The sequence below is a fragment of the Cyphomyrmex costatus genome, unplaced genomic scaffold, assembly GCF_001594065.2.
Source record: "Cyphomyrmex costatus isolate MS0001 unplaced genomic scaffold, Ccosl1.0 scaffold474, whole genome shotgun sequence".
NCBI lineage: Eukaryota > Metazoa > Arthropoda > Insecta > Hymenoptera > Formicidae > Cyphomyrmex > Cyphomyrmex costatus.
Window position 1 is genome coordinate 2,283,352 of NW_017279009.1, and position 65,927 is coordinate 2,349,278.

At 35.8% G+C, this 65,927-nt stretch overlaps 15 protein-coding genes and 1 non-coding gene across 21 annotated transcripts; 10 read left to right on the forward strand and 6 right to left on the reverse strand.

The window, feature by feature from the left end:
- The first annotated feature begins 1,488 nt into the window (after positions 1–1,488).
- Positions 1,489–11,542, forward strand: RhoGAP15B (RhoGAP_ARAP and RA_ARAPs domain-containing protein RhoGAP15B). Its single transcript, XM_018544919.1, has 13 exons — positions 1,489–1,739; positions 3,515–4,308; positions 4,518–5,599; positions 5,975–6,133; positions 6,908–7,097; positions 7,664–7,802; positions 8,433–8,672; positions 9,018–9,230; positions 9,371–9,792; positions 9,987–10,226; positions 10,519–10,721; positions 10,796–10,837; positions 10,986–11,542. Exons 2-13 carry the CDS (start codon positions 3,586–3,588, stop codon positions 11,122–11,124), a joined length of 3,792 nt encoding a protein of 1,263 aa, XP_018400421.1. The 5' UTR covers positions 1,489–1,739; positions 3,515–3,585; the 3' UTR covers positions 11,125–11,542.
- A 2,931-nt stretch (positions 11,543–14,473) lies between these two features.
- LOC108778007 (RAD51 recombinase homolog spn-A) lies at positions 14,474–15,945 on the reverse strand. Its single transcript, XM_018545053.1, has 2 exons — positions 15,624–15,945; positions 14,474–15,503 (listed from the first exon to the last, which is right to left on the reverse strand). The coding sequence occupies exons 1-2, from the start codon at positions 15,708–15,710 to the stop codon at positions 14,568–14,570; spliced, it is 1,023 nt and encodes a 340-aa protein (XP_018400555.1). The 5' UTR covers positions 15,711–15,945; the 3' UTR covers positions 14,474–14,567.
- A 1,468-nt stretch (positions 15,946–17,413) lies between these two features.
- On the forward strand, positions 17,414–23,038 carry LOC108778085 (N-acylneuraminate-9-phosphatase). Its single transcript, XM_018545182.1, has 3 exons — positions 17,414–17,644; positions 22,263–22,746; positions 22,851–23,038. Exons 1-3 carry the CDS (start codon positions 17,507–17,509, stop codon positions 23,036–23,038), a joined length of 810 nt encoding a protein of 269 aa, XP_018400684.1. The 5' UTR covers positions 17,414–17,506.
- Positions 18,470–21,499, forward strand: Neurochondrin (neurochondrin). Its single transcript, XM_018545181.1, has one exon. It carries the CDS (start codon positions 18,757–18,759, stop codon positions 20,989–20,991), a length of 2,235 nt encoding a protein of 744 aa, XP_018400683.1. The 5' UTR covers positions 18,470–18,756; the 3' UTR covers positions 20,992–21,499.
- Positions 23,039–24,336: 1,298 nt separating the features above from the next.
- Positions 24,337–26,808, reverse strand: LOC108778017 (uncharacterized). The gene is made up of 6 exons (XM_018545067.1): positions 26,607–26,808; positions 26,303–26,541; positions 25,860–26,122; positions 25,299–25,638; positions 24,785–25,168; positions 24,337–24,721 (listed from the first exon to the last, which is right to left on the reverse strand). The coding sequence occupies exons 1-6, from the start codon at positions 26,647–26,649 to the stop codon at positions 24,458–24,460; spliced, it is 1,533 nt and encodes a 510-aa protein (XP_018400569.1). The 5' UTR covers positions 26,650–26,808; the 3' UTR covers positions 24,337–24,457.
- Positions 26,809–27,308: 500 nt separating this feature from the next.
- On the reverse strand, positions 27,309–29,051 carry LOC108778023 (PQ-loop repeat-containing protein 1). Its single transcript, XM_018545075.1, has 5 exons — positions 28,855–29,051; positions 28,542–28,778; positions 27,945–28,081; positions 27,627–27,843; positions 27,309–27,544 (listed from the first exon to the last, which is right to left on the reverse strand). Exons 2-5 carry the CDS (start codon positions 28,730–28,732, stop codon positions 27,352–27,354), a joined length of 738 nt encoding a protein of 245 aa, XP_018400577.1. The 5' UTR covers positions 28,733–28,778; positions 28,855–29,051; the 3' UTR covers positions 27,309–27,351.
- Positions 29,052–29,833: 782 nt separating this feature from the next.
- hfw (leucine-rich repeat domain-containing protein hfw) lies at positions 29,834–32,473 on the forward strand. 2 transcript variants are annotated; one of them, XM_018544898.1, is made up of 9 exons: positions 29,834–30,104; positions 30,191–30,276; positions 30,352–30,613; positions 30,692–31,009; positions 31,083–31,252; positions 31,331–31,513; positions 31,603–31,761; positions 31,835–31,954; positions 32,039–32,473. In XM_018544898.1, the coding sequence occupies exons 3-9, from the start codon at positions 30,352–30,354 to the stop codon at positions 32,309–32,311; spliced, it is 1,485 nt and encodes a 494-aa protein (XP_018400400.1). In that variant the 5' UTR covers positions 29,834–30,104; positions 30,191–30,276; the 3' UTR covers positions 32,312–32,473. The 2 variants fall into 2 exon arrangements, with proteins under 2 accessions (XP_018400400.1, XP_018400399.1); XM_018544897.1 differs by lacking the exons at positions 29,834–30,104; positions 30,191–30,276 and having other exon boundaries at positions 30,346–30,613.
- Positions 30,439–36,381, reverse strand: ais (DExD-box helicase 52). Its single transcript, XM_018544896.1, has 13 exons — positions 36,261–36,381; positions 35,966–36,196; positions 35,548–35,733; positions 35,217–35,472; positions 35,079–35,151; positions 34,797–35,000; positions 34,623–34,713; positions 34,421–34,543; positions 34,207–34,357; positions 33,033–33,108; positions 32,750–32,953; positions 30,958–31,038; positions 30,439–30,515 (listed from the first exon to the last, which is right to left on the reverse strand). Exons 1-12 carry the CDS (start codon positions 36,345–36,347, stop codon positions 31,035–31,037), a joined length of 1,686 nt encoding a protein of 561 aa, XP_018400398.1. The 5' UTR covers positions 36,348–36,381; the 3' UTR covers positions 30,439–30,515; positions 30,958–31,034.
- A 431-nt stretch (positions 36,382–36,812) lies between these two features.
- On the forward strand, positions 36,813–36,884 carry TRNAQ-UUG (transfer RNA glutamine (anticodon UUG)). Its single transcript has one exon. It is a non-coding gene; the product is annotated as a tRNA-Gln (tRNA).
- A 96-nt stretch (positions 36,885–36,980) lies between these two features.
- Positions 36,981–38,941, forward strand: Dph1 (diphthamide biosynthesis 1). Of its 2 annotated transcripts, XM_018545026.1 has the most exons (5): positions 36,981–37,107; positions 37,194–37,625; positions 37,685–37,992; positions 38,056–38,439; positions 38,714–38,941. In XM_018545026.1, the coding sequence occupies exons 2-5, from the start codon at positions 37,313–37,315 to the stop codon at positions 38,939–38,941; spliced, it is 1,233 nt and encodes a 410-aa protein (XP_018400528.1). In that variant the 5' UTR covers positions 36,981–37,107; positions 37,194–37,312. The 2 variants fall into 2 exon arrangements, with proteins under 2 accessions (XP_018400528.1, XP_018400527.1); XM_018545025.1 differs by having other exon boundaries at positions 36,981–37,625.
- A 746-nt stretch (positions 38,942–39,687) lies between these two features.
- Positions 39,688–41,442, forward strand: LOC108778034 (protein dimmed). Its single transcript, XM_018545093.1, has 4 exons — positions 39,688–39,869; positions 39,967–39,970; positions 40,616–40,838; positions 41,035–41,442. Exons 3-4 carry the CDS (start codon positions 40,632–40,634, stop codon positions 41,350–41,352), a joined length of 525 nt encoding a protein of 174 aa, XP_018400595.1. The 5' UTR covers positions 39,688–39,869; positions 39,967–39,970; positions 40,616–40,631; the 3' UTR covers positions 41,353–41,442.
- A 676-nt stretch (positions 41,443–42,118) lies between these two features.
- LOC108778020 (DNA polymerase delta subunit 2) lies at positions 42,119–44,091 on the reverse strand. Its single transcript, XM_018545070.1, has 7 exons — positions 44,037–44,091; positions 43,754–43,940; positions 43,384–43,688; positions 43,082–43,301; positions 42,777–43,014; positions 42,417–42,709; positions 42,119–42,342 (listed from the first exon to the last, which is right to left on the reverse strand). The coding sequence occupies exons 2-7, from the start codon at positions 43,920–43,922 to the stop codon at positions 42,221–42,223; spliced, it is 1,347 nt and encodes a 448-aa protein (XP_018400572.1). The 5' UTR covers positions 43,923–43,940; positions 44,037–44,091; the 3' UTR covers positions 42,119–42,220.
- Positions 44,092–44,841: 750 nt separating this feature from the next.
- Positions 44,842–47,261, forward strand: LOC108777898 (probable pyruvate dehydrogenase E1 component subunit alpha, mitochondrial). 2 transcript variants are annotated; one of them, XM_018544890.1, is made up of 7 exons: positions 44,842–45,003; positions 45,147–45,164; positions 45,403–45,639; positions 45,717–45,935; positions 46,027–46,275; positions 46,348–46,596; positions 46,703–47,261. In XM_018544890.1, exons 1-7 carry the CDS (start codon positions 44,953–44,955, stop codon positions 46,886–46,888), a joined length of 1,209 nt encoding a protein of 402 aa, XP_018400392.1. In that variant the 5' UTR covers positions 44,842–44,952; the 3' UTR covers positions 46,889–47,261. The 2 variants fall into 2 exon arrangements, with proteins under 2 accessions (XP_018400392.1, XP_018400393.1); XM_018544891.1 differs by lacking the exon at positions 45,147–45,164.
- Positions 47,262–47,896: 635 nt separating this feature from the next.
- LOC108777959 (Receptor expression enhancing protein A) lies at positions 47,897–50,025 on the forward strand. Of its 2 annotated transcripts, none has more exons than XM_018544980.1 (4): positions 47,897–48,099; positions 48,512–48,744; positions 48,824–48,962; positions 49,089–50,025. In XM_018544980.1, exons 1-4 carry the CDS (start codon positions 47,973–47,975, stop codon positions 49,130–49,132), a joined length of 543 nt encoding a protein of 180 aa, XP_018400482.1. In that variant the 5' UTR covers positions 47,897–47,972; the 3' UTR covers positions 49,133–50,025. The 2 variants fall into 2 exon arrangements, with proteins under 2 accessions (XP_018400482.1, XP_018400481.1); XM_018544979.1 differs by having other exon boundaries at positions 49,086–50,024.
- Positions 50,026–50,136: 111 nt separating this feature from the next.
- Positions 50,137–56,138, reverse strand: gudu (Armadillo repeat-containing protein gudu). Its single transcript, XM_018545066.1, has 10 exons — positions 56,071–56,138; positions 55,494–55,791; positions 55,080–55,283; positions 54,773–54,859; positions 54,100–54,348; positions 53,354–53,785; positions 52,205–52,609; positions 51,582–51,803; positions 51,091–51,206; positions 50,137–50,795 (listed from the first exon to the last, which is right to left on the reverse strand). The coding sequence occupies exons 1-10, from the start codon at positions 56,136–56,138 to the stop codon at positions 50,762–50,764; spliced, it is 2,115 nt and encodes a 704-aa protein (XP_018400568.1). The 3' UTR covers positions 50,137–50,761.
- A 281-nt stretch (positions 56,139–56,419) lies between these two features.
- On the forward strand, positions 56,420–58,471 carry mRpS21 (mitochondrial ribosomal protein S21). Of its 2 annotated transcripts, none has more exons than XM_018545061.1 (4): positions 56,420–56,456; positions 56,716–57,022; positions 57,266–57,630; positions 58,143–58,471. In XM_018545061.1, exon 4 carries the CDS (start codon positions 58,143–58,145, stop codon positions 58,413–58,415), a length of 273 nt encoding a protein of 90 aa, XP_018400563.1. In that variant the 5' UTR covers positions 56,420–56,456; positions 56,716–57,022; positions 57,266–57,630; the 3' UTR covers positions 58,416–58,471. The 2 variants fall into 2 exon arrangements, with proteins under 2 accessions (XP_018400563.1, XP_018400564.1); XM_018545062.1 differs by having other exon boundaries at positions 56,433–56,456; positions 56,704–57,022.
- Positions 58,472–65,927: the final 7,456 nt, after the last annotated feature.

Consider the following 65,927-nt stretch of genomic DNA (forward strand, 5'->3'; position numbering starts at 1 on the left):
ATTTAAAAAGAAGAAATTATATTTTTATAAGTAGAAATATGATTTAACTTAAGCATATACATAAATATTTTCTTAGTTACTAGTACTGTGTTTTTTAATGTTAATCTGTAAAATTTTATAGCAATATACTTGCGTATAATTTGCACCTGCATGGAGGACTCTCGCCGGGAAAACGTTTACCTGTTTGTATAGCCAAAGTCGTCATTTGTCTTTGGCATGATAAAAATCTTAATAAAGGTTTCATTAAAATATTCTTCGTAGGACAATATCTCTCCTTGTCTATCATTTTATTAAATTTTCTTCACGTGACACGTGCAGTTGTTTTCTTTTTCCTTTAAGCTAAAATATCAATGGAAATGATTCGTAGTATTGTAATGCTGGATCTGTAAATTGTATTTACTTTGTAAATAAGATATATAATTAATCTTATAGAATTAAAATATTCAATAGCACGAATTGTAAATTTTTCTAAGACCGACGTAAAAAAGAAATTTATAATTATTTCGTATAATTTTTAATGTAAAATTATATATTTAATTTTGAATGAGACCCTCTATTATCTATTCCACTAATTAGCAGATTTTCACATTCTGTTTTATATGACTTTATAAACAGTTTAGCTACAAAATGAATAACACATTCCATGTGCAGTTGCATTAGCGGCCGTTGCAATTGGTGTCGATGGCGTTGGCCTGCTCCCCTTCTCCGGCCTCTTTCCACCACCGAGAGGAGCAACACAACGATAGATGTATGAGCAACGGAGACTACGACGAAGAGTGGAACCGCGTCAGTGCAAAGGCACGAGCTGTGCCGTCGAGTGGGCGAGGACGTGATGCTCGGCCCCTTTATCTTATCGTTTCTCATGTCGACTTTATCTTTACGTATATGAATGTCGACAATTCTACATAAAAACCAGATTCGGACTTGGTAAAACGCAATCGAGAGTATTGGAGTTTGAACAATCTAAAAATATACTCCAAAAGCATCGAGCTCCCACGAGGAGAAAGGAGAAGGCCAGGAAGGCCTGCGCTCACAAACTGTGAAATCTACAGTTCGCTCATTGTGTCTGTGTATCTGTGCCCATCAATGTACGTGTGCGTTGGAGCACACGCGCGCGTCTTTCTCCGCTCGTTGCCGCGCGCGCAAAGTGTCTCTTTAACTCATTAATCCTCTCGGTCAGCGCGTACTAGGCTCTTATTTCTCACAGAATTGGTTTTTTACCTGAAATTTCGATGTTAAAATTTTGTATTAAAATAACAGCGAATGTATGTCGTCGAGAAAAATATCACTGACATTGATTATCAAATATTTCTATCTTCTAGAAAAATTCAGCGATTATTCTTATAATTTTAAAAAAAGTATTACTAATTTACGATATTTATTATCATTTATGATTCATTCGTGTAAATGCGCTGCATTTGCATACATAAGTGTACGAATATGAAAACACTTGCAGATAATGTACATAATTTATATGTACGTGAGTGAGTGCACGAGTAATGAGTCACGTGTTAATGAAAAGAAATAGTGAACCCACATCATGGACGGAATTTAGATGAATGATCGGGAAATAAATGTGGAACCCGCATTGCTTTAGCTCGAAAGAAACTCGAATGACGAAAAAACGGAATGTTGTAATTTTAGATAGTGTACTCACTGCTAGTAAACGGGAGCGGTGATTCGTGAAAAGGAAGAACCGCAGGAAGGGACAACCGGTACCGTGACAGTATAACGACGAGGTAGGTTTTTGACCTGAGTATCACTAACGGACAAACGGCGGAATTATTTCCACTATGATTCTTGAAAACAATTGTGCACTGTTCTGAAAGAGAAAAGAAATATATGTATGTATAATTTTTAAACGCGCGCTGTTACAAGGCATATACGTACCCGAGGAATCTTATTTTTATTTCGTTGAATTAGCTTCGTCAATTCGCACAGAAAACATCGACACACAAATTTCTTGCCGGCAAAGCGCGAAAACAGGTGTTTTTGAAGTAAGAATAATAGCGCAGACTGTCGCGTTCGCCAGTTTCATTGTGGAGCTCACATGATATGCATCGTTATTTACACATACAACAATACTTTCTAGATGTTTCATAATGAGCTGTGTATCTGAAATAGACCAACTGATATCTTACAAACATTGCCTTGCGTATAATTATATATAATTTATTATCCATCTAAAATGGCTATAATCGTAACATTTCATGATATGTGACATCAGTTAGTTAGAAAAAATTTGTTTAATGTTTAAAAAATTGTCGATCTATTTTGAATGTCATTATGTCGTCATTAAAGCTCGTTACCTTAATCAGTTGTCCATTGTTTTAACACTTTGTTTTTTTCTAAATTCTGAAATTCGTATACTTACTTATCTCGAAGAAATTTAGTCCTGTTGAAAGATAAGGAGCTATTGTTTATATCAGAGATTTTACGAAGAAATCAAGAAACTGATATATGATGATCATGTAACCATGAATCATGATTTTCATTGAAACGAGCGTATTAGAGATACGTCACTTCTTTATTCCACAATGGATTCTTCATGACTGTACATTTCCGCATCTTTCACTGTATTCTTTTTCTCTCCTCTTTTTTTTCCCTAGAAAGTCTTCGTAATATTTAATTCACAATATTTAAACGAGAGAAAATAGGAAGTAAATAATATAGTAAGATCTGCATAAATCTCTGTACTTTAAACGTATTCCAAGCAAAACACAAATTATTATGACATCAATATTATGTCAAAATAGCTCTAAAATGATTGCTAAGAATTACTTTTTAATCAGTTACTCATTTTAGTGTTTCTTCGACGTTATCGTTACTTATTTGCCCCGATACTTATACATTTGAGTTGCTTGGAGAATCCATTTTTATGTAATGTTCCCCACACAAATGCATACTTACGTTCGTTTGAAGTGCTACCGAAGGTGATAGGGGCAAGATGCGATAATGCTCGCATGTCTGGCGCAAGAGTTAAAGTACAAATATGGAATGATAGATGTGATACTCATTCGTCAGTGAGTTGAAACGGTAGCCGGAAACTATGGGCGACGGTATCGGCTTTCGGAACGATGACTCACACTGGGACAATTTATAATTTCCTTTCTGTTTGCGTCGCTCGTTTGTTTTGTCACGCACTCAGTATGGAGAAATAACAATTTGATTAAACCTGAAAACAAATAATAGGCGAGACCCAGTTGTTAGCGACACTATTTTTCATTAAGAAAGTTCGAGAAAGCGCTTATTCTCTTTTACGAGAATTGGAGTTCGTGATAACAAGGAAAAAAGTGTAAAAAAATTATAAAAATCTGTATCATCCGCTTTTAACATTATTGTATTAGCTAATCTACATATATTAATCATTGAATTGCAATTATATATATTTCTTTAAATACATATACCATATATATATTTATAGACATTACGATAAATTAAAGAAAAAAATGTGCAACTTACGCTTACATTAATTCGAACTGCGAAGAATCAGAGGAACTTTTATATGTCTTAGAATCAATGGGTTAACATCAGAGAAGACTAGAATTAGAGATACTATACTGCGGAAGAGAATCGATCTCCATTATGGAGGTGAAGCCGATACCAAAGCCGCGATCGGTCTTAACTGAGAGCAAACCGATACCAGCACCCCGAAGACTCTTGCCGATGACCACCTTGCCATCGACTCATTCCAGCAGTCCGACCAGCGAATCGAGTCAATCTGAAAAGAGCGACGATTTAAGATCAATCAGCAGTACCGGCGAAAATACTCGTAGCAACCACGAGTTTTTCCGCAGCCTCAGTACGAGCTCGCGTCAATTGAAGGATGAGATCTCCGAGAAGGTGACAGTAAAGGGACGTGCCGTTATCTCCAGCACGCGAAACGCCAGCATTCGGCTGGAGAAGTCGGTAAAGAATTTGTTAACTCGGCGGCTGTCATCCGCGAATCAGGACGATCACGTAGTCAGCCAAGGCGGTGTCCAGAAGAAACTCAAAGATCCAGTCGAGGAGGATAGATGCGTGTCTATGCCGGCCGACAACATCTTCAGCAGCATCTCATTTTATAGTCCTTTGAGCGGTAATCTGAGGAGCGTGAAGAACGAGGAGGATCTATCCACCGGGGATAGGCACAGCCCGCCGCCTCCGGTTTATCCGCCACCCCCGCTTCCGGACGAATCTATCTACGACGAATTGCAATCCGTCACGTCGGGAAGTAGCGGCCGATATGACACACTCAGTTCTACGGTGTCCGACAAGATCGAGCGAGATTTTCCCGACTTCAACGTCCTCAGTTTCTCGCGAAATCAGGTAAAATCAGGCCTCAATCGCTCTTCGTACTCTCTTTATACACATATAACTCTGCAATAAAAAATATTACCACACATTATTATTTTCAATATTATTATTAGAACCGATTTCATTTTTAAGTGCTAGAATTAATATTGTCGTGTTACCATATATATATTGATATAAATAAATAAATCTTATCTCTCTTAAATTCATTGTCTTGAAAACAGGCTAGTGATTCCGATCAAAGTCTAAACTTGTCTGATGTCAACGCAAGTCTGTCGCTCGACAAATCTGAAATCTCTACTAAAAGGCTATCGAGATCAGATTCCTGGACTTTTTATGACGCCACACCAGGCACGAAAGCTGAGAGTGTCGATGAAGTGGACAGGATATCCAATGTAGAAGAGGAAAGCTTGGAGAAATCCTTCGAGAGGAAAATTTCACCAGTAGATCGAACTTCTTGTGCGTCCTTCGAGAGCCAAGCTTCCATCCAAAATTCTCTCTATGAGAATCTATCGCCGCCGAAAGTCGATTGTCGACAAGACCCAACGACGAGTCCCTCGGACGTCAGAGTACACAGCAGCAAGTCTGTACTCTTTGAGTTCGATCCATTAGTGAGGGGTGCCGAAGACGAAAACGTTTATAGCAATTACGAAAACAATGATTTGATGTTGCTGGAGACTTTGTTGGCTACCAACGACTTGCCTAGTAGTGCCGAAAGCACATTGGAATTTCGCGAGAGCGCCGAGGAGGAGCAAGAGGAGGAGGATTTGCATCCTGGTATCACACCTCCGGAACCACCCAAAAGATTTGACTCTCTTCCTAAAAACGAGTACGACGTGGCAGAAGGTGTGGAACAACCCGACAAGGTCCAAGTTTCGAACAAAAATCCGCCTCTCTTGCCAAAGCTAGCGCATTTGGTGACCAAAAAGCAGCCGGCTGTTCCTCCCAGGAAACCTTCTGTGAAGGGTCCTCCGCTTCCTCAACCAAATGCGAATATGTCTATAACAACGACAACAATACTTGCCAATAATGATGAAGAGACTGTTATCAATCCTTCTTCGGTAACACCGAAGCACACCGAGGACAACCGCAAAGTGAGCGTGATACAAAAGTTAAAGAAACTGCGACAGGAGTCCACGGTGCACGCCATCAAGCCTAATGTGATCAGTTTTGTTAAGAGTGGTAGTAAACTGTTAGCCAGGACTCGCGAACATATCGGTGAGTCCGGCTCGAGGTCGCTGCGAATGGAGAGGCCGAAGGTGAACGTTCCGCACAATCCGGTCACACATAGGGGAATAGTATACAGGTAAGAAGTAACATGAACTTGGCGAGAAATGTATTTCATGAGCCTCCGAGATTTTTTTCACGAAACTAACAAATCAAACGATAAAACCACATTGACTAATTTATTTATGATATAATTCAATAAAAATTTTGTAATTTACAAATTGAAAAAAATTATGTATAAAAAATTATCATTATAAACTTTTTTAGAAATTTATCCTAAAGAAACGTTAAGGGAAGCAAAAGTTTACGAAATAAAGGATTATAGAAGAAAAAGATTTCAAATTCTTTTTAATCAACTGCGATTAACTTTGACGTTTAAATAATCGTTCGTTTAAACTGAGTGACCGCATTAATTGGAGTATTAATTAGAAATATCGTTGTTTTTCCCGTGGAGGCCTGGAATGGGCATCGAGAGGGCCAAGGACCTCGTACCGAGAGCAGCAGTGTTGCTCGATCGGAAATTATCGTTCTACGCTGACAAGAGCATGTCTACGCTGAAAGAGGTCGTGGAATTAGAGACAGTATACAGTATTCATCTACTTCAGGATGTTAAGTGAGTCTGGTATTTTACTACGTAAACACAATAATGTCGTGACTTTAAATATTTCTTTACGTTCTAGATTCTACAAAATTCGCTTTTATTCATTTTATTATTAAAAGTTGACTCTATTGAATTTATTAGAATTAAATTATTCATCAATAGTGAATTTATTTATTGTACAGAATAATTCAGATATTCTTTGTTTTTTTTTACTACAAATTAGAAAATATAATTTCAAGTCGAATTCACTAGTTCATCATTGTTTCAATAATAAAGTGACTCACTCGTTTGGCATATATTTACATCAAACCAACTCCAAATGTTAATGCCATGCAGACGTTCCCCCAAGCTTACAATGCTTTCTCTCTCTCTCTCACTCTACAAAAGAGGTCTCAAGGTCTTCTTTGTTAAACGAGAAGAGAACGAAGGATTTCACGAAAGAGAATCGTTTCTCTAAAACGTTCAAACATAATCCGATAATAAAATTATTTATTACAATTTAAATATTATAAATATGCAATATCGCGATGCTGTATTATACATATAAATTCAACGATTAATTCTTCTACCAACCTTTTCCTGAGAAATCGTTAACTCCCGATGCGATAGCACGATCCTCATAAATGCGCAGTTTTCTTCGCTTCATATGTCAATGCGTCTAATCTGTATTTAACGCTATGTATCTTTACTTCCCTTTGACTCATCATACGATTGGCACATCAGATGTATCTAGCTCGTCAGCTGGTCATCGTGATTACTTGATGAAGATAATTACAAAATGTGCAGAACCATGGACAGCGAGACGGTGCATTGCATTGCGATTAGCGGCGCGGGCAGACCGAGTGTGCACATTTTCTACGCAAAAGGTGTTGCCGAAAGACGAATCTGGACTCAGAGAATCCTAGAAGCGAGCACACCAATTTTCCCCACTAAGTACACTGCCGAATTCACCAGAGCAGGTTGGGCTTATTTGAAGGTACATATATACAAAAGCAAAATGTAATAAAATCAATGCCTTTGAACACAAAAGCAACAAATTAATAAAATAGTAAAAATAGTGTGTACAAAAATTTCTACGCACAATTTAATCACAAAAGTTAATCACTTTCGTATTTATTATGTGCTATAATTTTATATATATATATATTAATCTATTATAATAAATTTGCAAGCCTACGTCAGTCGTATCTTAAGGTACGTCGAATTTATATATTTAATATATATATATATTTTTTTTTCGTTAAAATGTAGGTATGAACATTCTTTTTAATTGTAATTAAGAAATTCTTTAAAAGAAAATTACTTCGATATTAGTTTGTAATATTTCCTCAAAAATATCACAAAATTCTCAATGTCTGCTGTTCGCGTTTGCGAAAGCGGAAACCTATATGCTTTGATATGCAAATTCCTCTTCTACAGTTTTGCAGACGTTCTGAATATTTCGAATTCCATTGTCACAGTATTGCTAAATTTAATTCTTTCGACTGAAAGCATCTTCTATGTTTCTTCGATTATAATAATGTATCCTTTGTGTCCCTTTAGGAAGGTGTAACAGGTACATGGTTTCCAGCCTGGCTTCTCTTGCAACAAAGAATACTGACTTACACGAAAACCTTAGAATCTGCTGTGAATTATGCTGTGAACTTTGAACATGTGGACCTACGAAAAGCGCGTTGCATTGGTAAGTTTTAGCTAAAAATTTGAAATTTTGTAATTCGTTCTATTATAAATACAAGATTGAACTTTGTGTAACATAAAAATATGAGATTAATGTAAAATAGATAAAATATATAAGAAAAAAAATTATTTTATTTTAATAAATGTGTGGATATTACGTTGTTAAATCAATTTATTCTCGTCGTATTATTCTCGGTATTCATTCATGTGTGATCAATATCAATTGACTTGCCTTAGCCTGAATTTCTTTCGACTCATCGTTGAAATTATCGTGACCCACTTAATGTTACAGTTGAAATGCGAAAGACGTGACCTAATTGCGGTAATAAATGAATTCGATTATCTTATCAGTGGCTCAATGCGATACGAAATGTTCGATTAAAAATGCATCGCATCTTACAATTAGTTATTCTAACGGATATACATGTGTCCTAATTTACATGAATCTAAGTAATGCTATTAATCATTACATTAATATTATATTACATTGATATTAATCAATAATAATGTTATATAAAAACATTTCTTTTACGATATTGATAAAAAATTCTTGTTAAAATTTAATTGCTGCGTAATAAGATTCTATTATATCGTACTTATTATTTATTGAAATTATAATATTGTAATATTGCAGTATTGCGAGATCAAGAAGGGCCAATTGCCGGGCGCGGGACCGTTCCAGTAGTAGTTGTAGATGCCGGGGGTAGTGGCGCGTTGCATATTGCCACGTCGGGAACCCACGAGTCGACTGCGTGGCGACATGCGCTTTATCAAGCAGCTACGAACTGCGGCCCTGCTTTAGACCAACAGCAGATTACGCAGGACAACGTGCCTGTCATCTTGGACAAATGCGTCAACTTTATCTATGCCCACGGTGATTAATGACTCATCATCTTATATCGTTGAACGAAAATAATTTTGTGGAAATATACGTATCCGATAATATCCCGTAACTGATAACAACCAATTTTCTCATTTTTTAAAATTAATCTTTCCAAAAACAATAAAAAAAGAAATTATAGTCTTTAAAACTCTCTGGCATTTAAATTCGCGTTACCGCTATCATTAGAATTAATGACAGTAACGAATCATTTTCTGTACATGATAAGTAATTAAATTCCGCTAGAGATTGTTGGTTGCAATAAATATGTTAATTGTGAACGATATTGCATTGTTATAATTTCACTGACTGTCTCACAAAATCTTATCTTTATACCAGGTATGATGACGGAGGGTATTTATCGTCGAAGTGGATCAAGCAGTGCCGTCGTAAAATTATTAGAGGCTTTCAGACGAGATGCATGGGCCACACAAATAACACGGAACGTGTACACGGAACACGATGTCGCCACGGTTCTTAGAAGATTTCTTCGGGATTTACCAGACTCATTGTTCCCTCCTAATATACATGACCGACTCTGCCTCGCCTCAGGTAATAAACGTGAAGATTGATTGAAACGATACAAAACAGACGCGGGAAAAATTTCTAAAATATTAAATGACTGATTATAATTTTGAAAAAATTAACACGTTAATGAAAAAAAATTTGAAAATTCACTCCCCTTTTTATAGAGTCGACTAGCGAGGAAAACAGAGTGGCGACTTATCGAAAATTATTATCTACTCTAAATCCCATAACATCGGCGACGCTTCGTCGGATCTTAGCGCATCTTCACGGTCTTAGTCAGCAGAGCGCCAGGAATCTGATGACTGTCGAAAATCTTTCGGCAGTCTGGGGTCCAACTCTGATGCATGCCGGGGAGAACAACGCTGAGGAATGGAACCGGACAGAGATCAAGGTCGTTGGTGATCTCATCAAACTATATCCGAAACTTTACCAATTATCATCGGCTGATTTGGCAAAGGAAGCAAAGATGCTGGAGATTTTAGAAAAACATCATGTGTCCAATAATGGACTGCGAGGTGCACCCTCGGGAGATCTCAAGATCTGGATATATATCCTTTCGCCGAATGGAGAGTGCGTGAACGTTACAGTAAGGATTTCTTTTCTAATTTTTGATATCGATGATAATCTGCATCGCACAATGTCATTTGTAGATTAAAGATTAGATCCAAATCGAAAATTATTACACACACCGTACTGTCAACAATTTGTTTGAATTCTTACTAACGATTAAAATGTAGCTATAAATATTTTTCATTTATTTATTTTCAATTAATTAATTAGATCGGACCTCAGAAGACTGCATTCGATGTGTGTCGAGAACTCGCTGAAAAAACCAACTTACCGTCTCACGAGCTGTGTTTAGAGGAATATACTTTGTCCGGCGCGCTGGAGCGTCCGCTGCATCATAACGAACGTGTCTTGGAAACAGTGGCGAGATGGGGATACTGGGACTCGGATGATAGAAAGGATAATATTCTCATCCTCAGAAAAGACCGATTATACAAGGACATCGTGCCTCTGGTATATATAGCTAAAAACAAAGCAGATAAAACTCGCGCAAAGATCTTGATGAATCGCAGTGAAATTGTTGTTGGCACATATGCAAAGATTGTCCTATGAATTCCCACGATCTAAATTTATAATAGCGTAGCGAGGTTGTACAGCGCGCGTAAGCTTCTATACAGATCAAATTGCGTGATTACAGAGGCGAAAAGAAAGACGCGTCCCGCATGTGCTGCGAAAACAAGATATGATCTAATTGAAATTAATTTCTTCTCCCTCTCTCTTTGTCTCACTGTTGCTTTCTGTGTAGGTAAAGCCGCCTATGACGATCTCCGGCGAACTTAAATTTGCGGACATCAAGACAAAGAATCTGAAGACATACCTCTTCGAGTTCAGTCAGGCGAAGCTCTTTTGTTATAAGGATAAGATGTGCTCTGTGAAACTCCATGAGTGGAAGATAGAAGACATCATTTGGTATTTGGGACATGAGCCTAAACGCAATCCACAGATGGGGTAAATATGGCATGAAGTTACACATTTTAATAAAGTTCTTGAAAAGTACTTACTGGATATACTTTTTTTCACAGCTGGTCCATCACGTTTATCACAAAAAACAAGAAACCAACGAGGTAAAAATACTATTAATTCTATCAATGGATGTAATAATGAATTTGTCATTATTACATCAACAAATATTTATCATTAGAATTATAATTTAATGACATTTATAAATGTTCAGTTATATCTTTAGTAGAATAAGTGTCAATTATTTTGCAGATGTAAGGATAGTCCATATTTCGGGAATATTTTAGCGGGCACATCCAAAGATGAGCAATATAAATGGTTAGCGGCTATGCTTTTCGGGGAATACCAATTAAATCTCCGAGCTTCCGCAGTGAATCTTATGGATCCATGACCGATTAAAACCGATTGAATTATAAGTCACTTAGTGTCTCCAAAGTGATCGATAAGTGATACTTTCTTCTATTAATCACGACTCTGAACAAATATAAATATGTGTACATTATAGTGACGATTAAAAGAACTGATTAGCTTAATATTTTATAGTTTACAATTTTATAGATTTTTTAAGCATATAGTATACACACACACTAAAAGTCTGATCTCTTCTAACAAACGCTTATGTAAATTGTATTATCCTATTATGAACTTATCGATTAGTGTGGGCAATAGAAACGTCGTCGTAGTTACGATTACGAATAAATAATGCTGTGAAAATCTACAATTAATCAACAGGGATGTTAATTATCATATATGAAATTATGAAATGACATGCCATTTTTAGGAAAATAAAATTAGCGAGAGATATGAAATAAGCGATACAATATTTTCGAATCTATCTTTAAAATAATATGTACACGTATTTATGTATGTATATACACACATATGTGCTCAATAATGTAATTCAAAATATTTATCTTTTTACAATATTTTAGACAATTTAGATCATATTGCTGTACACTTGCAATCAATTTATATTCAATTTTGAATAATCTTAAAGATAAATGAAATGTCGAAACAAAATATTTAAAAAATTGTATTCAATTAGAAAATTCTATTTTACTATAGAAAATATACTTTTTCAGAAAATATACATTTTATATTAGTTACGTCGCGCATTAGTATATATGTGTATGTGCGCGTGTGTATGCATGTGGAGAATGGTGATGAACGTAATAGTTACAGATTGGAATATATTAGGAAAAATATTTGCATTGCCTAAATCAGCAATACGGTATATTGCTTAATTTCCTAATCTCGCTCTTTGAATTTCTTTTGCTCACTTCCGAACATGGACTTTATATTTCTAATCCTATTCATTTTTACCGAAATCATCCTCGTTTTGCGTTTTAGGTGACACATATAGAAGTTTTGGATTCTTCTTTAGCACTCTTTCTCTCTTCTTGTTTTTTTTTGCATGTCTCTTGATTTCTTATTTCGTCTGATTTTTACTTTTCCTCCATTGCGTTCCTTCTTTCTAAAATCTTTTTAATCTACAAAATTATAATACTAATTATATATAATTAACATAGTAAAAATGCAATAATATTTAATGATGAAATTATATTAGATAAATGGACTATTCGTAAATCCATTTTTGTCCTTAGATTGTCATTGATTTTTTTGAACTACTTGAAATGGAGAGGCAAATAAATTCTCTCATTCGTATAAAAACACCCTTTATATAACCTTTCATGTGTACGCAAAGAGAACTTACCATACTCTGCTCTGCTACGTTATCGCTTGATAGAGATTTTCAATTCGTCTGCTCATCGAAGTCGCTTTCGAAAGTTACAAGAAATATTATTAAACGCAAATTCGTTACTTTTGCCCGACATAAGTCAGACCTTATATTTAAGACTTCCTCAAATTTATCTTCAGATGCTCAGTAGCCAATAAAATATTCGTAGAGCATCTGATCCCGATCTTTTAAGAAAGATATACGAAGAGAAACAGTAACAAAAATCTACTGTATATATCTTTTAACCAGGGAATGGAAAGTTACTTTTTAAAAGTAACTAGTTACAGTTACTCGTTACCGAGTAAAAAATGTAACTAGTTACAGTTACAGTTATCGCTTTTTAAAAGTAACTCGTTACAGTTACCGTTACTTGAAAAATAACTTTTCGTTACTTTTCCGTTACTTTTTTAAAATCAATTTAAAAATGTACTTTTGCATTTTTTTTTATATGTAATACTGACGAATATATATAGTTTTATTAAAAAAAAAAAACATTGTAGAATGTGGCTCAAATAATAAATTAAATAAAAGTAAAATGAGAAGGGTTACGAGCCAAAAATGAAACAGTTTATTTCCGATAAGAACGACGATGACAATGTAATTAAATGTATAAATATATATTAGAACAACAACATGGATAAAACAAGATAAAAACAAACGACGTTTCCACACTTATTGTCATCGTCTTTTAAACTGTTTCGCTTTTGGGTTCGTAGTCCTTCTCATTTTACTATTATTTAATTTATTTTTTAATTTTTTTTAAACACAATTTTGTAATTCTAAAACCTGTCAAATATGCAGCAAACTGAAATATTTGTATGTCCTATGTATTAAATAGAAGATAGAAGTGTAAAATAATTACTGAATCATAACGGCCGAATGTCTAAGGGCTTTCAAGTCTTAGTTCAATCGTGTGCAAAGTAACGACAAAAGTAACTGTAAATTTCGTTACCGTTACCCAAAAAATGTAACTCGTTACCGTTACAGTTACCAAAAAAAGAAAGTAACGCAGTTACCAGTAAAGTTACCAAAAAAGTAACTTGTAACTGTAACTTCGTTACAAGTAACGAGTTACTTCCATTCCCTGCTTTTAACTAACTTAACAATTAACTTCGATTGCTTAAAATTAATTGTCCTTTTTTAAATTCAATTACGAACAGACTTTTCAGATTTCGTGAAAGTTTCGGAAATTTCTACGCATTCGTTAAATAAGTGTGAAATTCGAATTCTTTCGAACATCACTTCACGCAATTGCAACAGTAGTTTTCGACTTGAAAAAACGTGGGAGCAGCTCATGATAGCATTAAAAAAAAAAAGGAGACGAGAAAATAGATTTGGCGTATAAATGTTACGAATTAATATACAAGTACAAACCGTTGTACATTTCACTAAATTTTGCGAAAAAGCAATAACAACAGCAGCAGTTACGGAAATTAGGCAAACCTTCGAATTATCAAGAACTGATGAGCAATGCTATGTAAACGAGTAGCATGAGTACCGACCCTATGATCTCAATGTTAGTCAATCGATAATCATAATGCAACTGTTAAAAAGATTCAAAATTTAAATGTTTAAAAATTAAAATTACCAGAATTGACTTAGAATTTAAATAGTCAAGATATATACTATAATTAATTTGAAAAACATATTTGTACTTATTCTTTAGAAGCTTAATTAAAAAAATTTTTTTAAATCTTTTCACATAAATTATATAATAAAGGAGAACCGTCTCGCTTAAGAAAAATATTTTTATTGTCTTATATTTATATTAAAGCGTGGAAATATTATATAGAATCTAATTAATAAGAAAGATATATCAAGAGGACAATTAGAAAAATACTGTACATATGATTAACTAACTTAAGAATCAACTTTAATTACATAGAATGTATCTTTTTTAAACTCTTCAATAATTATTTTATATGTGAATCAACATTAACCAACGCTCGTGAGAGACATTCATCCCTTTGTTTAACTTCACCTTAAGAAATATAGGCTGATATTCAATGCATGACTGATACATTTGTCAGTTTCCTTAAAAATAAAACACTGTATATTTATTATATTCTTTCTTATTCTATTTCTTTAGTTTAAATTTATTCTTTTACATCGCCTATGCCATCTGGATTTATGGCGAATGTCGCCTCACTCTCTGGTAAACACGGTGAATCATATACCTTGCATATTCTGGTTTCCCCCCTGCCTTTACGCAAATATAATCTCGTCGTGCTTGAATGTGCTAAAATGTGACCACCAATCGGTTTTTTCTGATCACCACCGAACATACTAGCGGCACCATCGACTTGTGCAACCACCTGATTCGTTATAACTACGGCTATTCCATGTTCATCCGCTAGTCGCAGCAGCATTCTAAGGAATCTTCCCAGATGAACCTGTCTAGCTGATAATTCACCTCTGCCAGTATAATCAGTTCTATATAAACCGGTGGCACTGTCGACTATCAGCAAGGCATATCTTGCTTCTGTCATCATGGCACTAGCTAGAAGCAACAATTTGGTCTGATGATCAGTGTTGAATGCTCTGGCACAAGCGACGTTATCAAGCACCGACTGTCCATTGATCTTGTATTTCTCTGCTGCTGCTATTAATCTTTCTGGTCTAAAAGTATTCTCTGTATCTATGTAGAGACACTTGCCCTCTGCACCACCCATGCTGATAGGTAACTGACAGTTCACAGCAAGAGTGTGACACAGCTGAGACTTTCCTGATCTGAACTCTCCAAAGATTTCTGTGATAGAACCAGTTTCTATTCCTCCACCTAACAGCTTGTCCAATTCCTTGGAACCTGTAGTGATATAGACAATATTTGCTCGTGTTTGATGTACCTCTGTGGCACTTTTAAAGCCCATCATGACCATTTTGGACGCTTCCTGCTGCAACTTGTCTGCTTTGGCTTCGCTGATGCCCTTGATCGTCAAGAGATCTTTCCTGGTCGCGTAGGCCACTGACTCAACGGTATAGTAACCGGCATCCTGCAGCTTCTTAATATCTCCCGCTGTGATGCCATTTTTCTGTGCGACAAGTAACAAAGGATAAAACAAAGATAAAACAACTACGTGACAGACGTGTTCGAACGTGTACGGACATGAAGGCACGTAGTCTCGATAGTAGATTCGTACAGCGTGACTTACCTCTAATGTTTTGACCAGTTTCGCCGGAGTGTAATCATCCAAATCGTCTTCTGTATTGAGACTCACTGTTGATGCGGTCGCTTCCATTGCGATTGACTACAAAGATGTCTGTTATGTGCCGAAAAATACCCTATTTGAGGTTAACGCCGTTATTTCAAACTTAAACGTGCTTTTGCGCCAAAACGTCACGTAGTCACGAGGTGCTAGCACTGATCAGCCGAGTATCGTATCTAGGCATGCGCATTTTGACTACACACCGCATTTGGAATCACGTAGAAAGATTTGTCGCGTTGTTTAAAATAACTAAAAATGTTTGTATGTATACTTAAAACGGGACAAATATTCATGGGTGTTGAAAAGAAAGAGAACGAAAATACTAAGTGCAAAAAATGCAAACAACGTGACAGCTGGACAACTGTTGAGTCTGCTGAACGTAGCCATTATTATGCCGGACTCATACTGCGTCAACAATTGACGAATGACGATGGCTGATATTCAATGAACTTCTTAAGCCTTTTGATTGGCTGTAGAACCGAGAGGTCAGAGAACCTAATCTATCCCACAGCCAATCAACAGGCTTGAAAAGTCTTATCGACAGACACAAAATTGATGATACATATGGGATTCGAAAACGTGATAAAGGCTTTTAAATTTTTTGATTGGTCAGTTAGTATCAAATTGAAGAATTAAGGGGGGGGGATCATAGTAAGATTTAACCTCATCTAAAGATTTTCAAGAAAGAGATTGAATTCTGTATGCGTTCGCCATATGGAATTCAATCACTTAAAAATCTCTCATATCTAATTTAAATTGTAAGAAACAAATTACAATTGCATGTGAGAAAAATAATTGATTTATAATTAGATAATTTTTTTACATTTAACTGATTCTTAACATTTCCAGTGCAAAACGCTATCTGATTGATCAATATTCGCAGTACATTACTTTTCCGAGATTTCGTTCTTCGGAATTTCGAACTGTAAAGGCCTTCTCTTCTACAATTAAGGGTGCCGTCCCATTAAGCACGGATCGGAATGACGGATCGGGTATCTCACTAGAATTGAGCATTCCGTTCCAGTTCCGTTCCGTGACAGTTTTCTCTACCCGTCCCATTTAGCAAAAACGGAACGGAATGTCGCGTCGATCGTTGGTAAATATGCTTGATTCATCGATATTTCGTTATTTTGAGCAGTTGAAGCAATAATATACATATAATTTGTGCAATTATCTTGCTGATAATATTGTTGTGAGTTCTCTAAAATATTGAATTGTAACGGTAAAATATATTTTGTAACTAGATTCCTTTCCGTTTTTGCTGAATGGGACGGGTAGAGAAAACTGTCACGGAACGGAACTGGAACGGAATGCTCAATTCTAGTGAAATACCCGATCCGTGCTTAATGGGACGACTGTAAAAATTGACGACTGTAATTGGTTCATTTCTAGCTTATGACTTATAATTTATGATTTATTGTAGAAGGCCCATAACTGATCGATTTACGCTTCGATCTTAATCCTTCAGCCAATGGAATACAGATTTCGGTTAGGACTGACAGTCTTATCGGCTGAATTTTAGGATCTTAAAATAAAGATCCGAAACATAAACACAGCCTCACAGAAACGTTTTTTTTTTTTTTGCATAGCGAATAATTCAACATGGCTGCCTTAAGCTCGCTTTTATGACGTACTTGATGCCAATTGCCAATCATGCCCTCTCCCGCCTTTAATTCGTCTCGCAATTGCTCGGGCCGCGGCCGATCAAGTAAGTTTTTCAGTTCATGGTGCTGATATGCAAATTGATGAGGTAGCGCGATCGTCCATGCTCTTTAACTCTTTAGCTCTTTACGCGCTCGATCGGCGCCGCCGTTACACTGTCACAGGGAATGGCGATGGCATCTGCATTCCGCGAGCGGCGCAATTCACGATCCTTATCATCCAGCGCGTCCCTGAGCGCCGTCTTCTTCGACTTGGACAATACTCTCGTGGAGACCAGAAGAGCGGATGGTCAGACTTGCCGCAAGGTACGAGAGGACCGCGTCTTAACCTTAAGAGTCAACTCCCTTTTCTACCCCCCGCTAGCCCCCCCACCCAATCGGCCGAGCGTATTTTGTTCTTCGCGACAAGTCGCGCTCTCCCACGAGACGTCTCGGCTACTCGCGTCGCAAGAATAGAAGTCGCTCTCCCTTCTCCCCGTCCCGCGTGTAATACGAGCCGATTCCCCGATATAGAGCGCTTTCTTTGCGACGCGACGGCCGTTTCCAGGGCTATTCTCGGCGCGCCGCATCTCGCACCCTCGCGCGAATTCTCGCGTACATTCTTGCGAGAGATTTTAAATCTTCTTTCGGTTTTTGTGCTTCTTTCCTCTCGCTTTTCCACGTTTTTCCCCCCCAGGAGCGACGTGAACGCTCGCTGAGCGCGGAAAAGTGTAGAAGAGTGCAGCTGGTCGGACTTTTTTTTTTTTCGCACTGTGCAAAGTGGTACGAAGTCCGCGAAGCTGATCGCGAGACGAATCGAAATCTCGAAATATTCGAAATATACGGCCTACTCGAGATCGAGGAAAATTTCTTTAACCAAGAAGTTTTGCTGATAGGAGACGATATATTTTGCTGTTATCGCGCGCGGAGATGATTCAGGAAATATTCTAACGATGACTGTATGTAATGCATTGTTTCGACATTATTAATAGAGGTAGTTTTAAGGTTACCGACACGCTGCGGGAACGGAATTCCCGATACACTTCAAAGAGATAGTTTTAATGACTGTGAGCAGCTGCCAGCGGCAGACGCGCGCACGTGTTCCGCGTACGTACGCGTCATCCGCTGGTTATTTTCGGCCACTTCGGTGAGTGTGTCAAAGGGCAAGGCTAGGCAGCGAGAAGACCGTTCTGGGAACTCTGCCAGTTGGCTCTCGACTATGCAACGCAACAGGCAACGCGACAGCCGGTCCGACGCCTCCTAGAATCGCACGATTCCGGAAACTGCTTTCCTGCGGCGTGGACACATCGACGACATCGATACTGGAGCAATAGTGTACCAAACGTGTGCCGTCGGTCTTTCACTTTGACAGACAGTTCACATTCTTTTCTTTTTTTCTTTTTTTTTTTGTTCCACTTCTGCCTAAACAATCGAACACCATGAGTATCCCAGAGGGTGTCACAAAGTGCGTGGCCATGCTAAAGGCGGTGGACACGGACTCGGAAAAGTTCGCCGTGCTCTTCATGGTCACCAAGCTGGTGAAAGGCAAGGATTGCAACTCGGCTGCTAAGAGATTGCTCTTTGAAGCCATCGGAGCTAAGTTCCTCAAGAAGCTGCTGTCTAGTACAAGTGTCCCTGTGGACTGTCCACCACAGGTCTACAAATCGGTGGCGTTGTCCATTCTTTCTGCCTTCTGCACAGAACCCGAATTAGCCGCTCATCCTGATATGGTGGGACATATCCCAGCGCTTCTAGAGATAGTGTCTCAGGCTGATGAGGATGCACCGGACGACATGCTAATCATCGTTAGCGAGGCTTACACCTGCTTGCAGTGTATTGCACAATATCCTCCTGGACAGAAAGCGTTGCTCGAGCAGAAAGGTATTTCAAAGATGTGTGACATATACGCAGAGAAGACTTTCCAGACAGACGAGGCTCTAAATATTCTAGTCACGTTGGTCAGTACGTTTGGATCGGAAGCTTGGAATCCAACAGACACCGAGCCCTTCCACGCCATAATGAATAAGATAGCCTTAGACTTTGAAACTGATCATACGGAGAGAAAATTCGAGCTATGCACCATTCTACAAGCTCTATTGCAATCCTGCAGAAAGGAAGTGATATCCGAAAATACAAAGGAAGAGTCTTGGCCGTTGAGCATTCACAAGGGCCTGAGCGATATCCTAGGATCGAAAATAGGCAAAAAGCAACGGGATCCAGCTTTGAAACTCTCGTCTGTGATGATAGATCTGTTGGGCGCAGATTGGGCCATGTCCGACAAGGAAAAACCAAAGATATTCTTCCTTCTACTCATTCAATTGGCGTCGATCGAAGTCCGAATGCAGTTGGAGGACAAGCAGCTTAAAGCTGTGCTCGAGAATAGCGATTTGATCACGGCTTGCTTCGTCATTCTCGAGATCTCGATTAGCTACATCGTTACAGATCAACTGGATTTGGAGCAGAAAGAAAAGCAGTCTCTGTACACGGCTTTGAAGGGCGCCTTCGCGGCTGTTATCGGTCTGCTGAGTTCCGTATCGAAAATGAAAATGTTGACGAATGTGAAAGAGAAGATATTCGTATGCGCCGTTATCAGGGTGCTTACAGCTTGGATGGCGCAAGAAACAAGCGCGATGCGCCCGCAACTTTACGCCGTGTTACCGTACGTGCTGACGGTGGCTAACGATACCTTTTACGCGCACCGTAACAGGAAATTGGCCGAGAAAGTTAAATGTAAAGCCAAAGCGGACGAAGGAACGTCGTCTGGAGAACCAACCGTTCACGATCCAATAAGCGAGATTGACATATTGAGATTACTATTGCCCGCTCTATGCTATCTGGCTGTGGAAGAGGCCGCTAGAAAGATTCTTCTTCAGCATAAGCAAGACGAAATCTTGTTCGAGTGTCTCTCCTATCATTGGACCATCGTACACTACAAGAAGCCGCCGGTGCCGAGATCGGAGCGTCTGAAACTTCTACAAGACGGTAATCGCACGGAGGAGCTGGACCTGCATATTCTGGAGGAAATGAAAGATTCTAGAACCGCGATGGTGTCCATCTGCAACGTCTTGATGAACATTACCGTGCTGGAGGCAAAATTGGTGGAGGAATCACCGACATTCATTTCGCTGCTGAAGTTCATTTACAACAATCTGCCGGAACTAAAGCAGATCCCAGAGAATCTGGTGCTGCACGGTCATCTAGCGGTCCTAGGCTTGTTGTTAATGAAGCAACAGGCAAAACGTATCAAAAAGAACGACTTCTCGATATGCCGTTACATTCAGGCCACCATAAGATTCTTGTGGGATGCGTACATTATCGATGAGAGTAACGATCCTACCGAACTGGTAGTTTCCATGTCTTACAAGGAGCACTGGATGGAACTCATGGAGCTCTGGTTTCTGGGCATGCAGACGATGTCTGGTGTGCTGCAAGTGATACCCTGGTTGTCGCAATTTACGATAGAATCCGGCTGGGCGGAGGAGATCATCGAGACGCTGAAACGAGTGAAAATCGGCGGTCTGGAACCAAATGTCAAGTCCGCCTTCGAGGATCTGCTGTGCCATTTGGTGAAGGCTGACGATAGCGTCGCGTCAGTGCTGAAAAAATGCGGCGCGTTAACTGTCTGTCGAAATCATCGCATGATGGAGCTTGGAAAGCGCCTTTTTGGAGATTAAGAGCAATGAGAACATTACTGTATAATTTTTGTATTGCGCGAGCGATGTAAAAAAAATTACGCGGAATTGTAGAAGGTAGCGAAGAATTAATTAATCAAGGCGAATAATTACATAGTCGAACTTTTGTATAAAGAGCTAAGATCTTTGTAAAATAATTTCTCTAGTATTTTGCGAGTTAAATTTATTATTTTACGCGTCTTCTGCATATGATATTCGAAATGCGTATGTGCGCGTAGTCCAGTGTATATTTAGACAGCATCACGTCTGGAAATAGTTTCCTGGCAAGCAAGAAAACTAAGAAACTTATCGCTCGATGAAACTCTTAAGTAAATCGTGTATACGGAGATACATGAGAGACTCGAATATGTATATTTCGTTTGTATGTGTGATTCGTTATTATCAGATGTGCTTCTTTTTATTTTACGACATTGTGGAAGCGAAGATTGTTATATTAATGTTACTATAATCCTAAGATGCTTTAATTTGAGAAAAGATTTTGTAATGTGAGAAATAGTTTCCTATTAAATAGAAAAATTTTTTATAAGCGTTCGCTTGATTTCACCATCATCCACTTTCACTTTATGTGCCTAACATTCTTAAATAAGGTTATTTTTAACAAAGTTATTAAAAGAAAGATTACTGGATAGTAGAAACAATTAATTTTGAAATAATTAACTGCAAGCTACATATGCATTGTATTTTTTTTTCAAAATCAAGTTCATGTTTTAATATCCAGAAATCTTTCAGCTACAACTTATAGGCTTTGGAAATAACATATGATGATGTGTTGTTGTTGTTGTTGGCACAACTCATTTTGTTGTGATTACAGCAACGTCCGCGGATGCCACTTCGAGTGTCCACTAATCGGCTCGAGTATTTCAATGAATCAATGCATTTTCTAGGTAATCATTAATAATGAATTAAGTGTCCTAAAAATCCTTAACTGACCGCTGTATCCTGTCGTCTTGAGACCTTCGTTAATTAATAAACTCCACATTCAATATTTGTCTCTTCTACTTTACATCTTGTCTATCAAGAAATCGCTTTGCTAACCATTCTAATTTCTTTTTGTTTAACGAGGAGAAATTCTGCAAGCAAAATACAAGCAAGATGGTTATCTACGATTGTGCACATTTTTATTGAGTGTGGAAAATGCTTTCATCCTCATCTTTTCCTTCATTTTCAGTTCTTCACTCATCATTCTTTATCACTAAACACATATGATTATAATAAAAGAGAGCTAACATCTCATTGTATACGTTTACCTGCAGTTGACTGAGGAATTGACTCGGGAATACGGAATCTCGGAAGATGTGTCCGCCAAGATAACAACCACGTACCTGAAGCAATTTAGAAAATGTCCCGACAACGCGACTCTCACATTGGATGCTTGGCGTACCATCCTCTGGAGCAAAGCACTGGGCCACAAGTATTCGCATCTAGCAAAAAAAGTTTACGAAAGATGGCTCTATTTAAGATATCACTACATGATGCTGGCACCGAATACAGTTTCCATGCTGCGTCAATTCAGGAAGAAATACCTGTTGGGTCTAATCACCAACGGACCGTCGAACGCTCAATGGGAGAAAATTCAAAAGCTGTCACTGGAGCAATACTTCGATATTATCTTGGTATCCGGTGATTTGCCGTGGGAGAAACCAGAAGCAGAGATATTTCAAAAGGCGTGCCATTTTCTTAAAGTAAGACCCGAGGAGTGCATCATGGTCGGTGATAAATTGGAGACTGATATTTTAGGTAGATTGTCTTTTAACAATTTTATAATCTCGCAGAAATCATCTGAAAACATTTATTTCAAATGATATTAGATTGTGTAAATGAAATCAAAAATTATCGTATAGGTGGAATCGAGGCTGGACTGTATGGAACGGTGTGGATACCTACTACGGATAAACCTCGTCTCTCGGTGAACGATCCTAAACCAGATTTTACAATAAGACACGTAACAGAACTTCTCCGCATATTGGACAGAGGCCCAAATGCGCCGGAACTTGAAGACTGTTCTTCAAATGGATCTGATGGCAGTTAATGAGGAGATGCATATTATATTAATTTCTTTTCAAATGAAAAGCGACTCGCTTATAAGTATTTAATGTCTTATTAAGCAAGATTTATCAGATTTTTGTTGTGTTAGCGTTGTTGTTTTTTCTTATTGTATATGTTTTACATATATGATAGTATTCAGATTTAATATATTGATTTACATTAGAATTGATTTTTTTTTTTAAGTTTTTATAACTTTATTAGTTCTACAATTTTCAAACTTTTGTGAAATTTTTATGAAATACGCTGTAACTTTATCTTTACGGTATAGAAACTATCTATATTTCATATGACTTTAATATGAAAAACACACACACAGACAGAGAACTTAAAACAAATGCAATTGTTTTGATAATATTATACAGGATGTCTGATAAATAATTGTAAAATTCTCGTATAGAAGCAGGATAGATTAAACTGAGAAGAAAAGTCCTCTAATATTTTGCATTTATCATATTAGTTAACAAGTTATTAATTAATGAAAATAAATAAAATTTGCCTGGCCTAATGCCAAATGTAAGCGCACGGTGAGAATTTTACAATTAATCATCGGACACCCTGTATATTACCACTTTATAAAAGATGTTTTAAATGACGAGAGAACCACCGCATGTTATGTTTGTAATTATTTAATAACTTACCGAATTAATATCGCAAATAGATGCCAAGTGAGATGTTTTTCAGTTACCTTTTTGAAGTTACCTCCTTGAAGTTAAAATAATTGTAGTATATCGAATGAGAGGGAGACAAAACTTATGTACAAAACAAAATGCACAAACAGAGCCAGTAGTTGTAGATAAACGAACAAAATAAGATATGACAACCATATGCAACTATTTTATCATCCGTATACGTACACTTTAAAAAACCTTAATATATGTAATATATGTATATTTAAGAAGTCTGCATAATATATAACTTCCTGTTGTACAAATGCGTAACGTTTGTGTATCTGTACATAGATATGCACGGAATGTATATGCGCGGCTACAAATGTACATGATACCTATTTTTTCATGTATATTTTATCTCTGTTGAGAATTCAGCTTGTTGGACGGGTTATGAACCACAGATCCTTATACAGACTATATTATGAAATCAAATAGAAGAGCTCAGATGAATATGAATAAAAGATATATGAATCAAATCAGTATACTTTGTTTCCTAACATTTATTAATAAACTGTTATATATCATCAAATGATAAATGAATTATTCTCCTACGTGAACTAAATATTGCATATCCAATGTTTATTTAGTTGCTAATACAATAAGTTACTCGAGGGCGGTATATAAACATATATATATATATATATATATTATATATATAAAGACAATATGACGAATAAGGCGTTGAAAGTAAATGTTTCTTAACGAAGGAACAGAAATAAATTCATTAACTCAGTTTACGATTCTGTTTTATCATTATGTCCAGATGTGATTTCAGATTCCGTCTTCTCCTCTTTCGTTTCCACTGTCTCGTCTTGTGTGGATACGAGATTCAGTGTCGAAGGACTCGGTTCCTCAGAAAACTCAACTGAATTATCCACGACAGAATTATCACGAGCACTTTCAGCAGTTACAGTTTCAACAGGAATTTGCTTGTCTTCCAGTTCTAAATTGTTCACTTTCAAGTCCGAAGAATATAAAGTTTCCATATCTACTTGTGCCTAAATAAAGTAGAAATTATTATTCATTTCCGGAATAACACGAAGAATATTGAATAATCTTACCGCTTCGGTGAGGCTGATGTCTCTACTCTTGTGACGTAGATTCTTGCAAATATGTTGAACTTGTTTGGGATCTACACCTGCTTCCACCAACGATACCAGCACATCTCTTTCGGTGATAAGTAGTTCAGGATTCGCGTCGACCAGCATCACTGATTTTGTGGTAATTTTTGGAGATTTGTCAGCCTTCATCATTTTCTGATAAGACTCTAGTTTCTCCATCACTTTATTCTCATCTAAAATTTTTGGCGGCGTAGGTGGTCTAATCTCAGATACGGTTAATAATTTTTGCGCGTGGATCAAATCTTCCAGCTCCTCGTCTGTGTCTGAATCATCCATTATATTTAAGGAGATCTTTAACTGATAAATCTCGTACAGCATTTTATTCTGAAATAAAAAAGAGAGTCCATAAAGACAATATATTGCGATTAATATTGAATTGAGGGAGATAATATTTGAAGAATTCTAAAATATTAAAACAAAGTTTTTTTATTTATGATAATTTTATTATTTATACCATGTTTAATATTCCTTTATATTGATTGATGTGCTTCTTAAATACATCCTGCAGCTCTTTATCGGTATAAAGACCTCTCTGCATTATTTCTTTGGTGATGTCGTAAACAAATTTAATATATTTCTTCTCTTCTTCTTTTTGAGATATGAATTGTTTGGAAAAAGACTTTTTGTTACATTTTTCATCGCAATCAAAATCGTAACATTGTGAGACACTCGAAGATACCGTGTGATAATCGACTTTTTTCTGTCTTGGGGATTGAGATCTTGATTTAAATATCATTGAATCTAATCTAGTAGCTGCGCAAGGAGCTAAGAACTCTTTTTCGTATTTACACGTTCTATAAAAATAAAAAATGAAATATAAAAGAGAATTTTCAGATACAGATACATGAATCTCGCATAATATATTTTGTTCATAGATAATTAAAATACTTAAAACGTTAAAATAGAGAGAAACCTATCCTTAAAATATATATTTATTGAAAAATACAGCAACAATTTTTGTGTGGAAGTTGAGATGTACAATAATTAATAATTTGAATCTTTAATGCAAGCTCACCTCGGTCGTAAAAAGATAGGTGGACTGACCATGTCATGGACATTTTGCATAGATTTCAAGTCTTTTTTGCAAATAAAATTTGAAAATTTTTTACATTTCGGCGAACATGTCGTTGGTGACGTCATTCTACGGCTCTTTGATGTTGATCGTCGATCCATTTGATCGGTATCATCACATGCGTGACTACTACAAGCTCTCAATTGATCTAAATTACAATTGCAAAAGTCCAGATGCTTTGCATTTAAATTTATTCTTAATATATCCTGTGCGTAAAAATTTCAAAGCATAGATTAAAAAAAATATTTTAGCTTTGGAGAGATAACAAAATTCAAATTCTTAATCTTTAAAATCACCGATTAGCTTAATAATTGTAGAAATATTTATCCGTTTGTTACATTCATTCTAATTTATAATTTTAATATGCTAGTCTAGTTGAACTTTACCATAGGATGATGTTGAGTATCATAGGCCAATCTATCGATGACATCGTCCGTTGCTCCCAGACGCAAACAGATTTCGCTGTCATCAGCTCTTTGCACTTTGTATCGCTGATTTCTTTTCAAATAAATTTTATTTCTTGTATCAACTACGTTTCTTGCCAATAAAATCCGTCGTAGATGCAAGCTCATTGAATTATACGCCGCCAATTGCTCAAAATAATTCTGTCCCGTTTGATTATAAGCTACAATTTTATACAAATTTTAATATTATGAAATTAGAATATCGTTGTATATGTTGAACACTCACTGCTGCTTTTTAGATTAACCTGCTTCTTCATACATCTTGTCATTTCTGACGAAAAATTCAAATATACGATTGTCGATAACTTTAGTGGAAAAAATAATTGAACAAAAGAAAATTCTCTTAAAAAATTTTGAGCAATGTAAAGTGATTCAATGACATTAAAAATTTTCCATTCTCCCTTTAGATGGGAGCTATGCCATGTCTGCCACAGTCTGCCACTTTATTCACGAAGTTTTGTTGACGGTTTGTCACTAAGCAACAGACACGTGCTAAACTCCCGCCATTTGTCTGGTACTTTCATTAAAATCATGGGAATACGCACATGTAGCTATACAATTAATATAATTCAATAAGATTATATTTATAATCAATATAATTCAATAACATTATATTTAAAAATAAAATGAGGAACAGATGATTACATTTGGCATAAAATGGAATGATTAATATAATAATATAAATTTTTATAAAATAACATATATTCTATTTTTATATATTAAATATTGATAAATACTAAAATCGTTATCAAAATATTGACTACACTTTATCCAATAAATATTAAGAAACTTAATACATATAAACGTGTTCGACAACGATTATTCAATATAAAAATAGAATTTCTTTTTTTTTCTATTTTATTAGATTACTATTAAAACGTTAAAAATCTGTATATTTAGACTTAGGCAAAGTATTATTATTGTTGTTCGAAAAGTTCTGTTTTCAATAGACAGCGACAGTAAAATGATCTTCAATCCGATCTTGTTGGAGCTCTTGTATGTACATTATTATTAGTCTTGTAAAGGTATACTTGTGCTAAAATGGCAACATCAATTGTGACTTGAACGGCACCACACACTTGAAATTGCACGGGGGTTTCTCTCAAAATAAAGTAACACGTTTTGAAAATATCTCCCACAGTCCACATTGCCACCATCGCTATGCTAAAAAAATTACAGTAAAATATTAATTAAATTTTCTTACATAACTTAAAACTCTTATTTTCTTTCTATATCTAATCCTTACCTCATTCCTACAGTTGACTTGTTCGAGGAATTGCGGAGAAATTGAGGAACTCCTAGCATAGCTTCTATCAATACTGCTAGGAATCCAATAATTTCAATAAATATTGGTATATCCAGAAATAAATATGTTATCACACCACCTGTGCCAGCGAACAGAACCATGAAACCCAAGTAGGACTTGAAGTCTGTCCACTTCCAAAAGAATCTAGCATCCAAATCTGTAAAGTATAAAAATGCGCCACCTATAAATACAGGTATTTATATATACATATATATTGATTAGTATTTATATATATCTGCAGTATTAAGATATATTCACCTGTAAGTACACGTTCTTTTGCTTTAATTATCTGTGTTCTGTTTTGTACATTAATGCAAAGCTTAATCATAACAAACATTGTCAGAATCATAAGTATACTTTGTAACAAAAGTGGAAGTTCATAGTGTTTGCCAAACCTGCAAAAAGGACATGTAATATCAGTACTTGAAAATACATTTAACAATTTATTTTTGTCATATAGTAATAAACATGTATTAATCCTCCATAGATCATATAGAGATTTAAATGATTTATCAACTTTGAAACATTTTACTGATTCTATCTTAGATTTGGACAGAAAGAGTAAAAAAAAAAAACGTTTCAGGTCATACAATTGTATAATCGTATTTTTAAATATTGAAAAAGTATATCAAAATTATTTCAAATTCTTAGGAGCTAAAAACTCTTTGAGAAACAATTGTCGTTCAGCAACACATATGGTCTACTGTCTAAATGGAAATTCAAGGTAGTCTGTGAAGAGTTAAGACATGTCTAGAATATTAAAACATTATACACAAAGTATTGAACGACATTAAGATGCTTGGGAGTCTGTCTTGTAGAAAAGGATGAGAACTTGTGCCTTTGACAGGTACAAACCAGAATAGTATACGAAGCGTGTTGGCGATCAAGAGAGTGAGGCAAACGTAAAGGGAGAATCCTTCAGCATCTTCTTTTCTTTTGATTTCCTTGTATTGCGGTATATAGGGTATAACCGCGCCGAAGATCAACACACTGGATGCGATCCAACCGGCTAGATTCTTCAGGTTCAGCTCGTACGTGTCGTCCATCGTCAAGAGTCTTCGTTTCTAACATACCGCGCGCTCCGCCGTCGATCTATCGCATCGAGAAGAGATGATAATTATACGTGCGAACAATTAACGAGATAATCGTACGTGTGATAATAATTTACATTTTCAGGTTACAAGCCGGCCATTCATCATCATGTCCCTGATACGTGCCACACGAGCACGTATCCATATTCGAATGTCAGCTGGATGTTGATAGGCCGAATTTACTCGCGTTATACGTTGGGATAAATAAATGTCACTGCATTGTATCAAATTTCGTCTTTTGATAAGACGTTTACACTCGAGACAAGAGATGTATTCTTTCTGCTTTCACACGTTTCTCAATCGCGTTGACCCGCGAGACATTTTACGAGTGACCAATAGAGGTCATCACTAAAGCTCGAAATTTTCAGACTTTTCACATATTGTGCAAATAAAATAAACCAATTCAAAATTTCTAATTTTGGCGTTGGTGTTTAGTATGTATTCACGTTTATTGCCTTCCTTTTGAAGAAGAAAGACAATCAACAAGAGTGAATGATATACATCAAGCCATTGTCCAGAATTGCAAATCTTGGATAGCATTGAAAAAAAGCAGTATAAATATCTCAAGTACAATAAGAATTATAGTATAATCATAAAAGAGACATCGTAATTTAATAAAAATATTTTTTATCGACTGAAATATTTACAGTCGATATGAAAAAAAACATACTTATCATCTATTGATATCGTCACAAGTATATAAAATATATACAAGATAATATTATATAAATAGAATCTAAGTAAAAATAATTATATGCTACGTGCATTTACTAAGTGTTAAAATAATTTTAAACTGTAAAATCCGTCTCTATTATATAATCATATAAAATTTTCGATAAAGTCGCGCACGTAAATTATCGTTAATTATGTACATTCGATAATAGAGTTTTTCGATTATCTTCGGGAAATCGTTTTGTAATTGAATATTCTTTATATGTATTTCGATATATATTTTTGTGAGAAAAAACAATTAGCTAAAAATAGTTAAAGAAATTGCGATAAAATGTAAAATGCAGATCAACGACGACATATAATTCAATTTGTATTATTGTTGATGATACGTAAACAGGATACGATATAACAATAATGTTTCGCAATTATTCGGTAAACTTGTAAACGACAGACGTGTGTTTTCTTTTTTTATCATTTAATTGGCGTACTCTGTTCGACGGCGAGTGAGTGAAAACGAGTGTAATGAATGCGGCCAAGTCCTCGACCGAACAATCGCGATTCATCAACAGGCCGACCCGAGCGACCCGGAGTGTTGGTCGCGGTTAAACGGATTAATTCATTTGTGCCACCCGCCACGGCAAAGCGAGGCAATCAAGTATGTTCATTGAATTAGCCCGGGAGCAGGAAAAACACGCCTTTGCATCGCGTTAATTGTAGTAGCAATACCGCAATTTTTTGCAGGTGAAACTGCCAGACATAATACCAAACAAAACAATAACAATATTGCCGGATACTTGTATTAAACGGTAGCAATTGATTGAAAAAAGGTAATGTAGTTTTCGATTAGATATATAAATATTACGTAAAATATTATGCACAATATATAATTGTGTTGAATGCAGATGCAGTGGCTAGCCTTAATAATTTGCCTTTACGCTGGAGTAGCCAGTGCACGTACAGAGGAGGACCAGCAAACGTCGAGTGCAAGTGGGGTCTCGAATTCTCTTCCAGAACAGTGTTTTTACAGACACCCGATAGATTGTCCAACTTCGGATACAAGATGTCCCTGTAAGAGAATCACTCTTGCAAATATACCGGAGGGCAATGCTGCGCTTTGTTGTAATACGGATCAACAAAGTCTAGAAGATGGTCTCTCTTGCATAGGTGAGAATTGTCATGCGAGAACTCTTTTAATTTATTCAATAGTATGTATACTCAAGTATTTTTGCTACTGTAACTTAGGATTTCAACATTCAAACATAAGTTACGTTCACATACGTAATGCAACATTGGATGTATTTAATGTAAGCGAAGTTCGTTGGAGGATGCTGAAATCTCTGGCCATAACCGATGGCAAGATTAATCGACTGCGGGGACAGTTTCGCATGATGACACCTATACAATGTCTGAATCTTTCAAATAATGAACTACGCGAGGTAGAGAATAATTCGCTGACGCGTTTGGTGCAACTCACTACGTTGGATCTGTCTTATAATAAACTCACTTACCTTCCAGCTTTAAATACGATGAACGGTCGAGAATTCTGGTTAGACATCTCTGGTAAACAAGCTGCCGTTCAATACTGTTATCTTAATTAAACATATACATATTAACATATCACCTCTTTTTGTAGGAACAAATAAACTTTCATGTCATGATGTATATCATTATATCAATAAAACTGGCGAAAAGCAAATCACATTTAATCGCGAGAATGAGACAGTGTGTTCCTCTATGGCAACGTGGCATTGGTTCAATACCACTGAACAAGTGCCTCTTTCGCAGGTTCTTTACCTCAGTTTGGTATGTTTTAATAAATATAACATCTAGTTTGAAGTGTTTTACATACAAGATATAATTAGAATTAATCTTGACTTTTAGTTGCAAACAGAATGTCCGAAAGGTGACACCTGGCAATGTCAGTGTGATATTAGAAGACTAGACATAATCGAAGGTAAACCACCTACACACGCTGTAAGTGTAGATTGCAGCGGAATGCAGCTGACAGAACTACCTGAGAAATTACCACAAAACACTATAGCCCTGAATGTTTCCTATAATAATGTATGTGTGAAACGTGTTAAATAAGATTCTATCATTATTTATCACGTATGAGCTTTAGAATGCAAATTTTGTCTAAATTTTTCTTTCAGATTACAGTTCTAGATGATCTCAGTACTAATCCGTGTTACGAGGATCTACGAGAGTTTTATGCGGATTATAATAATATCTCCTCGATCAACAAATTGGAAGGTTCTAAATTTTTGGATAATTACGCAATTTTGAGTTTACGATACAATAAAATTAAATCAGTAAGTAAAGAAATATATTTAATTTTTTGACAATTTCAAATGCATTAGCATACCTTAAATATAATATGTTTAGTTACCAACATACATATTAAGTCCAAGTGCACACCATAAAAACTTCTTGAGTTCGAGAAATTTGGTCAGATTAGGAGGTAACAAGTTGCATTGTGATTGTAATACTGCTAAACATTTAAAGGTACAGTATACCATTTTATAAAAATGTACAGATAAGTACAAGATATAATATTAAAGAAAATTATTCTACTACTTTTCACTACAGGCATGGTTACAAACGCGGATATTGGACTCCGATGAAGTAATGTGCGAAAATGTAAAGGAAAAAGTTGTAGATCTAGAACCATCGAAGATGTGCGTGTATCCGGGAGACTGGACGGATTATATATATTATATTATCGCTACTGAGGTGATACTATTAATAGGTTTGATTGCCAAAGTGTCCTATGATTACTGGGTGTTCAAAACGGCAGGATATCTTCCATGGCCGGCGAATAAGATGCCAAAATTACCATGCGATTGGTTATTCGAAACATAGACTGTATAAGTACGTATAATGAGAATTTCTAACGTACAATGAAACTGTGCAATAAAAATATACAATTAGGATATGTTAAAAGTGCCTTTGTAGTGCGTTTGGATATTTTATCAAATGTCCAGCACTTTTAGACAATATTTTTATCTAGCTCTTCTAGAATTTCAAAGCAATCTCTGTACATATGTCCATGACAAATATTTTATAAAATTTATATTATTGTTTAAAAAAATGATTGTTAAGGCATGTGTTATACATAATTTTATAAATACAATTATAGGTTTATATATAAATTTTATATGTAAGTATTGATACAATAAATTATTTACAAACAATTTGTAAGTCTTTTTTATGCAGATATCTTTTTAATATAAAATTTCTTAAAAAGAGACCCTATTACGCTTTTTTTCACATTTTAAAAACAAATATATTTACACTTACATTTCGTTTTCCATTTCCTTTTCCTCTGACTTCTTTTCAATGCATGACTTTCGTTTACGTCGTTTATATGTAGGCACTGTTAATATTTTTTCACGCGTGGGCGCTGTACGCTCAAGCTTACGTCGTTCCTTCTTACTGTGCTTCTTCATAGCCAGCATGTAATCGGGTACGTCGCATCCAGAAGCTCGTAGAACCGCCGCAATACTAAGAAACGAACAAATGTTTCATATTATTTATTAAAACATTATACAAATGTGTGTATGAAAGAAGAGTCAATACACACCTTCGTAAATTTGCTGTATCCTGTTGAGTGAAAAATGTTATTGCTTTTCCTTTGTGACCGGCGCGACCGGTACGACCTGTTTCGGAAAACGTAAAACGTTTATGTACGAAATAGCTTGACATATCAGCGCCGTTCTATTTCTATAAATGTACTTTTGAAATATATGAAAATATGGTACAACTATAGTGACAAGATGGTATCTTAACAGATGATAATGTCCATTCTTTATATTCATCATGTTTTATTTATGTTTATTCTATATGAAAGCATGACCTTTTTCTATTGTTAGCAACTACATACAACAATAGCTTATACCGAAAGAGAAGAAAGGCAACTATTTTGAGCTGAGCGTACTTTAACAATAAGAAGAGAGAACGATAAGAATGACTAGAAACAGTTATATATATGTATATATTATAGGAATTGAACTCTATTTTAAATGAGATAACGTCAAAATTTTAGATATTGAGCCTTCTTATAGTAAAAGACTGATATCGGAGATGGTATATATTAAAAAACAGACACACGGCATAAACAAACAAAATGTACACCAATATGATACATTCTCTTTCTTCTTCTTGAATTTATCTATCCTTGTTTTCCTCTTTTTCCTTCTTTGACTTTCTATCCTAACGGCATTATTCCAATTGTCATCACAAAGATCAGCACTCTTTTCTCATAGCTGCAGAGTATCTTATTCAATTTTGATTATCATTTGTATTGTGACACAGAAGAATTTTATTCATGGATATTTTAATTCTTTTTCTACCAATTTTGACAAGGTACATAAATTCATATACTTTTAAAATAATTTTTATGACTCCGTTAAGTTTTATTTTGTATTTTTATTAGGATCTTTTTTACTCTTATGACATCAGTTTTCTATATCTTTTGTATCTTAATTATGCAATTTGGATGAAGATTGTTTGTAATTTTTGTATTATTTAACCGAAGAATGTTTTATATTTATTGTACTTTTTTAATTATATTTAAATTTTACTTTTATACATTGAAAATGACCCGATCGGAGTCGAAACGTCTGGAAATTTTATATGTATATAGTTTGTTTTTTAAATTATACGTACGTTAAACATATTTGGCTCTTTGCCCTTTTTCTTATTTATATTATCTATTTTAAGGATTTACTGATAATACTGATAATATCAATACATACCTATTCTGTGAATGTAAGAGATGGCGGACGGGGGAAAATCATAATTTATAACGAGATTTACGCCTTTAAAATCTATACCTCTGCCCATTAATTCTGTGCAGATCAAAACCCAAATCTTTCCCTCTCTAAAGCAACGCACAGTATTGTCTCGCTAGAGAAATTAATGTACAGTTAGATAAGTTGTGCAAAATAATCTTTTTTTTTTTTACCATACCTGTGTCATTGTTCTATCAGCGTGAATAACGTCCACATTAATTCCGTCATATATAAGCTCGTTAAAAAGTTCTTGAGCTCTCTCTTTGCTTTGTACAAATACCAAGACCGGTGGTGATATACCCTTTATTGACAATTAGAAATGCGTTTACAATTACAATATTCAAGAAAAGTAATAAAATATTGCAAATAAATTGTCCTACCTTCTGAATAATGTTTCTAAACTCCACTAATTTGCCTCTTTCACTACCAACAAAAAGAAGCTTCTGATCTACCAAATCTGCAGCTGCATTTCTGTAATAAGGAAATATAATTATTAATAGAGTGTGTGTGTTTCCAAGGTTATAAAATTTATCAAGCCATACATAAACATGTACCTTTGCCCAACTGTTACTGTTACAAGACCCTTCATGTTACGACGGCACCATTTTGACACTGCTGGAGTATTTGTTGCACTGAACATACCGCGACGTAAATTTGTATTAACGCAAGCCTTTGTAATTTCTTCTAATTGCTCCCTAAAACCACGTATTCCTTCCTCGAAAAGTTTATCGGTTTCATCCACAATCAACCATTCAACACTGCAAAATAGAATAAAAATATTATTGTGCTTAAGTGTGATTTTGATCAATATATGTTATAATGGTAAAAAAACGTACTTATTTAATGAAATAGCTGGAGGATCTTGATTTAAAAGGAATACTAATCGCTTTGGTGTAGTAATTAAAATATCTGGAAAATACATATAAGTTTTAATAAAACCATTTCTATTAAAATTTTCACACTGGCTAACTCACCAAACTTTTGCGAGCTTGAAGGTCCATATTTAGTAAGAGCCTGATTTACTTTACTAATTATGTGAATTCTAAAATCACAGCCATCACTCAATTTTAAGCATTCCCTATAAGTCTGTTTGGCCAACTCCCTTGTAGGATTTAGAATAACAGCACGAAAGCCTTTCTTTTGTGGTCCTCGTAAACTATGAATAATTGGTAACAAAAATGCTGCAGTTTTTCCTGATCCTGTTGGAGCACAAGCCAGTATCTGTCTATCCTGTCATTAAAAAAAATCTTTACTAAAAATATTTTAATTACACAGCATTATATTATACATTATAGAATTATTTACCTCTAGCATAATTGGCATTGCTTGCATTTGTATTGGTGTTGGATACATATACCCACTATTTTTCATATTATTTATCAAACTTTCTGACACTTGGTAGTTTGTTTTTAATTCTTCAAATTCTAATATTAATTTAGGTACATGACTGCCTGTGACTGAAATACGATTCATATTTCTCAGATGATTTATCTGAAAAATTAAAGATATTTTAGATATAACATTTTCTTTACATTTATACTTGGGCTGTTACTTTTGACAACTTGGAAGATTCAAAAGAATCCAAATTTTTAAAGTTAACTTCAAATCTTTGAAATTTAAAGTGTTTGACAGTTTCAAAGCAACAAAAATCGAATTTTCTTGAATTTTTTAACTTGTGACAAGTAACAGCTATACTTTGTAGTTCATTACAAAGTTATCAAACCTTCTCCTGTTCTAGTTTCAACAACTTGTCAGCAGTTGCGACTTTTTTACGTTTCTTAACTGAAACGCCTCCATCTTTTGGTACCGATAGTCCATCCAGCAATGTTATTTCATCAACATCTTCATTCTGATCTTTATATTTTCTTTTTGCTTTGCTTTCTGTAGGCTGTAATATTTCGTCTTTAATTTTTTTAACTGTATTATTTATATCATTTTTACTTGGTTTCACCATCTATAAGAAAATATCAACATGATTGAAATGAGCAAATGAGAAACATCTTTGAAGAAATGATTACCTGAAATCTTTCTGCATCTTTTCGAAAGCGATTTATATCAAATTTAACACCGGCAGCAAGCTTTTTGAAAAGATCGTGAGCATCCATTATATTAATAAATTAATATATAAAAATTATTTGCAAAATCAAGTCACATGGACCACGTGCAGGCTTGCATGCTTACGGAACAATCAGAAATAATAAGCAAGGTTGGGTATGTATTCAAATGATTAGCATCAGTCACGATTAGTGGTATATTTGAGGTTAGAAAATATGTAAGAAGCTAGTGCGAAAATGAGACATCTACTGGAATTGATGAGAAACTATTAGCTAAATCGATTGATAAAAAGGTGAGTCGATAACAAAGAAAGAAAGATATATTTCGTTCTTTAATATGGATTCATTTTTTTATCAATCAATTTAGCTCTGCTATTTTTGAGAATATTTTTTTCGAAAATGAAACCTTGTACAAAACATATTCGATTTATTTTTTATAAAAAACTATTTTCATTTCAATTGTATTTTGTATCCATTTCCTTAAAGGTAATAATAGAGAAGAGATCTTCCGTGGAAGGTCCCATGGTGTAATGGTTAGCACTCTGGACTTTGAATCCAGCGATCCGAGTTCAAATCTCGGTGGGACCTAATAGAGATTTTATATTTTTTTATTACTCTAATAATCAATTTTTTTTATCTTTTGCTTATAAAGCTAAATACACTAGCATCAAAATCTGTAATTTGTATGTGTAGTAATTTCTGTTAAAACATCGTAGTTTTATAATTCTACAATGTGCTTTTTGTTTCCTGTTTTTTGCTGTTTGTCTGTTGGCTTTTGGTCAAAAAGGCAAGAGTGAGCAAGAGACAAACAGTAAGAAACAGGAAACAAGGAGCACATTGTAGAATTACCATACATGTTTACTTCTGTCTCTAACCTAATCTTAACCTAACTTGTAGCTCCTTTTTACTTGCGCGTGCGAATACATAGTTGCTGCTAATACAAAGGCAATATGACGTTTATGTAGACCATGTGCTAAAATATTTTTGCGAATTCAATTGATTGCGAGTTGGAAGAGATGGCCGAGCAAAACGATTCCGTGGTAGTCATTAAAGCGAAGCCTGTTCGCAAAGTTTTCAAGGCTCCCACGAGAGTCAGCAAAATTCCTGAGGAACTCTTGAACGATCCTCTACTGAATTCTGCCATAGCGGCTTTACCCGAGAATTATAATTTTGAGATACACAAGACGATATGGAGAATCAGAGAAGCCAAGGCAAAGAGAGTAGTTCTCCAAATGCCAGAAGGCCTTCTGATATATGCTACAACTATAGCTGATATCATTGAAGACTTTACTGAAGCAGAAACTGTTATTATGGCCGATGTCACCTATGGTATAATTAGATGAGTAAATCCAATGCTTTTAATATTTTTTAATATCATTTTATTATAGGAGCCTGCTGTATAGACGATTATACGACACGAGCATTAGATGCAGACTTTCTGGTCCACTATGGACACTCGTGTCTTATACCTGTAGATCAGACTGCTGGCATTAAAGTACTTTATGTATTTGTTACTATAAAAATTGATATTTCACATTGTGTAGACTGCTTGAAAGTAACTCTATCAGTTACCACAAAGATAGCACTAGTCAGTACAATACAGTTTGCTACGACAGTACAAGCAGTAGCAGCAGAATTGAGAAGAGAAGGATATGAAATATCAGTGCCGCAAAGCAAGCCACTCAGTCCTGGAGAAGTACGATACATTCTTTAATATGGTTAATTATTAATTTGATATGCTAAACAATGACTTTTAAAGATTTTAGGTTGCACTGCACCACAAGTTCGATGTGCTGATGCAGTGATGTACATAGGAGATGGCCGTTTCCATTTAGAGGCTGTTATGATTGCTAATCCTAAGCTGAGAGCGTTTAAGTATGACCCATATGCGAAGAAATTAACTGAAGAGTTTTATGATCATGAAAGAATGTTGAAGACCAGGCATGAGGCGATACAACGTGCTACTGAAACCGACAAATACGCTTTAGTGCTTAGCACTCTAGGCAGGCAGGGTAGTCCTCGTGTATTGAAAACTCTGCAAGATAAAATTGAGGCTTTAGGAAAGGAAAACGTCGTTATATTACTGTCGGAAATATTCCCAGATAAAATCAAGCTGTTCAAAGATGTTGACGCTTTCATACAAGTACGATCTCTTATGAGATAAACATCACTTTTAAAAAATTTACTCATCTCTTTACTAATATTTTTACATTTAATTTATTCTGTATTGTATTTAATTTATGAAAAAAGTAGGATTATATTTAATTTAAAATAAAAAACTATATACATATTTGGAAGAAATATATAATTTCAAAAGAGAGAGAAAGAGAGGGAGCTATGAAAAAGAAAAAATATTTAATCAAGTTAATACGTAGTTTAAGTGTCATGTTAAATTATATCAATATATTTTATTCAAGGTTGCGTGTCCACGATTGAGCATTGACTGGGGTGTTGCATTTGAGAAGCCATTTCTCACACCCTATGAGGGCGCTGTCGCTCTTCGGATGGCAGAGTTTGATAAAGATCGACCGTATCCCATGGATTTCTACGCTACGATCAGCCTTGGACCGTGGACCGCTAATCACAGAGAATCTGAAATGGAAAAAACTGATGCCTGTTGTGGTAAATGTAAAATGGATAAATAAAGGGGTTATAAATATGCAATTCGAATTTGTTATGAAATCGTCAACCTGTTAAATTAAATGAAAATGTCTCTCCCCGTCTTATCACAATTGCTTAGTTAGTTTTTTTTTTAAATAAATTTTTCATTAGACGTTGATATAAATTCGAGCAGGTGTATTTGAAGTCTGTTCATATTAAATCCCCGTCATCCCTAAGTTGTTGCTAGCGGAGCGATAATGGGCAGATAGGAGGGTTCGCGTGGGCGAATTACGTCATACGCCCACCTGTAGCCCGCTCATACATAGACACTGCAATATCGTATATAAAGGGTGTGCAAAATGCGGCACAGCACTTGTTGGTATTCGTTTTTTACCACTTGCTTTTTATTATTAAAAAACAAACGTTAAATTGAACGTATTTAGAATGTATTGATCATTTCAACTTGTTTACAAAACACCTCGATGAGATCATGTGAAAAATTGTATGGAAAAAATATATAGATGTGAAAAGCTAAGCTATTCATTTATACAAATCACGATATTCTCAATCTAAATTATTTTTTTGAATATCGTTATTTGTTATTTTATTTATTGTTAAAGAAAATAGTGTACAAGGATAAAACGATGAATATCGTATGCAGGACAAGATTATTGATGTATAGATAAAGAAAAGAGCACGGAGTACATGATAAAATATCGGGGGTGGAAGGCGGCGCCGGCCGCACCCCGGCGTCGCAACGTCAGTTGACGTTCCAGCGTGGCTCAACAAGTACACGCGGTGCTTAGTCCACGGTTTCAAATTTTGGGAAATCTATGACGTGACTTGTCATACAGTTATTCGATGTTAAAATGTATTAAATTGATGAAATTAACGCGAATTGTGAAAATAAAATTACACAGGTCATTTTTTAACATCATTAATCAACGATCTGACCATCGATATTGATAAGAAGTAAGTCACAGAAAATGTCAAGCATCAATTTTATATCTTCAATTTCGTAATATACTTTTATTCTGATTCTCTTTGCTTACAATTTGGGAACAAACAGAAAGGTATATATAGATATAGAAAAATATATGTCCCTGATAGAAAAAGATTTTATGAAAAAGTACCTCTATTGAAAAAAATCACTTCACAAAGTTATTAACAAAATCGTGTAATGTAGACAAGTAGACCACATAATAGATAAGTGATTTAAAAAAAAACACAATTTGAAAAATCGCATAATATTAGAACTAATTTTATTCATCATGATTTTATTGTCATTGTATTTTAAAAAATTGAATGATAGACATAGAAGAAAAAACATATATTTTTTAAATTACGTGATTTATTTTTATTACGATTTATCTTAATTGCATGATTTCGTTATGTAATTTTGACGTGATTCTTTCTAGTAGAGACACAAAAATCACATAGATTGAGACAAGATATTAAAAATGTTTAATTTTTCATAGATATCTATAGCGAGACGTAGAGTGTGAGATTTGTTTGAGAATAAAGGATTTTTTGATTTATAAAAAGAGAACAATAGCCGCTCTACATCTCACTACGAATATCTACTATGAAACATTAAGACCTTATCTCAATAATCTATATAGTTTTTCGTAAAAATTTTTCCCAGGGGTTGAGGGTGAGAAGAGAGGATATTCTGTTTTAAAATCGTGACTGATAAAATTTAATTATTGCTTCGTTAGAAGAAAGGAATATACTATGCGGTCTAAAGTGACAAACGAGAATACTTGGGCTACAGAATCGAAGCAGAGAAGTAATAAGAGGTTGCGACAAACGAGAAAAACGGAATCTTCGGGGTTGTCAAAGTCTTCCAAGGGAAATACAGCATGGGAAAGAACTCTCAGGAGACTGGAAAGCAATGAACGCGAGCGTATGAGGATGCACTGTATGAATGATGCGTTCCAGGTGCATATAAAGCGCTATTTCTCTCTCTCTCTCTCTCTCTCGCTATACATTATATCTAAAATATAAAATCTAATAAAGTATTAATAAATATTTGTTTCTGATATTTTTTGAAAAATCTCTTTTTAATCATATATAATTATATACGATATACGATGTTTTCATTTTGTAAGATATTTTAACGAATTTGTCTTTATAGTCCTTACGCGAAGTGATCCCGCATGTCTCGAAAGAGAAGCGGCTCTCAAAAATGGAGACATTAACGTTGGCTAAAAATTATATAGTGGCTCTTACGGACGTAATCTGCGCCATGAGAAGTGAGGAGCGATCAGATAATGAGCGAACCAACAACTCTGAACGTCAAGATTCGCCGATCATCGAACAGCAATTGAAATCGACTACTGTTTGCGTAAACGTTCCTGCTGCCTCGGAATCCTACGATTCGGAGACTAAAAATTTTTATCAAAACAAACATTCGCGATGGGAAAAAGATCAAGATAATATTACAGGCCTCTGAAAAGGTACGGCGCTAAAAAATATCGACGAATTGAGATTTCTTCAATGGCATTTTGACTATAGTCTTCCTTTCTTTAATCATACATGTATTTACGCCTTAAAAATTAACTCCAATATCCATATACATTTGGGCAAGTCTTATTAAAATTAATAATGTATCTTATGACTGATATAAACGATCTACGAAAATACTAACTGTTTGTGCCAAAGAAAGATAGTATTCATCGCAGAAACGAATATATATTAGAGAATATTATATTATTGATAGTAATGCTATAGTATTTTATTTCATATTTATAGAGAATATATATATATATTATATTACATTATAGTTTTCGATAATAAATAATGTAGAGAAATAATTATTTAAAGAAATGTTATATATTGATGTATAAATTCGTATATGTGATGAAGAGATTTTAAAAATTACATAAATTCTCATATACTTTTAAAAATAACAAATAAGTTACAAAAAATTATAAAATCTTATTATTTATTTATTGTAAATTACTTTACAAATTTTTTATATATATATATTTTTATCTTTTATTATAAATTTATGTGATATGTTATTAAGGCATATACAATGACAAACGGGCTAATTAATTGTAATAAATAATTATATATTTATTATACATATAAAATATATGTGTTATAATATAAATTCAAATGAATAAATTAAATTATATATTTGAGAAGCTTTGGATCAAAGTTTTATATTAATAATCTTCTATACTTCTTTTGTATAGAAATATAACATTGTGTCATTCAATACTTCATTGCAATATTACATAATAAACAATTATTTTATCCTTTATATCATGCTTGTCCAAAACTTGGACAAAATATTTTATATTATACAAATCACATCAGCCTCTATCACCAAATGAAATAGGCTGTGTCGTCAAATCGTGTAAATTGACTAGTACCGCTGTTTTTGTTTCCGAGAACTTCGGAATGCATATCAATCGTACTGCATGCCCTTCATCAGCTACACATGGTATACATGAATTATTTCATTTTGAACAAAAGTTGATAATTAAATCAGATTTTAAGAAATTCTACCTGTAACTAATTTTGTATCATATTCATCCATATTTCCAGCGAAATATATATCTGGCCATTCGTTGACAACGAATGGATCATTTTTAAAGAACGGATAAATCGAAAGCGTGTCTGGACCGGTTGGAGCATAATGCCTCCACATCAAGGTACGCTTCAGCCATTCCAATGGAGACAGCTGAGATAATCCAGCGATTTTCATAATATCTATGATTGGTCCGCCACAAGAACCGGCTACGACACGACCCCCAATATTAGCGATCCAAGGATTAGTCGCTCCATGCATGCTTTCAAATCTGTATTACACCTAAATTGTATTATGTAAAGAAAGTTTGACGTGAAGCTTAAATGTGTAGCTGTTACCTGGTCGATTTCTGTAAAGTACATGGATGAAAAGGCTGCTGAGGCATGCTATAATTGCAAGTAGGATCAAACTCTCCTGGCATCAAGACAACGCAACAGCAATTGAGAATATTGCTGAGAAAAGCGTCAAGCTTGTGCATTGCTATTATATCTTCTTTGATCTTAAGCTGATCATGCGATTTGATCTCATGATAGCCTTTGTGGCTATATATTTTCGTAGAGCTACGAATGGAGTTTCCTATACAATTATTTATACATGAATTACTATCGCTAGGCAGAAATTATCTTCGATTCGGTATTCGTACCAGCGATAATGACTTGAGCAACTGCTGCTTCTTCTTTTTGGGCATTGGCACATCCCGCCATTCCGGTTATCCATTCCGAAAGTAAATCTAAGCTAAACTCATCCGTGTTATTAACTAGATCTAATCCAGATACTAGCAGAATTTTTCCATCCTCCACCAATGACCTGCTTACACTGGAAGAAGGCTTCAGGTAGTATCCTGGAAAACACCAATCCTCTACCTAAGAGCAAAATTCAATATGAGCAAGTTCATAACAAGTTCATAACAATCCTGTCTATAGTCATAATTATGTAAGTATATACCCAAAATGTCCCATTTTCTAATTCATGTCCAAGTACCGCACAAACAAGCCCCGTGACTACTTCCTGTATATCCATGTGATTTCCTACTAATCTTACACGTAACGTTTCATCCTCCAAAAACAATTGGTCGTCAACTGATGCGTAATTATTACTACTCGGCTGAGCTTCCAGTTGAAGCTCCTTACTGAGGTCACGTAGAAGAGAAGGTTTCAGCCTCTGATCCTTATAAAGTACTCCTATTAGAATATAAGACTTTCCTAGGCTTTCCAGAGTCAGGTGTGAAATTTCTACATGTGGATAGTCGGCTACAACATACATAAACTGTAAATAATGTAAATAGAAAGATTCTGAGTGCATAAATATAACTTACTCCATTTCAGTTTCGCTCTACATAATGTGTCTTCCCGCAAATCATTCAGCCTAGCTGTATATATATTAAGAGAATCATCGTTATATCTTTTCTCTGTTAATTTAAATCTACCGAGATCTTTGAAGGAGACAATTTTACGATCATATTCGCTGGAATCGTCGATCTCCATTCCAGATTCAACTCGTTTCTGAAAATTTTCAAAGTCACGTTTTCGTATAATAAAACAGACAACGTATTAGAGACAATTATAAAAAAAAAAAAAAGAATGTTTAAAGAAGCATACTAATGCCTTTCATTGTTTTCCACATGTGAAGAAGCACTCGCATTTTAAAAGAAACATATGATCACGCTGTCATTGTGCGCCTTCGAAGTGTAGAAAGGTCAGACATATCACCTAACTAATCCATTAATAAGCAGAGATCCTCATTTATCCTCAAGAAAAAGGAAGAATAGTTCGTATCTTCTCTCATATGACATACGAAATTTTAATTTACAAAAACAGGTGAAAATTGTTTTCAGAATTTTTATATGAAAATCTCGAAACAGTTTTTAAAAATATCGGAAAAGTCTATATATAATTTTTCTTAGAATTTTTTATGTATATGAATTATGAGATATTCTATAATATTTCTAAGATTTCTTATTCTATAATTTTTGAAAAAGTATTTATAATTTTGTCAAATTTATAAAATTTTATGTAATTATAAAATGTAAAATTTCAGAATTTATATATAAGAAGAGTTGTAAAAAAGATACAAAACTTGCTCGACATTTCTGAGTTTTTCAATTTGTATAAAAAATTTAAAATTTTCTAAAGAATTATAATAAAACAAATTTTCTAAAAAAGTTGCAATATTATTTGGAAATTCTGAAAATTTTTTTTAAATATATAAATAATTTTGGAAGAAATTTTCATAATGAATATTTAATTAATACTAATAAATTTCTCTTGTTGCAATATAGGTGTACAAGCTAGAAAAAGCATCTGGCAAAATTGGTTGCGCTTCTAGCACCCTGACAGTGACCGTCATTGAAGTTGCATCTACACTCTGCAGTTCTCGGTGTACTCGTTCCTGCACCATCTGGTTCGTGTCAGGTGAAGGTGGTACAGCGACGAGGCGGTCTTGGTCTTTTGCGGTGGACTCGACGTGGCGAAAAACGTCTTCTGTTTTCACTCATCTCTTCCCCATTGTTAGGAAATGATACCAAATTGCCTCAGGAACGTCGCCGTGCAATCGTCGAGACGAAATGTAAGTGCACCGAAGCATGACCTCTAAACACGCCGCGTCGTGCTTTCCGTGTCAGGGTCTCATTACGAATCCCAGACACTCTTACTTGCGACACCGTATCTCATGAGTCTTCTTCTTTCCTCAATATCTCGCATATTCGCCAGTTTGGGAGCTGGAACGAGGTAATTATCACTCGCGATTCGGTTGTGCGCTGCGGTTCGCTGCCGCCTTATGTTTGCTTTGAATTTGTATTTGATATATGTTAACACAAAAATTCAGAACTTTGAGTTTTCTGGAGAACACAATCCACTGACTCACAAGATTATGTAAATTTCACGCTGTCGCACGTGCTACAGTTACGTACTCACAATATGTTTTTACGTCGTCACACAGATACTGATTAGATACTGATGTTTCTAGGTGGCTTCGTTTTTCTCAAGCAAGAAAAATAATTATGCAACTGAAGCCTCCTTCGAAACCAAACCGTTTCGTTTGCACAAATTAGACCATGGCCCATCTACTCAGGTTACAGTGACTCGGGATGATGCTATTGAACTATTTAAGCAGCTACATACGATACGTCGTATGGAAACGGCTGCTGGTAACTTGTACAAAGAGAAGATCATTCGGGGTTTCTGTCACTTGTATTCTGGACAAGTAAAGACCACTTTCATCTTTTCGAAATATTTATTTGATTCGGAAACACTTTTATTTTTGTTGCTTTTTCTTTGCAGGAAGCTTGTGCAGTTGGCATGAAAGCTGCGATGAGACCCCAGGATGCTGTAATCACAGCTTATCGCGCACATGGATGGACTTATTTAATGGGCATCGATGTATTTGGTGTTTTTGCGGAACTTACAGGTAGACAAGGTGGCAATGCCAAAGGCAAGGGTGGCTCCATGCACATGTACTCTAAGAACTTTTATGGAGGAAACGGCATTGTGGGCGCTCAGGTTTGCATTAATCTTAAAATTCAATTTAACATCGTTGAGATTACAATTTTTAAAAACTGGATTATTTTAACATTGTCACAATTGTAATTAGGTGCCACTGGGAGTTGGAATCGCTTATGCACAAAAATACTTGAATAATGGTGGAGTCTGTTTAACGCTGTATGGCGACGGCGCAGCCAATCAGGGTCAGGTGTTTGAAGCATATAATATGGCAAAATTGTGGGATGTACCCTGCATCTTCGTTTGCGAAAACAATGGATACGGAATGGGTACCAGTGTGGATCGAGCTGCGGCAAGCACGGAGTATTATACCAGAGGCGACTATGTTCCCGGAATATGGGTACGTTAATCCATTTTAAAGGATTCGTATTTTATTAAAGTAGATTTACACATAATGAAAATTGTATTATAGGTGGATGGAATGGATGTGTTAGCCGTAAGAGAAGCCACGAAATTTGCGATCGATCATTGCACGTCGGGTAAGGGACCCATTGTCATGGAAACTGTGACATATAGGTATAGCGGACACAGTATGTCGGATCCTGGAACCAGCTATCGTACGCGAGAAGAGGTACAGGAGGTTCGACAGACCCGGGATCCTCTCACCAGCTTTAAAGAGAGAATTTTAAATTCTAATCTGGCTACTGCGGACGAAATCAAAGTCAGTCGATGTCTCTTTTGTTAGATTTCGCAATTAATGTTACCTATTAGTAATTTATCTCATCTGATGATGATCTATGTAGATAAGCGATCTTTTTTTGTCTCAGGCAATAGAAGGTGAGATTAGGAAATCGGTGGACGACGCCATGAAAGCTGCCAAGAACGATAAGGAGATTCCACTCAACGAGCTCACTGCCGACATTTATACGGAATGTTTAGAGAAGGAAATTCGGAACACGTCACCTTTCGATCCTCTATCGCACACCAGACTAGGGCCAGCTGTAAATGCTTGAAACTGCTCAAAGATTATTTTCTAATTACTGCAGTCTCGTGCCACGTCCTCAATGTTTATAGACTTATAAACTAGTTGTATAGAAGCGTACATGCACACGTTTTTTTTAAATTTGAGGCTGTATATTGTTTCGTCAAACAAGAACTGATATATTGTCGAAACAGATTCGAGTGCAATTATTGCGTACCGATATCTTGATATGCTCCAATACGCACGCGTAACATTGTATATTGCAGTCCAACACGACTGACGTGTGAAAAAGAAGATCCATATTTTCGATAATTTGGTGAATTAAATTTATAATCTCACATTTATTTCCAATGTGAAAATTATCACGAAAGGATCTTTTACAATACAACGTGCGCCTAAGATCTGAGCCATTTGTTATAATGTGTTAAAATAAAAATCTAAAAAAATAAAAATTTGTTATAAAAATAAGAAATGATTCGTTTTTTTTTTAAAAAATAAGGGTAAATTTTGAATGACAGAATTTGATGCAAATATTGAAATACTCCCATTTTTTTCTGAGTGCTATCCAGATATTTTATCTTTTTTGTGTTTACCGAATATAAACGAGGATAACATACCTGAGGATTACTCTGATGGAAATTTGATTTTATACACTTCTTGGGAGATGTTCGTTTCTACCAATGTAGTTATATCACTGATTTCCATACTGTGTTATATACAACACTATCTGTGATTTAGATAGTATAGAGAAACCTGTAAGTTATATTTTAATTTTGATTTATCTAACTTTTCATATCTTTTTTAGTCATAAAAATTATAAAAAATAGGTAAAGAGTAAGTTGAATCGAGATTAAAATTATCTATATTAGCAGAAACAGATAGGTAGAAGAGATTTAAAAAAGTTGTATGCTGGGTAAGATATTTTTGAATGGCGATTAGTCGAATCTCGAGAGGTATCGAGAGATCGAGAAAGAAAGAAGCATCGAATGTGTCGATCAGTCGATATCGAACGTCGGCCATATCTCTGTGGTGGCGAGCGAGCAGGTACAGGTGCACGGTTAACCAACGCTACGCGGACGATCTTTGTTGAAGGTCAGTTTATTCTGCGAAAAAAAATGTCTCGAATCGTTGCAGTGAAGGAATATCTCGAGAAAACGTTGAAGGATGATAGTAAGCCGTGGACAAAGATGTTCGCCCAGGCGGAGGAGAAGACCGGCATCGATCGGCTGTACATTTTTGTCGGTGAGTCGCCCGGTGGTACAATTATGCAGATTTCCAGTCATTCCTATTGATTGCCCGGCTCGACCAAGCTCGGATAATTATTCAGCCTCATGTTAATGCGATTTCGCGGTTTCTTAGAACTCGTTATCACGCACTCGTTACGCAATAACTAGTTACACGGTCTCATCGTTTTCATGTTACGCTGTTTTTCCTTTGATAAATATATTTCGAAATTACTGTCGAAAATCTGCAACCTGTTGATCTTTGCCCGGGTCATCGTACACTTGGGTGACGATATCGCTTTCAGATACTCCGTTATTTTCTGCTTGTTTGCATCGACATTTTTGCAAACAGCAGTATGTTGAATTTAAAATAGAGATACTTTAGATTAAGTTATTCTTATTACTTTTATTATTTATTTATTTATCGGTAGGATCATTGATGTTGCTGGCTATATACTTGGTATTTGGATTAGGACAACAGCTAGTATGTAATATAGTTGGTTTTGTTTATCCTGCATATCAATCTATGAAAGCATTGGAAAGTTCTAAGAAAGAGGATGACACAAAATGGCTTACTTATTGGGTGGTTTTTGCTGTATTTACTATAATAGAATTCTTTTCTGAATATATTGTTTGCTGGTTTCCAGTCTATTGGCTGTTTAAGGTACAATCCTAAAAGTACTTACCTTAAAGACAAATCCTGCCAAGGACAAATATATTATTAATTATGAACTTGTACACAGTGTGTATTCTATATATGGTTGATGGCGCCAATTGCCGAGTATAATGGCTCCTTGATTCTATATCGTCGTATCATCCGTCCAAAGTTCATTCAATATCAACCTGGATTGGACAGATTTTTGTCTAATGCACGTGACACAGGTAAGGTCATTTTTTTAAATAAAAAATAATTTAGCTTCCTTAAAAATATGGATATCAATGAAAATTTATTTGCAACATAAATATAAATCAAAACATGAATATAAGAATTTATTATTCTTGTAGCAGTTAAGACTGCGACAGACGCATTGCTGACCAACAAGCAAGAATAATGAAGCTGTAAATCAAACAAATAGAAAGTCCATTTGTGTCTTTCCCTTTTTACTCATTCCCAGCGGAGAGAGCGTGAATTTTGTGCTTTACCGAATATTACCGAGCGTTGTTACATTAACGACTACAAAGATGAAGAAAATGCCAAACAAATAGAAATTTTTGATTATTCTAGATATTATAAGCAACTTGCAAATAGATCAGAGAAAACCAAAGTTATCCAAAATTGTGAATAGATAGCGAATACGAATGATGCACGAACGAAAAAAGCCTCCCTCTGAAAATAAATCATTTATAGTACAATAGTTTGTCTTTAAAATTACAAAATGATTAAAAAAAATTTCTTCACGGAGAAATAAGCGTTTTATTTTCAGATAAGCTCGGCTCATTGTTTGTAGAGATTCCGAGCCAGCTGAAAACAAAACTTGGAATGTTTTTGTATGATAGAATAGACTGCGCGTGTTTTTGCCATTTCTGTAATCATTGATAATGTACTTGTGTTAATTAAAGTAAAATACTTTAATTTTAGAGGAGAATTTCACCAACATTAAAGTCATTCATTATTAATGCCGGTTTCGAACGGTAATTTGAGATATTTTTTTTATGAGTCGCCAGATCGCTAAAGCTACATGCGCGAAAAAAATTTCTAGAATCTGCCGAGGCTCGAACCCAAGTTCATTAGCATGGTAGACAGCACACGAGTCTACCATGCTTATATGAAACATTAAATTCTTCTGATTTCATTGTCTTTATTTCAAAATAGCTATTTCTTCAACTAACGTTACATATTGTTAATATTTCGATCCTAAAATATTTACAATATTAAAACGTCTGAAATAGTTAAAATACGATGTTGGTGAAATCGGCTTTTACTAGGTACGTTTTAATAGATAAGTCATTTATTAAGCAATGTTGATAAGAAGCTGGTAAGATTGATTCAAATATATAAAAATAGCAAAAACTCGAGATAATCGAAAACAATATATATATATATATTCAGATACGTAAATATACGTCGATAAATCAATTTAATTAAAAATTTAAATTTTTTATGACAAGTATGTTGCCATTCAATTGTTATATCATGATATATAAGGCGAGACTTCTGAAACAAATCAGGTATTATGCCTTCTAGTTAGTTCATGAGTCGTCAATGAAACGACACGCACAATTAGCTTAAAATTTGTACATTATATATGTGAGATTGTATCGTAACTTGCATGCGATTGTCTTCTTATGTTTATAATATATTTTACCAACATCCTCTTTAAGTAGCTTCAATTTTGAAGTACAGAGTTAAGCTTAGGAGATGTGTATATTGCTCAAATTAAGCCACAATCTTGTACAACTTAATAATTTGTCCGATCAATTCAGTGCTCCATTTGTGGATTCTATAAAAAGCTAATTTTTCTATATCTTTTTTTCGTCACTTTTAAAGCTCTTCATACACATATGAATGTTACTAATTGTTGCTGAGAGGTGAATATTACGGGTTTTAAACAAAATTGTAAATTTAGAGATATTGACAAAAAATTATATAAGTCACTATACACGCACCGCAATAAATATGTTTTTATTTTATACACTTCCTTTTCTTCCACCCTTTTTCTATCTTTCACTAATAACTGACGTCATTTACGGAAATCAATTTCCTGTAATGCGTTCCTGTGGACAGTTCAATAATTATATTATAGCATTAATTAAATGATAAAAGCAAAATAAAATTTAACTTTGAAGAGCACAAATGTGTGTGTATGCATATATATATATATATATATATATATATATATATATAAGCGCACAATATTAAGTAAATAAATTACGACGAAATGAATACGCATTTCAGAAAAATTGTGCAAATATAAATTAAAAGTTATTTGCCAATATTATAAATAAGAGTATAAATTGATCAATTTGTGCTCTTTAGAATTTAAATTCATGAAAAATGCAAGAGAATTACATTTCTTTGAAGTGGAATTTCTCCGCTGTCAATGCGAGCTTTCTTATGTGACGAATAGTGGATGCAGCTGCAATCTGTACCTCTGGATCGTCCGAGCCCACCAAGCGCAATACGTACTGTTTAAAAATTTTCATCGATAGTTTTAAATATATATTCCATGAAAGTTTTCTCCGCAAATTGTCGTTTCGATATATTGATGAGGAGATAATTAATCAAATTAAGTTAAAAAGTAATTTTAAATATATATCTGAAACTTTTATTTGTTATATACTAAACATTCTATTTACGAAAATATTCATAGACTATTAGCATTTATATTGTTGGTGGTTATAAATTAATTATATGTTTATTAGTGTTTGTGAAAAAATATTTATTTTCGAATAAAATAAAATTTTTAGTTTCAAGATTTGATTTCATAAAGTTATGAAACAATTCTTCTTTAGCATCGAGCAATTATCACGTATATGCAAATTCCTATGGTCTAATTATACCTTAATAACGCCGCAAGTGTGCATGGTCACGCAATTTAAGGGCTCCTTGCTCAAATGGTACACAGCAATGCAAACACCCTTCAACACGTTCTTGTTCTTGCTGGTCATGTAATTAACCAATGGCGCAACAGCATTTAGTTTGCCAAATTCGTAACTGTTTCGGTCCCAGTCGCAGCAATAGGCTATCGCCAGTGTCAGATTAGCGCGCAAGTTCTCATCGTTCTTTAAAAAAAATAGTCGTTTTATTATGCAGATATTTTAATTAAAAATATTTAATCACAAAGTAAAATATTTAAATGCGACTGCTTTATGGAAAAACGGAGTAACTTTTTTTAAAAATCATAATTAAATAATTAATCTGATAGAAAAGAAATGAGGAATTATATATGAGGAACACACTGGTATGTGCGCATTATGTTTTAATTTCATATACCACAAAAGTTTTGATTAAAAAAATTAAAGATTTTTTAAATAAAACCTTTATTTGTCTATTGATCTATTTTGTAATGCTTAAAAATAATAAAAACTTATTCTCGCAATTATATTAATTATTATCTTTTTGCCACGAAGTAGTCGCGCAAATTCTAAACAGAAACCATCATCATAAGCAGCGTTGAACCAACCGTTTCCACGAGGGCGGCCAGTTTTTTCACGACGCCGTGATCCGTCAGGATGCCCAAGTTCTCAGGATCAGTGGCAATTTCCGCGATCATGGCGCAGACCGCGCTGAGCACTTCCGTATCTTTACTCTCTAGGAGACTGACGGTGAGCTCCAAGCCGCCCACGAAGGCACGCACCATCTCAGGAGAATCCTTGGCATAGCGGATGCAAGGTACCAGAGCGAGGCAAGCATTACGCTTGATCACATCACTGGGATGCTTCAGCAGGGACCAGACTAATCGCACACCGTCCAACCGATGCTCCGGATCGTTGATAATGTCCATGCATTTCTCATTGACGGCACACTCTTTCAGCACCAGTGGCACGTTCTCTAATAATGGCTCATACGTGGCGCTCAATAGTCTAATCTGCAAAGGTCCCTGAAGCACTCATTCTGCGGTATCGCAAATACTGGAGTAACGAGGAAACATCGATCGTCATGGGAATGGTGTAGTGCACGTTAACTCGATTAATCATCGAGAATGGTACTCGCAAACCTTCCGATGCACAATCCAATTTTCGGTTCATTTGAAAATTATCTCTCATATAAACTCCAACGGGATAATTAAACTTAAATGGGTCAATGCAGCGATATTCCAATAAAATTGATAATTGATAATCATTATAAATTGTATAATATATACGATGAGAATTCATCTAGTAATTGCTCGAGGATCATTAAAAGAACCACGACTATCGATTTTATTACATCGATCTGAATATTTGTTCTGAATGTGGGAAGGATCTCTCTCTCTCTCTCTCCACCATCTACATAATATATTAATTTTTTTAAATATTTCTTCCATTTTGATACAATATTCTAGTTATATGTAGAACACGTGGCGAGATAAATAATTAATCCAAATATATATCTTACACATAAAAATTATCTTGTTCGGAAAAGAAAAAATATTCTATTCTCCGTGGTGTTACATCATCTTTGAGGTCATCAATATGTATGAATATTCCTTCCTATATAATCCTAATGTACAAACAAGAGCTCGACATGCAGATATAGGCAAAGTTTGGTCCAGAGAGAGAGAGAGAGAGAGAGAACGAGAGAGAAGAAAAGCACAGATAGAAGTGTACTCCTGACTTTGAACGGTCTTTACCAGTTTCGGTAGACCCTCGTTAATCCTCAAGACGTCCCTGTTAGTAGGATCCTTACAGCACTCGGCAAGGGCGCCTACGACATTGGCTAACACCCTTTCATCCTCATTTTCCTCGAGCAGAGGTACTAGCGACGCTACCAGACCGTTCTGATTGAACCTCATTATGTTCTCGGGACTGATGGCACACTTCCAGACGCCGCCGGTGACCGCGGCTAGCAGACGCTTGTTGGCGTGCACCTCCTCGTTCTGCACAAGTTTGCAAAGTGGGTCCAGACCACCAGCTCGACGTACCATCATTCGAGTTTCCCGATTCGAAGCGCATTTGAAGATGGCTAAAGCAGAGTTCTCCTTCAGCTTCACGTTATCATTCTTCAAATGTCGCACCAAGTCGTCGATGATGCCCACTCGTTCAAATGCCTCTCTGAAAACATTCTACAGATACACCAATAGATATTGGCACAAGCTACAAGGAAATTATATTTATAATGAAATTTTAGAAATAGAGTTCAATTAATTACGATTTTAATAAATGCGACAGTAGAGTTCAAATAATAATGATAATCCGGGACATTGATGCCTGGTATTTAAATTTCATGGTATTTAACTTGTTTTCGATTATTAATATAATGATAATTGTGTTTTCTCCACGAATCATTTTCATAATTTTAACATATATATTTTGTTCAAATTGATTTAAATTATTTTAATGAACACTATTAATAGATAAAGAATAAAATTCAGTAAACCAGATCAGCACACTGCTGCACGACGCCCATCGTGGATACGATTAGCTGAGTGTGTTTCGATTTTAGAAAACGCGACATCAAACGAACAACACCATGTTTACGAAGTTCCTCCTTGACCTTCGGACTGCTGCCCAAAGAATCTAAAACCTTGGCACAACCTATGGCGACGGCCACGAGTTCTTTGCTGGCCTCGCTTAATTCATCGTATGACCGACGAAGAACTTCGTCTGGTACATCCATTACATCCAGCTGTCAAACAAAAAGAGTCAATAGATAGTTAGCTCATATGAAAAATAATATTTTATTCATAATACACACACGAGTCATTCGTCATTTTTCTGCACATTTCTGGTTTTTTTTTTTTTTTATACCAGAAGTATCTGGCTAAATAAATAGTCTTTATCTTGTCATCTTTTTTTTTTTAAACACACAACTTTACAAATATAATGTTTTCTAAAGATGTTTTAAAGTATATATAAACTTCTGTTATATAATTTTTGTATATTTATAAAAGTGATGAAAATTAATTCAGAATACGAATATCATGTATAATAAAAGATCGGAATATCACCGTTAATAAAAATGTACTAAAGATTGAATATCGTATATATAGCAATTTTGGAATAAGAAAACTTATTTGTCTTATTCGAATACTGATGACTGGATAACTTACGATGAGCGGTATTCCACCGCGAATTCTGATTTGTTTTCTGGCCTTTCGGACTAGAGCTATAATGGCCATAGTTTCGGCTGCCAAAATCTACGAGGATTACAAATTAACATTACATAACGCGACAAAACCAAATGTATAATAATATAATAACTGCATAAAAATTAGATTCAAGATTTTTCAGAATTTAGTATTTTTAACTTGACGAACATTTTGCTGATTGACAAATGAATCGGATTCTGAGTTAAATATAAAAACAGTTATAGGACGATTAATTAATTGAAGGAGTTATATGACAAAGGTGAACGACCTGGATATCTCTGGCGGGATGCTTCAACATTTGAATTAATGGCGTCGCAATGTCCAAGTCAATTAAATATCGCTTCATCTCCATGGAAGTCGCGATTTGCAGTAAAACCGACAACGAGCCATTCTGACACTTGATGTCGTTCGTTTCGAGGAGATTCACTAAAACTTCGAGACCTCCCATTTCTTGGATAGCCTTCTGTATGATCTGCACTATCACGAATTTATTATAGAGAATGCTCGATTATGTAGATACAAGAGAGACAGATTATTTTTTATATTAAAGAATTTTTTAAAAATTGATGTAAATAGAGATAATGAAGCAAATTACTAGAATTATTGATTTTGTTATATAACATAGTTGGATAACATTTTTTCTTGCAACCTAATTTAATCTCGCAATAAAAATATAACGGACCTTGTCAGTGAGATCGTAATCCTTTAATAAACACAAGGACACCATGGTGGCAGTCTGATTGCCGGCCTTCATGTACTTGATAAGTTTCTGTATGTGCCAGAATTCGGAAGGCACTTCCGGATGATCTTCCTGATATCTAGCCTCTTCCTCATTCTCGGACTCTGGCTCGTCGTCCGAGCTTTCCTCCTCGGCTTTTTCGCTGACAAGACGAATTCGAGGTCCATAGGGTTCGCCGGTGAGCAAGGACACCTGTTTCGGAGGCTCCGGCTCGGTGGTCTCCACGATTTCCGGTTCTGGTCTACATAAACGGACCTAATATCGCTTAATCCTACATTTCTTATTTATAATTTTGAAAAGATATTCCGAATCCCATTCCAGTTTTCCGAGAAAGGAACATGAAAGATTCGAAATATATATAATCGATAAAAATTATTATAAAATTCGTCAGAAATTATTACGTTGTATATATGGTACATAATTAATAATTACAGAATATAAAATCAACAATAACGGAAACGTAACTACAGATTTTTGGGATGATTCGTCTCCACACGTGATTTCGTGTCCGTTTGCTTACTCAGTACGTTCCAATTCCTGCACAGCTTCTTTTGCCGGCACAACGTCTTTCTTCTTTTTTGGGGGCATCTTTTACAGCGAGCATTAAATTCACGATAAATTCTCTCTCGCAAGATCCCGAGAATATCGAAGGAGGAAAGTCTTTTTCTTACTCTCGTCTTTAACTCGAAACTTTGTCTATCCTCAAAAGCTACTACAGCGAACTATCGATCAAACAATCACAGCCAATTTCACTGTCTTGTCAAAAATAAGGAAATTTTAAATGCTTGTCAAAAAAAAAAACAGAAACGAAATGTCAATTAATTGCTTTTGCAAAATTTTATTGTCTATAAAGTAAATTTTAAACGTTAGTTTCCATTTGGATATCTATAAAATTTTCAGTTAAAGGTATGCTGTTCTATATTATACTTTTGGAACGTAAAATAAAATGAGTGTTTTTTTTTATACTCGACGAAAAAGATACTTCTATAATGCAGTTTAAAAAGCAAGAATAAAAGATAGATTTATTCTAAAAGGTCATCGTGAAAGAGCTCGTAATTAACGTGTGCCGCGCGTGAAAATATCACCTGAATTATCGACAATATGCCCCGACAGGGAGATTTGTAAAAGTAATAAATATTCTTTTCACGGGGAGTTTTTCTAACAGAATCGATCAGGAAGCCGATTCGTATTGCCGGGAAGAAGATATTGCAGATACGGGATGGATACGAGCGAAATCTCGTTGAACAAATTCGAGCTTGGTGAAAGCGACACGGCGATCTTTGCGAAAATATGCATCGCCCGGAGGAGTTAGAGGAAAAAGATATAGAGAAGGGCTGCCGTGACAACATGAACAAATGTTCGTCGTGCATATATATGCTTCTCCGTTTGCTCTTGTTCTATTCCTGCTCTCGCTATGCGCCTGGCTCTGCGTTTGCCGATGGGGATTCGGCTACAATCTAAAAGACCGAGAAGTAATTCAAGCACGAGCTGCATTCAAGGAACGCACCAAGCTGAGAGAAAATGACTTTATTTCGATGATTTTTGGTTAAAAAGTCTCACTGCTTATTAACGTTAAGAATTAAAATAACGTTATTCTCAATCCTTATTTTGTGCGTTCCTTGAACGACTTTCTGCCAGAGATATCTGTTCTATTTATGTTTTTTCATTCATGATCTCTCCGCACTTATATAATGTTCCTCGTGTTTACTTTGCAGATCGCCTATTGCCTAGTGGCCTATTTTATCATTATCACATTCCTGAACGTTGTATTCCTGGGACATATACGATTGTTCTACGATTATCCGCCGGAAGTGGTCGGTAATTAATCGGGTTATCGATAGAGTGATAATAGGCGACGTCATCTTCTTGACGGCCGCTAGATGGCGCTACTCATACAGTTTCTGTGGCGACCGCCACCAGAGGTCCAACGGGACTCGCGCCAATTCTCATAGAGCCTCGATCTAAGACTCCCCCAGATGGCGCTACCATCGAGTGCTGCAAGCGGGTTGGAAATCGCATCGCTGCGCGAGCGGGGCTTGATTGATCGCGTCTAACCTAACTTAAAAGTGGAACTGCTACGGTAAATATTTGTCAATAATCCTTAAACTCGTAGATTTAACGAGATAAGTTTTGAGTTTTGTCGAGCGTTTTATTAATTTTAATACGTTTTTAAGAGCATTTGTTATGTACTTGCATTTATTATGTCATAGTATGTTTTTTACGAAAAGATGCGAGCACGACGTATTCTCTAACTTTAATCTTCAAATGAATACCACCCCTTTAGGTGAAGTGGTACAGCACTTGATATTTAAAACCTTGTTCTAGAAAAGGAAAATGAAAAGTATTGTCCAGATGCCCAGAAATTTTAAGTTCAATACTCTTTATTCTGTCTTATAACAGTGTAACTAATATGTAAATGTTATTATATAACATAATAGTAAAAAATAAACTATAAAATTAAAGATTTTTTTTTTATGTTCTGAGCACTTACCAATTTGCTTGTCTTTAAGCCACCTAGCTACTTAAAGATCAAGTAAAACGTTCATGGAGGAAAAATATGGAAATGTAATTGCTTTTTACGTTATTTTCTAGATGGGTCTTTCACGGCACATGCAATTCATCAGCCGTACGATCTTCGTTCAGAACAACGACGTGGACAAGGCATGCCGCTTATTAAATCGCATATTGTCCAAAGAAGACATCTTCGGTCAGTATAGGCGAACGAGGTATTATGAGAAACCGACTCAAGTCAGACGCAGGATCAACTATGAGAGGTGCAAGTCAATCTACAACGAGGATATGGACAGAAAGATTAAATTTCTTCTACGCAAGAACAGAGTAGATCCTTATCCCGGTGCATCGTAAGGTGCGGCATAAGATTATCGTCTCAGATTGTATAATTGTGATAAATTTGTCTATCGATACCATATGATTTATTTATGAATAAATATTATCGAAAATATAGAAAATATCCTAATGTAATAATACCGATTATTTCATCTTCCAATTATTTTTACTTTATTCCCCGTGTATCCGATACAAATCGATTGAGGATACTTCCGTAGCTGAAATTGATAACTTCATTTATTCGTATTGAATGTCCTGACACATAAGATATTAACTTCTATTACATTTAACACGGACGGATCAGAAAGTATTCTTATACACAGACAAAAATTGACGAGTACATACTGAGACACAAAAATACAATCTGCAATCGGAGAAAATGGATCAATAGGAAATGTGCTTTAAACGTTAATGCGGCGCTAAGAAGTAAAATGAAAAATCATCCGGACAGAAACGCGTTTTCTCGCTATCTCACGCCATAAGTAACTCCGAGAAGTCGGTTTGCGCGAGGAACGCGCATTTCTCTCTTTCCCTCTCGCGCGTTCTTTTTTTTTTTCCTCCCTTTTCAACCCCTCTTTCCGTAAGCGACTTCCATCATCTTTCTTTCGCGAGAGGCGAGAAAAGACAAAACGTCCGGTTGGTTGGTCGGCTTTCCTGGCAACGACTCCGCCAACTTGGCGAAAATTGAATAGATAGTGGCGCCCGGACTATGCCAAGTTTTCCAGCGGGGTTTGTCGGTGGACAGGAGGGTAATTCAACCCCTCCTGTGGAAAGAGCGAAAAAGGACGAGAGAGGGAGAAACAGAGAGAACGGCGGTTGCTTCTGTATCCTTCACTTGGCGATAACGCCGTATTAGAGTAGGATAAGTACTTTCGCTCCTTCTCGCGAGTCAATTTTCAAAATCGTTCCCACAGCGAGGAACGTTTGGTAAAATGTCCTACTGGAATATTAGCGTGAAACTGGGAAACGGGATCTGGTATATTCGTTTATGTTCAGTGTCACTGCACGTCCTGGCTCGTCCTCGGATGTATTAGAATTCGATTTTCGAATAATTCTCGTTAAATTGGCGCTGATATTGAATTCCACAAACTTCTCCATTTCGATGATGATTGCTGCTATAAGCTTCATTTGAAATTCTTCGATTTTGTGTTTTTCTCATTGTTTTTCAAATTATTAAGAAGGATATATACAATAATTAACTCTATTCTATTTTCTTATTCTAAACAATTCTACATGAATCAATATCTAGTTTTCAAGGTGGAAAATAATAAAAAACGAACTGAACCGGAGTCAATTTTGTCAGTTCAGCAATATAAATACAGTCTAAAAGTTCTTTAATTAGTAAGATCGTGTTCATTTCAAATAAGAGGGTATCACTTAAATGAGAGATTCACCTCCAAGGTTCCGAAAAAAATTGCAGTCTGCAATCGTGTAAGGATACCTAGCTCATAAAAGATGCAAATATTTCGCATAACGAATAAACTGTCCCCGAAAGGGTTAAATGGATTAAACGGCGATAAATTCCAAGAAGTCGTCGGAGAGAGAGAGGAGACCGGTGGGACGCAGGAAGCTTCTCAAAGTGCTCGTCAAGTCGTATAATCCGCGATTTATTTGACCCCGGCCGTCATAAATCCGGGGCCTCGGTGCGTTATTCTCGTAACTAGGAGGTAGCAAACGGATCTCATTTCAGCCATCGGGACCGCGCACTGTCGCGCTATCAAAGAGGGAAAGAGAAGATCAGGAAACGGGAAGGGAGCCGACCCTCGCGCGTCGTCTCGCTTGAGAAGGCGGTTTGGCTTAACTCCCGGGAATCTGGATCCGAAACTATCCGACGAACTACTCGCAAGACAGTTTGCCCAGAAACGGATTTCTGAGTCCCGGGGGATGCCACCCTGCCCGCGGCCCCCACCCTTCGGGCCGTCGTTCTCCTTCCCCGAGACCGTTTCGATTTGAAACTCCGCGTATGCCTTCTCCGCCGGCCGAATAACACGATGGCTCCATTATTGCGCCGAGTGCTTTTGGGTATTACGCGATCGGATCGGATTTCAAGTCTGCCCATCAAAATTATCAAAATGGAGAAAGAAGTAAATGGGTAAAAAAAAGATTCGTCCGCGGAAAGCGGAAATCGGAGAACTCCTCCCGCCCCCTCCTCCATCCCCCGACGAAAGCTTAGACCCGATTGAACCGCCAGCGTTAAATATATATCTTTGCGCGATTGTGTCTCGAATTAAATTTTTATTTATGAGGCGAATCTATTTGAAATCCACACTAAAAATGTAATCTTCCGTTTGCTCGTAATTTTATACTTTTAACTTATATTTTAAGTAAAATATATATTTTAATTTTTCTGTAACTCCGTGATATCTCGTTAAAAAAGTTCTCGATTTTGTTGTATAGGAAAAAAAAAAAAGAAAAAACGAAACTAGATAGAAAAATATCAGGTATTATCACATCGATCCCCCTTATTTTCCATGTCGCTATCCTTTTACCGATATCTTTGCTGGATATCGGTAAAAGGGCAGAATCGAGAGAGAATAACTATGAAATTTTTATTTAAACATCGTTCCGACGTTTGCTTCGCTTATGAAAACATTTGAGGCAAGGCAAAATTATGTCGGGTGTCTTTAGAGAGAGACTAGCGGATCGTTTTTCCGTGAAACAGATACGCCTGAGTTCTCCAAATGTTTCGCCAAGTTTCAGGTCTGCATCGAAAATTTCGGATTTAAGAGTTCGCCTTGTCACTTTGCGGACCCAGCCACGCAAACTTTATTCACGACACCGATTTATCCTCCCACTTTATGGATCGAATCAAAATACCTCTTGAATTTGATTACCATATCACGAAAGAAAAGTGACAATATTTTTTCTAGAGAATTCGTATAATAATTTGTACAATTAATACTACTAACACTAATAATAATAATAGTAGTAGAAGATTTAATAATAATAATAATGATAATATATAAGCTTTATCGAACGTACGAGAAACAGTAGTAATATTATGCCGTGTAATATAATTGTGCGGTTGGTAAATTGCAAGAATTCGCAACACAAACAGTTACAGCTTTCGGATGGTTCTTTGATTAAATAGTTTGGAACACACACGGACACGTTCGCTTCTCGAGCGCGAGGCTTCAAAAGCTGCTGGTTCGCTTTTACGTTATACGGAGGTCTCGAGGAAATCGCTCGTTTTATCCATCAAAATCTCACCTCCGCGGGATTAAGTGGCCTTCAGCGAGAGACAGTTGCGTTTTCTTCGAGGTGCGCTTATCAAAGGAACTTTCGCGACGATATTTTTGTCTGTCTTCGTACCTCTGAGAAAAAGTTTGCTGGGTGGAATTAGCGGGAACTTTATAGCCCACGGTCGTAAAGCACCAGTCCGCGCGCGCGGAGTTAAGCCGTGTACGCGCCCTGATCTTCTCTAGCCTTTTATTTTTTCCCTCTCCCGCGCGATGTACTTCGTTTCTCTCGTGATTTTCCACGTTCAATGGAAACTACTTAATTCAGCCGTCGTACGCCGTCGGAGAGACTGTTAAAAGCAAATTTGCTATATGACATAACATTGACTTAGCGTCCTGAGCAGCTTAAGATACCAAATTAATGAACAGTACCTCTGATGCAAATATGAAATCTAAAGTTTTGATTATTCTAACTCGGAATCGTATTCGACACTCTTCTCGTTTGAGATTTTCCTCTCCATTATTGCGACTCTCAAAAAAAAAAAAAAAAAAAAAAAAAAAAAAAAAATTAAAAAAAAAAAAAAAAAAAAAAAAAGAAACAGAAACTTATAATACTTGATTTTGTTAAAGTAGTGTTATCACCGAAAATAAACGTTATAAGTTCTTTGAAAATAATTTTGCCGTTACAAATCTGAAGTACGGAAACGGTGACGTTTATCAATTGGTTTTGTGGCAAAGTTGTATCACCAAAAATAAATGCTCAATTTCTCGAAAGTATAAATTATATCTCACAATTATATAATATATAAATCTCAAACGCGGCTGACTCCGTTGTTCGATTTTCTATCAACCGCGTGACATCGCAGTGATATAAACAAACCTCCAAATCAAACATGAGACTGACGCTGATCAAGTTCGGCTGAGATAATTGAAGTCAACTTCCCTGTCGTGCAATAAGATGGGTATCGCGGTTGCTAAATACGATCGTCTAATTTGGAAATTCGGTCGCACAATAGAAAAGGATCGAAAAGTGTTACGAAATTAGTGCGGGGAATCAAGAGGGGGCGAAGTATCGCCAGGTTGAATTTATCAATGGGCGCGATCGATTATTTCTTTTTTTCCGCTGGACATCAATATTCTCTCTTATAAGTCTTTCGAGGGAGAGGAAAGGACGTCGTTCGTTATAGAACGATTACTCGGGACTATGCGGCTACTCATGAATAGCCGAGGGCCGAGTGTACAAAAGCGCGCGAGAGGCACAGAGACGACCGTATCCCCTCGTGCATATTGCAAGGGAAGCCTCAAAATTACTTTCGAGCTCGGTTGGTAGTTAATGCTCGCCTCTCTCCCTCTCTTTCTCCCTCTCTCTTTGCGTCCTAGGGCTTTAAATATTCCAATTGGCGAAGTTCGCGTCATCGGTCGGCCGGCCGGTTCGGTGCCACGACAATAGGTGCACTGAGAAAACTAAATGAGCCGCGACGGTAATTCATTGTCAGTCTCAAAGTTTTACGCGCCGTCATGAATCGCGACGTCACGTCACGTCGACGTTTAGTTTCACTCGGTGGACCTCACCCTTTTCCGACAAAGGACGAAGCCCCGGTCGTGTCTATATCGAAAGGCGCAGGACGCGCAATGCCGCAATTGAGAAACCAGATAAGAGACAAACGTTTCGTTCGAAATCATTTCATCTCGCTATATAATATTTTGCCCGCCGCGAGAATATCGTGTCCTTAACTTTGATCTTGAAAAGTATGCCATATTTGAAATGAGAGTAATGACAGAAGACTTCCACGCGTTCGCCAGTGAATTTTCACCGGAGAAGAGGAGAAGATGTGAAAACGTGAAAAGAGAGTACGTGCCGTGTAAGCGAGTCCCTATTGACGTCGACCTTTTTTTGGTCTATCGACTAAAATTCAGAACAAGACAACGAACTCGCGGGAATATATGCGGCGAGAATACGGATCCTGTTGTGCGTGTGCGAGAAGCCACGTCAGTTATTTTAGTGTTCGCCGCGAGAAATCGATGTTAAGGACATTACATCCTCCTCGTCGTCGTCGTCGTCGTCGCCGCATCGTCGCGTATGGCAGTCGGTTGAAAATCAACGAAAAAACGAGAAAAAGCAAGGTTGATCGACGAGAGAGAAAAGAAGAACGTTTCGCGAGAGTCGAGAGGGACGATCGATGAATAGTGGAACGGGGGAAAAAAAAAAATGTTCCACGGGAGCGGGAGTAAGAACCTACGAAAATGTCGAGTGATTCGTGTACCACGGCGTCACCAAGACACACGTATACAGTTTCTGCGAGTCCCAGGCATCGACGTGTAGATTCAATTTGATGCTAATGCTTGCAGATGATATACCACAAAGGTATCAGGCCACTGATGAAAGTTAAACAGCCGGTGCGCGGGAGTGAATGGCAAAGTGGTATTACAACAACTTTCGTGTGCTCCGGCAAAATATGCGTACAAACGGCGAATAATGCGCATTATGTACTACACGTATATATATATATATATATATGCGACAAGACTTTCCTCAGTCTCCTTTTTTCAACCAGTAAACATTATCGGGCAATCATTTATATTCGAGCATGACACGTATTATTTAACCAAAGTTTCATGCGGTACTTTGTTATGTACTACATATACATGCATATTCATGGATGAATGATGTATTTGCTGAAGCATCTACACCCCATAAAAATATCAGGGTGAACTTAACACCTAATTTTTGCCCTCTAAAAAAATAGCGGTATTTATAACTGTATTAGCGGTATAAATTATTATTAGCAGCAACACACCTATTTTGCTCTTTAAAAAACGGAATTAATAGCATTATACGCCATGCAGTAATTCTTACTGTGTTGTGATGCTAATATTAACAGTGAGACTTATACATGTAGATACGGCGTGTTAAATTCATACCGCTACTTTTTAAAGGGTAAAAATTGGATAATCTAGGTAAATTTGTGTGAAATAATTTTGTTAGACTGTCAAAATATTAATGTAAGATACTCAAATTGGGTCACTGATTATGAGAAAGGATACAGTTATTTATAGCTGTGTTGTGTAGTGGTATAGTGTTATTAAATTTTTACGTTTAATTTTCTTCTATTTTATTCGCGAAGGATTAATCTTTTATAGTTCTATATACGTTTTACTCTCTTAAATATTACATCTCGCGATAATCAACTTTCTTTCTGTTTGTCAAAAACACCATATCCATTACGGGCGCCTGACTAGAAATTGACCCGACGTATCATGAGGCCCTGACCGGGTAATCTTAAGGCACGCCTTGTTAAGGCCATCCCGATTAGGTTCTCATCATTACGAAGTCGGGCTAATCATAGTGCAGCTGAAAGTAAATAATTTAATCAGGTCCTGATGAGGACTTGATGTACATGCCTTATCGGAAAATAATAATTATCAACGCAAATTTGACATCTTCTTTTCTAAAATGCTCGTTATATCTTTTCTAGACTATTTTATATAGGTAAATTAGCCCTTCTAAACTATTATTTATACCATATTCCTTTTATAGACATTTTTTGTAAATAAATTGTGAATAAAGGCATCGCTATTGATGGACGTTATTATATTTAAAATAAAAATACAAATACGACATGAAATTTTATTGATCCCTCATTAAATCTTTAAAAAAATTATTACAAAATTTATTAGCGGTATCTATTAGACTGTGTGTTTTTAAATATTTTAATTAATTATAGATTTTACGGTCAGAAAGCAAGATTACATAAATCGGAGCTTACCGCTCTTAATCATAATAAAAAGAGATGTTTACTCTCTGCCAATTTAATAAGAATTTCAAATTTGAAATCGACAGAGAAATATAGGTAACGTCTATCGATTCCCCAGACCATTAGTCATCAAGCGATGCTTCCGAGTCATGGTTGTGCTTTTTCATAATAATATACTACAATATTATTACAAAGCTTTTATATTAATCGTTATTAGCGACACGAATGATCGTAACATTAATTTGATTTCCTAAAGAACAGTTTCCATGCATTCAAGGATTTATCTGGCGTTCGCTTGACCTTACTTCTCTTTGATCTCTGCCCTATTTTTGTAACGATCATCCCCGAGGCGTTGCGATACTTCATCGACGTGCGTCATTCGGCGACCACCGTCCTGGCGACGACATTTTACTGCCTTGTCGGGGCTTCGTCATTTTATTTACTTCTCTCTCTCTCTTTCTCTCTCTCTCTCTCTCTCTCTCTCTCTCTCTCTATCTATCTATCTATCTCTCTTTAACCCTAGAAAATAGTTCAACGTGGAACCGTGGACCGCCCCATTTGCATGGATTTCAATCTCAAAGATCGTGAATCCGCGA

Coding starts and splice junctions, on each gene's coding strand:
- LOC108777959 (XM_018544979.1), top strand. CDS start 47,973: ATGTCTCGAATCGTTGCAGTGAAGGAATATCTCGAGAAAACGTTGAAG. Junction 48,100..48,511: donor TCGGCTGTACATTTTTGTCG/GTGAGTCGCCCG, acceptor ATTTATCGGTAG/GATCATTGATGTTGCTGGCT. Junction 48,963..49,085: donor GTCTAATGCACGTGACACAG/GTAAGGTCATTT, acceptor TTATTCTTGTAG/CAGTTAAGACTGCGACAGAC.
- ais (XM_018544896.1), bottom strand. CDS start 36,347: ATGGATGCTCACGATCTTTTCAAAAAGCTTGCTGCCGGTGTTAAATTT. Junction 36,197..36,260: donor AAGATGCAGAAAGATTTCAG/GTAATCATTTCT, acceptor ATTTTCTTATAG/ATGGTGAAACCAAGTAAAAA. Junction 35,734..35,965: donor TGAAACTAGAACAGGAGAAG/GTTTGATAACTT, acceptor TTAATTTTTCAG/ATAAATCATCTGAGAAATAT.
- Neurochondrin (XM_018545181.1), top strand. CDS start 18,757: ATGAGTATCCCAGAGGGTGTCACAAAGTGCGTGGCCATGCTAAAGGCG.
- mRpS21 (XM_018545061.1), top strand. CDS start 58,143: ATGGGTCTTTCACGGCACATGCAATTCATCAGCCGTACGATCTTCGTT.
- LOC108778007 (XM_018545053.1), bottom strand. CDS start 15,710: ATGGAAGCGACCGCATCAACAGTGAGTCTCAATACAGAAGACGATTTG. Junction 15,504..15,623: donor AACTGGTCAAAACATTAGAG/GTAAGTCACGCT, acceptor CTTGTCGCACAG/AAAAATGGCATCACAGCGGG.
- hfw (XM_018544897.1), top strand. CDS start 30,346: ATGCAGATGCAGTGGCTAGCCTTAATAATTTGCCTTTACGCTGGAGTA. Junction 31,010..31,082: donor ATTCTGGTTAGACATCTCTG/GTAAACAAGCTG, acceptor CTCTTTTTGTAG/GAACAAATAAACTTTCATGT. Junction 31,253..31,330: donor AGGTTCTTTACCTCAGTTTG/GTATGTTTTAAT, acceptor CTTGACTTTTAG/TTGCAAACAGAATGTCCGAA.
- LOC108778020 (XM_018545070.1), bottom strand. CDS start 43,922: ATGGAGATCGACGATTCCAGCGAATATGATCGTAAAATTGTCTCCTTC. Junction 43,015..43,081: donor TGCTCAAGTCATTATCGCTG/GTACGAATACCG, acceptor ATAATTGTATAG/GAAACTCCATTCGTAGCTCT. Junction 42,343..42,416: donor TGATACAAAATTAGTTACAG/GTAGAATTTCTT, acceptor TACCATGTGTAG/CTGATGAAGGGCATGCAGTA.
- LOC108778034 (XM_018545093.1), top strand. CDS start 40,632: ATGCGGTCTAAAGTGACAAACGAGAATACTTGGGCTACAGAATCGAAG. Junction 40,839..41,034: donor GTATGAATGATGCGTTCCAG/GTGCATATAAAG, acceptor TTGTCTTTATAG/TCCTTACGCGAAGTGATCCC.
- gudu (XM_018545066.1), bottom strand. CDS start 56,138: ATGCCCCCAAAAAAGAAGAAAGACGTTGTGCCGGCAAAAGAAGCTGTG. Junction 53,786..54,099: donor TGCAGCAGTGTGCTGATCTG/GTTTACTGAATT, acceptor GTGTATCTGTAG/AATGTTTTCAGAGAGGCATT. Junction 52,610..53,353: donor ACGAGGGTCTACCGAAACTG/GTAAAGACCGTT, acceptor GGACCTTTGCAG/ATTAGACTATTGAGCGCCAC.
- LOC108778017 (XM_018545067.1), bottom strand. CDS start 26,649: ATGACAAGATGTATGAAGAAGCAGGTTAATCTAAAAAGCAGCA. Junction 26,542..26,606: donor GGTTAATCTAAAAAGCAGCA/GTGAGTGTTCAA, acceptor ATAAAATTGTAG/CTTATAATCAAACGGGACAG. Junction 26,123..26,302: donor ATACTCAACATCATCCTATG/GTAAAGTTCAAC, acceptor TTTTACGCACAG/GATATATTAAGAATAAATTT.
- LOC108778023 (XM_018545075.1), bottom strand. CDS start 28,732: ATGGACGACACGTACGAGCTGAACCTGAAGAATCTAGCCGGTTGGATC. Junction 28,082..28,541: donor ACGCTTCGTATACTATTCTG/GTTTGTACCTGT, acceptor TCCTTTTTGCAG/GTTTGGCAAACACTATGAAC. Junction 27,844..27,944: donor AAAAGAACGTGTACTTACAG/GTGAATATATCT, acceptor TATACTTTACAG/ATTTGGATGCTAGATTCTTT.
- LOC108777898 (XM_018544890.1), top strand. CDS start 44,953: ATGATACCAAATTGCCTCAGGAACGTCGCCGTGCAATCGTCGAGACGA. Junction 46,276..46,347: donor ACTATGTTCCCGGAATATGG/GTACGTTAATCC, acceptor ATTGTATTATAG/GTGGATGGAATGGATGTGTT. Junction 46,597..46,702: donor CTACTGCGGACGAAATCAAA/GTCAGTCGATGT, acceptor TTTTTGTCTCAG/GCAATAGAAGGTGAGATTAG.
- LOC108778085 (XM_018545182.1), top strand. CDS start 17,507: ATGGCGATGGCATCTGCATTCCGCGAGCGGCGCAATTCACGATCCTTA. Junction 17,645..22,262: donor ATGGTCAGACTTGCCGCAAG/GTACGAGAGGAC, acceptor GTTTACCTGCAG/TTGACTGAGGAATTGACTCG. Junction 22,747..22,850: donor ATTGGAGACTGATATTTTAG/GTAGATTGTCTT, acceptor ATTATCGTATAG/GTGGAATCGAGGCTGGACTG.
- Dph1 (XM_018545025.1), top strand. CDS start 37,313: ATGGCCGAGCAAAACGATTCCGTGGTAGTCATTAAAGCGAAGCCTGTT. Junction 37,626..37,684: donor TATGGCCGATGTCACCTATG/GTATAATTAGAT, acceptor ATTTTATTATAG/GAGCCTGCTGTATAGACGAT. Junction 37,993..38,055: donor AGCCACTCAGTCCTGGAGAA/GTACGATACATT, acceptor TGACTTTTAAAG/ATTTTAGGTTGCACTGCACC.
- RhoGAP15B (XM_018544919.1), top strand. CDS start 3,586: ATGGAGGTGAAGCCGATACCAAAGCCGCGATCGGTCTTAACTGAGAGC. Junction 4,309..4,517: donor TCAGTTTCTCGCGAAATCAG/GTAAAATCAGGC, acceptor TCTTGAAAACAG/GCTAGTGATTCCGATCAAAG. Junction 9,231..9,370: donor CCGACTCTGCCTCGCCTCAG/GTAATAAACGTG, acceptor CCCTTTTTATAG/AGTCGACTAGCGAGGAAAAC.